Raw genomic sequence first — 72089 nt, forward strand, 5'->3', positions numbered from 1 at the left:
TAGAATGGGCAGGAAGGGTAAAGTGATCTGAAACGGCGGAGGTTTGATCAATGTGTCGTTGTGTGATGGCTTTTTCGATTGCACGTCTGTGCTCACCAAATCTGTCGCTGAGATGACGTTCAGTCTCGCCTATGTATTGAACGTTGCATTTGTTGCACTGTATCATATAAAGGATGAGTCGTAAGGCCATGCTGAAGGGAATGGATTTTTTAGTGTGAGATTGTTAGATTGTTTACTGATTGTTGTCTGTGGGGTCAGTTTCCAATCCACCGTTGAGGAGCATTACTTCCACATCGAGGAAAGGGATTTCGTTGTAGGAAAAGGAAGTGGTAAACTTGATAGAAGGATGTAGATTGTTGAGGTATGTGATGAAATCATTAAGCTTATCTTCGCCATGTGTCCAGAGGAGAAATATATAACTGTAAAATTGTCTATTAGACGTAAACCGCAAACAGCAACGGTAATTTGGTTTGTGGTTTTGAGTTTTGTTCGCGCGTCCTTTACTTAATTGTGACTGGTCAGTGCACGATAGACCTGTCAGAATCAAATCAACGTGTTCGCGGTATTTTTTGGCTCGCACAGCAACTAGTTCTTTGAAAAATAGGTAATGAGTCTAGGCGAATATGCCAATGGCTGGTCAGAAATTTAAGTCAAAAATAACCACGGCAAAACGCTGATGCGCTACAAACATGACGATTACCGGCCTACTCTGGTTGAAATGCCCTTAAACAAGGGCATCTAATTAGCTTAATATATTTTTGCCCTTTTCCATTTCTCCTCTTAAATTTCTTAGCAAGCTTCTAAGATGAGACATTATTGTCATTATGGAAACTAAATTAGAACAATAATTCATCTTGGGTTGAAACTGAAAAGGAGCTCGATTCTGCAGCTAGAGAGCAGCATATTACGTCACGCGAAAAAGTTAATGACACTGTTTACAAGCTACTTTCATATGTCTACCTTGCTTTTTTTCAGAAATATTGAGACGAGGGGAATGAAAAATCGCTATTTTGCGGGGATTGGAGAGGAATTGAACGATGAAACTGAAGGACGAAAAACTCGAAAAACTGAACAACTTGAAGAAATTTCATCACTGGAGCAAGGGATAATTTCAAAAGATTTGTCCGCGCAGAAATATAAGAACGCGAGGTGGTAATTGACTGGTTACGGGAACGTTGCGTGACAAGGAATACACTGCGAAGGAGTTTAAGAATTGACGTCATCACCCAGATGCGTAACACGCAAACTTAACTAAACACGGTGGTTCAGTACCAGCGATTAAGTTCCTTATTAAAAACTGTTCAAATTTTAGACTGTTCGTGGCAATTAGGGAACTTAAGCAACGACGACGCCGAGGACGACGACGTCTGGTCAAAAATGAATTGATATTTTACGAGCGAAATTCGCGATTGTCTAGGTCTATTCGGTATGCCAGTGGCTCTAAAAACGTGCTCAGCCTAAATATGCAGTTACAACGTTCAGTTCCAAATGGAAATGCGAAATATCAGCCGTCGTCGTTCGCGTTCCTCAGACTACGCAGAACTTGGTCATTTACAGAGGATGGCAAAGAAATGTTCAAAGACTTATAACGCACGAGCCATTGAACCTTTTGTTTGGTGACGTTCTCGTTGCCGTCGTCGTCATGGTTTGCTTAAATTCCCTATTAAGCAGTTGAGAACTCCAGTCAGATTACTGCCGATTGTGGTGATTTTATTAAAGTTTGGTTAGAACTACTGCGGGACGTCAGAAAATTCGTCATTTCTTGTTTCACACCGATAAGCGCTAAGAAGCGCTGTTTCACTTTCTTGCCATTCAGTTTAATGCTACTATCTCAATCCTGAGCAACTTGAAGAACTTTAATTAAATTGTCTTGTGGGGAGTCGTTGTTCTAAAACAACTTTTTATTTTAATGTTACTTTGATCCATCAATGCTCCGTTGCAGTCAGACTGCAAAAATTACTCCGTTATGTTCCGTTAGACCAATCGTGTTGTAATCAAGCCGACACGGATATGCATGCACAAGCCTAGCGCTGCCCTAGCTTAAGGAAAAACACAAATTTTCTCCAAAACTTTCTTTTTCCCCATAATTCCGTCCAATTGACCATTGTTAGCCTCTAACGAACAAAATCTGGCTCGATCGACGAAAGAATTCATACATTTTTGGTTAACCGAGTCTGCACACCCACACAAACGGTTGCTACTGGTCGCTCCTGAGTGTCAGTGATAAAGAATCCTTTACGCTGTGTCGACTCAGCGCTATGGACTAATTAAGTGCGGAGTCACAGTCACACATTAGCTGACACATTTTTCAAAACAACTATAGATTATCCTTCCCAGGTTTGATTCTCGCACTCCTCAGTGCCAGTATGCACATGCATCTGCGTGTTCAGTGCTTCAATTTTTTTTTTTTAATAGAGTGGTATGGACTAAAATGTAAATAAATTTATAATCCATCAAATATTTTCGCTCGCGCGCGACTGGTCTAAACGCGCCACGTGACTGAATATTCCTCAACTAAAACTGGAAAATATCCGAGTTATATTCCCCAGTTTTCGAAACACCGCACGTTTGGCGAAAAATATTGGAAGGATAATAAACACAATAGCCTCCATTTGGCGCGGAACTATGCTCGGATATTTGTCCGCGGACATTATCTGTTCCGAGAAGCAAACAGTTTTCCGAGAGCGAAGCTCGAGGAAAACTGAGAGCTTTGAGGAACAGACAATATCCAAGTTTTTCTCGGAAAACTGTTCGGTTCTCGGAACAGATAATGTCCGCGGACAAATATCCGAGCATAGTTCCGCGCCAATGTATTATGTGCGCCAAGATGGCTGCCGATGTCGTTCGCGTTCTCTTGATTTATTTTATATTTCTAGCCTATTCTGATGATTTTTCGCCCTATGGATGGACTCACTCTGGTTTTAACCACTTCTGCTTCGAAGATATCCATGGATGTTTCTCCGATGGTTTTCTTCCTGGCAATTTTAGACGTGAATTTAGCCTGGTTGGATCTCACGTGGTTATAAGACGGCAAGAGCTCAGTAGTCTTGAAGTATTCCAACCATGCTCAAAACAGGCTAAGCATGGGTCTACCTGTTTAGTTCTTCCCTCGAAACCTTTTGTCATGGATTTGACAGTGCATGTTGATATATCTTCAAATCCAGGACCTGAATCTAACCAAGAAATTACCTCAAGGTCGGTTGGATTATATCATCATTCGTTTCGGTCGCCACAACTTATTACATATTCAAGAAGTGAGTTGTTATCAGTGCGGCGTTTTTCGCCGGCTCGTTTGCCTTTTCATCTGGTTTCGGTCTTAAAGGATTTCAGTTTGCTTCGGACAAGAGGATGTAGAGCAGGTGTATGGGCGAAGTCACGAACAAGGCAGAGGAGCATAAGGACGGTTGTTTCAAATCGAAATGATCGTTTTTCGAAATTTGCATCTTTGCTTAATCGCGACAATCTCGTGAAGGTGCAGATCTCACAAGTTGCTAACACCCAGGATACTTCTCACGCGATCAACTTTTGTTTGCTCAATTCCAGGTCAATAAGGAATAAATCTAGCGTACTGAAAGACTTTGTTGTTGACAAGGGTATTGATCTTCTTGCTTTGACGGAGACGTGGCTCAGACCTGGAAATATTGATTGTGTTGAGATTGGTGATTTATGTCTCACTTGTTATGATTTTATCCACATTCCACGGGAATCGAGAGGTGGTGGTGTCGGCTTGCTTTTCAAAGAAAGTATGGATATTAAATGCAAAAATAGTGAGTGGAACACTTCCTTCCAGTCGTTCGAATTTTTGGATGTTCGTTTCAAGAGCTCAAAGATGATCAGGATGATAATTATTTACCGCCCACCGTCATCTGTGCCTTTGTCAACATTTTATCGTGAATTTTCTCTCCTGCTTGAGGAATTGGCCACAGCATCAGGCGAGCTTTTAATTGTCGGTGAGTTTAATCTACATGTGGATTCTTCGCGTGATGTCAACGCATTGCATTTTTGTGACCTAATAGCGTCTTTCGATCTGAAACAATGGATGACTACGCCGACTCACACAAGTGGTCATATCTTGGATTTAATCATTACTAGAAATCAGTGTAAACTTATAGACAATGTTATGGTTCATGACCCTTTGATTTCTGATCATTACGCTATTTTTATGCATTTATTATTGCACAAACCACAATTTCTAACAAAAACTATTCGCCACCGGAAGCTGCGTTCGATTGATTATGCTGAATTCAAAGACACTATCATGAATTCGTCCTTGTTTGATGAATCACGGCGTGATTTGGATTCGTTAGTTGATTCCTATCATCGGGTCTTGAAGTCCACCCTTGATGTTTATGCCCCCGAAAGGACCCGTGAGGTAGTTCTTCGTTCTTGTGCCCCTTGGTATTCAACTGACATTAGTGTTCAAAAGAACATAAGGAGGAAGCTCGAACGTAACTGGCGACGTACAAGATTACCTGTAGATAGAGAACGGTATGTGTTTCAGAACAGTGTTGTTAATGACATGATTGCCTCCGCGAAGCACACATTTTATTCATCAGTGATCCAGGAAAACTCAGGGAACGCTGGACTTCTTTTTAAGACAATAGAGAAGCTTCTGCACTCCAATCCAGTCCAGCGTTATCCATCTGGGCCTAATAACTGTTCTCTGTCCGAATCATTCGTTGAATATTTTAGTGACAAAATTGTTAAAATCCGCAATGATCTTGACAAAGTTGATGGAACTCTGAATGACGGTCAAGTTACTTCATGCAATGCTGAGTCTGAAAGCTGTCTAGCTGGTCAGCTGCTAAGTGAATTTAAACTGGTCACTGAGGAGGTCGTATCTGGTTTTGTGAATCACCTGTGTTCAAAGTCCTGTACACTTGATCCAATTCCATCTTCAGTGTTCAAAGGGTGCCGTCATTATCTGCTTCCAATGATCACTCGTATAGTTAACTTGTCTCTTACGAGTGGCCAAGTACCTGATAGATTCAAGGTTGCCATGTTGAAGCCGTTGTTGAAAAAGAGTGGAGCTGATCATGAACTATTTTCTAACTTTCGTCCTGTATCGAATTTATATTTTCTATCCAAAGTTACGGAGAAAGCAGTTGCAGCACAATTAATGGCCACCTTAATGATAATGAAGGCTTATTAGAAGAATTTCAGTCGGCATATAAATCTCATCACAGTACAGAGACTGCGCTTGTGAGAGTTCAAAATGATATTTTGAAGGCTATTGACAATAACAGATCGGTTATATTACTATTGCTCGATTTATCGGCTGCGTTTGATACTGTCGATCATTCGATTTTGTTATCTAGACTACGGAATCGCTTTGGTATTAGGAACACTGCTCTTAATTGGTTTCATTCATACCTTCACTCGCGCGAACAGTTTGTTTCTGTTAATGGAATTGAATCGTCAAAGAAGAATTTACCCTACGGGGTACCACAGGGTTCTGTACTGGGACCCTTGTTGTATTCCCTTTATACAAGTCCGCTGGGTGACATAGCCAGAAAGCATAGCATACCGTTTCATCTCTATGCAGATGACACACAGTTGTACTTGTCGTTTACGTCCAACTGTCCTAATCATCTATCAAGCTCAAAGATGGCAGTAGAATTATGTGTTAAGGACATTGGGGACTGGATGCTGCGCAACAAACTTAAGTTAAATCGGGATAAGACTGAACTTTTGGTTATTAGTTCTAAATATCGTCCACGACCAGCCCTCGACTATATACAAGTTGGTGATGAAGTAATCAAGTCTAGTAAACAGGCCAGGAATTTAGGAGTTGCATTCGATCAATGTTTGGATTTCAAAGAACACGTTAAAATAACCTGCAAGAGCGCATTTTCCCGCATTCGTAGTATAGCTAAAATTAGGCGATACCTATCCCAGAGTACTACTGAGACTATTGTTCACGCTTACATAACATCGCGCTTGGACTATTGTAACGCCCTACTGTACGGTCTCCCAAAGTATCTGATTAATAGACTTCAGCTTGTACAGAACTCAGCAGCTCGCCTTGTTACCTTGACTAGAAGGCAGGAACACATCACACCAATACTAAGGAGCTTACATTGGTTGCCAGTTCATTTTAGGATTATTTTCAAAATATTGTTGTTAACTTACAAAGCTCTGAATGGACTGGCCCCTGATTACATTAGAGACCTACTGCGATTTAACATTTCTGGTCGGACACTAAGATCTTCAAACAACAGGTTGCTTGATGAGCCTAGAGCAAATCTTAAAACGTATGGTGAAAGGGCTTTTTCCGTGGCGGCACCAAGGCTCTGGAATAAACTACCCCTCCAGATCAGACTTTCATCATCAGAGGCAGTTTTTAAGGCTAATCTTAAGACTTATCTTTTTAAGCGTGCATTTGATTTGTAGTTTTTACTTTTTATTTGTAGCCTAATTGTATTATATAGCGTATTTAATTCTTAAGATTTTAACTTTTAGGATTTAGGATTTTAGGTTTTTAAAGAATTAGGATTTTAATTTTAAAGTATTGTAAAGCGCCATGGACAATTAGTGGAAAATGGCGCTATATAAATGTATATATATTTATTTATTTATTTATTATTGTGTTTATTATCCTTCCAATATTCTCATCCCCAGGGGCCGCGCTCCTTTTGGTCAGCACCAAGAATCACGACCTCTGGACAAGTCCAGTGAGATGCCGATTCTGATTGGCTTTGCAAACACAATAGAATGAGACCGGAACCAATCAGATTTTTCAGACTTGACTCTGAGCATGCGCAGAGTGACGGGAAGTCCGTGAATCGCAGACTTCCGGTGTTGGAACCGGACAGAGAGTCGTGATTCTTGGTGCTGACCAAAAGGAGCGCGGCCTCTGGGACGAGGATGAGTTCCGCGCAAAATGGAGGCTATTGTTTGTGCAACCTTTATTTACCCTCGGCAGTGTTTATAGCACAAAGGCTAGAGGGGCCGCGCGAACAACTCAAACAAATGATTGAAATTTAACATAACATTGTTAAGAATCTCAACTGGCCGGAGGCAATCCAGTTACAAGCGTGGCCGAGGATTTGAACTCGGCTACCGTGAAACAAATCCAGGCAATGGTCCGAGCGGAACTCGAACCTGAGACAGCTGGATTGCGAGTCCGACGCGCTGAACACTCGGCCACGCTTCCTGGGCTGTTGGAAGTAAGGTTACGTTTTAGAGGCGGCGTGTCGGACGCTTTAGTCATATACAGATGTACATGTAATTTATTGGCAATACATGGTGGTTGTTGTTCCGCTACCACAAAGACCCAAAGCTTAAATTCGTGAAGGAAACGTTTTGGGACGACGTTTACCCTTTTATGCCTAAATTTCATTACAAGCCTAATAAATTAACTCAATACCCAAAGCTAAGTGTGCTTTTTGCTGTATTTTTTTTATAAACTTTGAATGCATGTCCGTGCTGCGTGTGCAAGTAAATCAGCTTGTCCGCCTGCTACGTAAATGATATTTCATCAAAAATTGTCCGGCCTTACCTGTTCACTTCCAATATCCCAAGCCTTGCGTTGAGTTAAAAGGCGCAGATACTTGTGTCGCATTAACTGAAGTTTTTCTTCGCCGGTTGTTTTCCGACTTACCGTATTCGGACATTGTGATGCTGGAAAAATTCGGTGTTGCCGAGTCGAATTTCGCCGGAAATATTTGGGCAGTAACTTTGATAAAGATCATAGGAGTAAATCCTTCCCCCGAGATGATGTAGAGAACACCTTTCTCCATCAGCGATCCGAGAGAAATATTCACAGGTGCTGGATGAAAATGTAAAGTTGTTAAGGTTCGAAACATTTTTATACCCGCTCGGGTTAAAAATTCTCCCTCACTACAATTAACCAATCGAAAAACTCGTGACGGAGATATTTGCAAACGTTTGTGATAACAACCAACAAAGCAAAGTAAAAATTCACTTTAACTTTCACTTTTTTCCCCTCTGTTTTATTGGACACATTCTCAGTTATACAGGAATCCATGTGAAAATCGCCAAATCAGTGTCTAAGCTTTAATTTCTCTAGCTTTACTCGACTCCATGACACACGACGTCCGGAAACTAAATAATTAACCTTCAAACTACTCAAATATTTAAGCGTCAACTTTTTCCAATTCCTCGCATTGTTTGTCAGTGGAGGCGTGCTCTCATAAATAAGCTTAATAGCTGAATGTATTAGCGTAAACAAACTGAATGATTTTGCTGAGTGCTAGTTTGAGAGAGCATGGCTTGGTCTGACGGGCACGGGCTTTATAAAGCTATGCTTTGATAAAGAGTTGGCATCTCGCTTGCAAGGGCAGCTTTTTTTCAAAAGCAAGTCGTTTTCGCGCGAAAATTTCAACTATTTTAACAGACTCCGAGAAAACCGCGGAAATCGAGCCCACATAACCCAAACCCGGATAACTGAGAATTCATTAATCGGATTACTTAATTTCCTTTGTTTGTACATTGCGTTTTAATGGTAATGTTGCATGTGAGTGTCGAATGACGACAGGGGAAGTCGGTGATGCTAAAGTCTATATCAGTTTAGTGTCTTCAAAAGCAAGGGTTTTACCCTTAGTTGTTCGCCAACTGACGTGAACAAGGTCATATACAGGAAGCAATTAATACCAACATGAATCCCCCGTGAGTCACACACTCACGCACGCACGCAAGCCTGATTGAACAAGTGCGAGCTCTGAATAGCCGAAAAAATCTGCAGATAATTCTTCAAGCCCCTCGCCCGCACTCTTACAGTTTATGCAACAACTCCGTTATCGATCCGTTACATGTTTTACAAATAGTCAGTTTGTTTTCACCCTAGTTATAATCTTCCGCCTTCACAAAGGTGACGGTGTGGCCGGAAATGCTTATAGCGTTGACTCATTTAAGTCTGTAATTATACAGGAATGAGGCTCGCTTGTCACGCCAGATACAACAACAAATAAACAACTTACTAAAGAAATGAAACAATTTCCCAACAAAATTGATCTACATATAATAAAACCTTTGCAAAATACTCAGAGGCTTTCTGCAGACCATGCCGCTCAGTCAGCGAGAACGTTCCAAGTGGCACTTAAGAGAACAACTGTTTTTCTTAAGTGACTAATAAAACCGTCAGACACTCCTTATTGCTTCGCCCATGACGAGGAATGTGCTATTTGCAATCTAAAGTGAGGCGAAATCTCCTTCAAATTTCCATTTCACGTCAGTCACTCATCCACATAGTGACAAGAGAACTCGCCAGACGTTGGCTTTTGCTGCCTCTTCGGACAAGGTTAGTGGCAACATTTTCAGTTCGCGATTTTCCAGCCATGTTATTATGCGTCAGCAAAATGTTTTGTTTCTCTCTTAATTTCATGGAACTGGAATTCTCTGAATCTGTAATTCTGCTTTTCGATCCTACCATGAATAATCTGTCGGTTCTTTGCTACTCCAGCATAAAAAATCAAATATCTCCGGACCAAACTCTGATATTAGTTTACCAAAGTATGCTAATCTGAATGAGTATTTTAGTCGCTAAAGTACTCACGAATGAATTGCAGGACAAATCAATAGGGATTTAAGTTAAAATACGTTATGGATTAGCGTTAAAAGACTCGGCAGCAGCATCAACTGATAAGCTTCGTAGCTTATCGTTTAGCTTCAGCTTTAGCATGAAGGAAGAGTTACCTAGAGCGAATTCGGCTCTCAATTGTATGATTCGATATAGTTCATAAACTCATCAGTCTAAGTGAGACCACGTTTTTATACATGGTAAGATGGTACCAGCGGCCTTCGTTTAAATACAAGACATGACAGGATCGCTGCTGCCCGATGTACCTTTACGGTTGCTAGACCATAAATTCGAACTGGCGGCGGCAACAGGGTACAAATGGCGTTGAAGTTCGTTCGTGGTAGACTAGTCGTCCTATAAACGAAAGGCTCGACAATACAGATCAATCTCTTCCGTTAGTTTTTCCAACAGTGCAAGATACTTGACTGCTGGAACTGGGCAGATTATGGTAGTCAAAGAAAGTGTTCTGAACAAGACTGAAAAAAAAAAAAAAAAGAGAGAGAGAACGCCAAAAACATTTTCACTGTGAGGTTGATGGCTGGCTGGCCTGTAAGGCTTATTAAAGTAAGTCTGACGCTTCGTGAAGCAATATTCAGTTGACGGGAGTGTCTGATAGAACGAACGAATGTGTCCTTGAAACTGTCGTGTGGATTCTCTTCGAGATTTCTAATTAAATCGGTTGTGGAAGGAGATATCAAAAGGGGTAAATATAGTTTACTACTTGCAAGTGATCTGAATAAGTCGGGTCAGATGGACAAGGTAAAGCTAAGAGACCAATATTTCATATCTTCGATGGTACAAAGATTTACATACCGTGTGTAATTTTCTTATGAGTTCACAATAACAGTTTAGGTCAAAAAGCGTAGGTTTTATCGATTGAGCTCTAGTTCAGTGCTTTCTTATTAATCTATGATGTTGTAGATGTACCGAGTACTCGTCCGAGTGCTTTGTCATGCTTTGTCATATTGTGATGGCATTCACGTGAATGCAAGCAACCCTAACGTCATGGATGACGTATCGTGAAACATTCAGTAGACTAAAATGCTCAATTAGTGTGACTTGTAATACAAATCCGGCAGTCTTCCCCAAACTTCAATGTTAGGCAATGATAATCTCATTTCACTGTTTGCGGTTGTTCTACCCTCCGTTAGTGAACTATTCTTTCGTTGTTATCTCCTATTTGAAGGTAATAGGTCCCTAACTGACGACAATAGGTCCCTAAAAACGACAGCTTTACTTCAGTTCCTTTAGTATCGCTGTAGATCATTGAACTGACGTTGTTGACTTACCGTCAATGGATCGGTTAATCGCCGATTAAGTTTCTAAAGAGGTTTTAGAAGCTCATTTTCATCGTAATCAGTGACATTGGCTTGATTTGACAATGATCAACTATGCAACGTTATCAGTACGTGATGTTCAAGTCATAGCTGGTTGAGCAAACAGTTGTTCATTTAATATGCCTATATATATAAGTCCGCAGATGAATAAATTATCCACTTTAAAAATAGCTTCGATTTAGGGAAAAAAGCACCTCCCTGTCATGTTGAATTAAATTGTAAAGCCGCCTTGTATGCATTTTGTTTGATTCTTGTTAATTGAAATATAGATACTCGGCTATTTTAATTCTCACTAAACCATTTCTTATGAGTGTCAATGATCTTACGTTTCTTCGACCTGCCGCGCAAATAATTGGCTAACCGGCCGAACCATACCGTAAAGTAGAACTGATAGAGTTGCACTCTAGCCACTGAACGCTATTTTACAGTGTTGCTCATAACTAGATGACATCATCTTAGATTGAACTATTAAAAACTATTTCCTATAGGTCTCAGCTTACTGAAAACCAGCGGAATGGCCTCTTCTAAAGATTCCGCGTCTGGTCAGGCGTGGCGTGATGAGCTACAGAGTTTTCTACCCCATGCATTGGACTGTGTAGATCCAAACTGTCTACGTCCTCTCTGTGTCAACTTGAAACTTACTTTGAGGCACGTGCAGCTCTGTGAAAAGGTAGACAAGTGTACCATCTGTCAAGGAATGAAGTCCCTCGCTGCAACTCATTCCAATTCCTGCAGGGACTACTATTGCCGTGTGCCATTCTGCATGGAAGCCAAGGTGACAACACAGCAGCAGATGCTCATGGATGAATTGGTGAAAACATTTGATCCAGGGTTTAACCGCTCAAACGAAGATGACAGTCTTCAAATGAAAGTGGGGGGTCAAGAATGTGGAAAAGATAATGTCTCCGGGACTAAAGTCAATGACCACCCTGTCGTTCCACTTACAAGAAACGCAACACCGAAAGCAGTTGATCAGGAGATGCTGCTGAATGCAGAGGGATGTCCTGAGCAGATAAAATCTTCAGTTGAAGACACAATCGGGCCTGAGACACAGTATCCTGCCGGGCCTGTTACAAAACTCGCAACACCGAAACCATTTGATGAGGAGGTGCTTCTGAGTAGAGACGAATGTCTTGAGGAGATACCATCTTCAGACACATTCTGGCCGACGACACAGTATTCTCAATCTGGCTGCAAAATAGCTACGGAAGTTCCTGTGTCAGTGGAATCTCTTCAGCCACAATGGATGGAAACTTCGCCACTCATTTCAAGCCCGAAGCCTCCAACGTACTCCCAGCCTACTGCTCAGGTACAGTTACATGAAAGTTTATCGGTCAACAGTGAAACGTCCAGCCCACGACCTTGGTGTGAACAGGTACCATCTGCAACAGCAGCAGCAGCAACAGATCCTGCGAACAACCATTCCCAGGCAGGAACAAAACGAAAGTTACAGAGTTTTATCTCTAACAACGAGTCCACTACACCATCCAAGATTCGTCGACGTGCTGTCTCTAGAGAATCAAGCTCTCAAAAACAGGATCGTCCCGAGGTTGAAATTGTAGAGAGCAACTTAATACGACAATTGTCCCGAAAAGTGAGTGGTGCTGCTAGTTCAAGAGACAACAAAAACCATCAAAAAAGAAAACCAAGAGATAACGATTTCTCGCCAACGATGCCGTCAAGACATATTACTATTAAGCAGTCTAAACAGGCAAGCACAACGCCATTGTCATCACTTCCAGTCCATTACACAAAGAAGAGCTCCCTGTCAAAGACCTCAACTCCAAAGCCTGTGGCTCGAGGTGTCCAAGTTACCAAAGACCCTGTAAAGGTTTGTCGTGGCTTGTCTGAGTCTTCCAAAATGAACTTTCGCCCAGTTTTTCAGGATGAAGACCAGATAACTGGTGATTCAGCTGACTGTTATATCGATGAGATGTTCTCCACACCACCTCCATCCCCAACATTTGAAATGTGGCTTGGCGAGACCAATGGCAGTACCGCAATGAAGACGGTCCTTTTAGAAACCCTGTTTCAACTTCTTGGCGTTATAACTCAGCCAAAAACAGAACAGCAGGAAGCTGTTTTCGTTGACCTGTTAGAAAGGACACTTCGTGTCATGAAAACAGAGATAGCAAAGTAATTGCAGGATTTAAAAAGCACTGTGTGACTGTAAAGGACAAGAAAAGCCGAGGAAACCGTTCCTTTAGTTTTATTAATCTTTAAAAGCTACGGTTTTCTAAGCTACGGATTGATGTTTCGACTCATTTCTTTTTGTTCAAGTGTTATAAGCCGTTGTTTTCAGAGAAAGAATCATGGGTTGATTTTCCATTCGTACAAATATGATAATTTCACAATTTGGCGAGTGTTTAAGTTATGCTTTGGCGAAGATTGTAGCTGGGCTTCAATTCGGTAACCAGTGATAAAAGAAATTTTATTTTTCCTGGTGAGGTGCCCGAGCCCACACCAAATAAGTGTTATACGTTAGCCCTTCTTGGGTAGGCTACATAGCAGCTTACAGGTCTATGATCAATTGTCACTTTTCAGAGCAGTGTGTTTATTGAGTTTGATAATAATTCTTTTTATAAAAGAATCACAGTACACCACATTTAATGGTGCGAAAAATAGCTATATGCTTATCAATTATTTTTTAATTCTGTGAAAAAGAAAGTTGTATTTAGTGTGTGATTCTTAATAAAACGAGTGTTTTAAAGTTAACTCGAAATTGTGTTGTGTTGCTTTTCATCTTTTCAAGACTAACCGCATTGGCCTTAAAACCAGAGTTTACATGCGGCCACGAAGAAGCCGATTTTTAATCCATGTTAGAAAAGCTAAGACAACTTTTAACGCAACTTTTGTTGCGGCAACGGTCGGCAACGGTATTTACACGATACGATTTTTAACGCAACATTGAAAATTTGTCGCAAGTTTTTTAATCACTTTCAAAAACCTGCAACATGTTGCCGGAACAAAATGTTGCGTTTTAAGTTGCCCTGTGCGCCATGTTGCACGATATCGATTTTTAGCTCCTCCCTACTTTTTTGCCCTATTTCTCCCTCTTCCCAACTTTTTTTGGCGCCATTTTCCCCTCCTCCCTATTCTGTTCCTCTCCCCTCTCTTTTGCAACCGTTTTGTCGCGCGGTCGTAACGCGACACTGCTCCCCGTAGAGCAAACGTTCTTTTACCGGGTAGTTACGTCTTTATGCAGCATATACAACTTAATTAGTCACAAACTTTTTTATTGCTTTTTTATTTGTATTTTCAAATACGTACTAATACAAATATCATGCCATCGTCTCGTGGATCCACAGCTAGTTTGACAATGTTATGAAGAAATTCATGATGAACAACAAGAGAGACGCATGAAAAACTGACGTCAATTTGTTTTTTACAATAACAAATTGTCAATTTGTCCGCTCTCCGGCTCGACGCGTCAGCATTACATAGACTAGGGTATCTAAAAGTTAGTAATGCTGCAGCACATTCTGTTGATAGTGACATACTGAACACAGTGATTCATCTATCTGCGCGTTCCAAGACTTACATTAATCTTTATTTCTTAAGTAGTGTCAAATCGTGGTGTGTAACTTAAAATCTGTCCTTGTATGCATCAACTTCATACATGATGACGTATTGATGGCTAGGTGTGACAAGGGATCGAGATTAAAACCCACATAGTGAATTGAACTATGTTTGGACATAAAACGGTACACATCAACCTCCCCTTTACCAGATCGCGAAAATCGAAAGATGTGGAAATTGTTGGAGCAGAAATCTAACTTATAAATATTGTACTGGTACGTATTTTAATAAAAATATCTCTAGAATGTTGACAGACTATGTCGACGACGCGTCCATCGCGATGCGTGAAAATGCTAAAGCTTTATCATAGATAGATAATCTTTATTTAAACACAGTAAAATTTCGTCAGCTAAAACTACTAATAACTAATTATTATTATTATTATTATTATTATTATTACTATTTTAATTTCGAAGACTCTCATATCAGAAATACCATACATTACAGCCTTATTGCAAACAAATAATATGCGGAAATGTGCTTTAATTTTCTATTTTTATTATGTTCGAATATTTTCATAGCACAAATACCATTTGTTACAGCCTTATTGCAAATTAGGCGGCAAATATGCGAGAAATGTGGTACAAGTGGCAGCAATTAAGTGATCATTTGAACCAAGTACAGAGACAATGAGTCATAATTAAGATTCACGGACTAGTTAAACAGAAAACATTTTGGGCTTAAAAGCGTTTTTCAACCAAGACTCTTGTCTTGGCTAATAGTTTCCTTAACTGAATAATTGTACAATGAGCTCGAGGTCGGTACCCGCTAATAGGGCAAGGCCAACTGCCACATTCAACCATGATGCAAATCAAGAATCAGACTAGAAGAATTGTTTTAGCAGAGCCCTGTGCCTATTCTACTAAATTAATATACAAGATGTATAAGTATTTATTTGTTGACCGTTTTGGGTCATGTTATTTTCTGTTACGGTCAGCCACAGGATTTACAGGCGACTGAATTCTCATTGGATCATGCTAATAACGAATATGCGAACGTGTTCACCTAAGGAAACCATCACCACCCAAGCTCGTGTCCTCCTTAGAATAATATGATTGAACAAAAGGTTTTTCGGCTCACAAAACTGACGTCTTTGGCAAAGAACAAATAAATACAAAGGCCCTTTGCGGTATAACTTCTCCTCCAGAAATGATTACCGGAAGACGGAGGCTGGGTCGACATCTATTTTTGTGAACTCTTATTCGATATTGTTTACAGCAGTGACATTCCATTTTCTATTTTCTGACTTGGTTTTCACGAACCCTTTGCAACTGTAGTAATGTTATGTCTGTTAGAACTGGTCTGGTCTCATTTTCTGTGATCTGGGCAGTTTTTCCTACCGAGAACATAGTTCTCACATTCCAACATCCCACCTTTACTTTAGTTTTGGGGTTTGTCAACGAGCTGTTCGGAGAATGGGCCCCCTTTCGGCTTTCACCCGCAGTCGTCATACTTCCGTCGACCCAGCTAATAAAGGCATCGTCTGGGGTCCGGCATGTCGTTGTACTACTCCCATTGTAGCCTGTATACATCGAGATTCCAGTTTCCGTAATCACAATGTTTTATGGGGTGAGGTGATTGGCCTCACGCCCAACCCCCAACCTGGAGGGCCAGGGTTTTTCTGTCGGGGTTTTCATTCCCTTAGTCACAGATTCCGGTTATTTGAAGGCGCCGAACACTCGCCTTTTGCCACTGTCGCTCAGCTGCTAGCTACTGCTAGCATTACCAGGGGCTACGAAAACGAGGACGTGCGACATATGACTTCGCTGGCAGAGCCTATATTAGACGGAAAGGCATTTCTCAGCATTTACGGGGAGAGCATTGGTGACCCTTGCTAACCCCACTGAGACCTTATACCAGCGCTTCGCCCCTTTCAAATACGTACCAGTACAAATATCATGCCATCGTCTCGTGGATCCACAGCTAGTTTGACAATGTTATGAAGAAATTCATGATGAACAACAAGAGAGACGCATGAAAAACTGACGTCAATTTGTTTTTTACAATAACAAATTGTCAATTTGTCCGCTCTCCGGCTCGACGCGTCAGCATTACATAGACTAGGGTATCTAAAAGTTAGTAATGCTGCAGCACATTCTGTTGATAGTGACATACTGAACACAGTGATTCATCTATCTGCGCGTTCCAAGACTTACATTAATCTTTATTTCTTAAGTAGTGTCAAATCGTGGTGTGTAACTTAAAATCTGTCCTTGTATGCATCAACTTCATACATGATGACGTATTGATGGCTAGTGTGACAAGGGATCGAGATTAAAACCCACATAGTGAATTGAACTATGTTTGGACATAAAACGGTACACATCAACCTCCCCTTTACCAGATCGCGAAAATCGAAAGATGTGGAAATTGTTGGAGCAGAAATCTAACTTATAAATATTGTACTGGTACGTATTTTAATAAAAATATCTCTAGAATGTTGACAGACTATGTCGACAACGCGTCCATCGCGATGCGTGAAAATGCTAAAGCTTTATCATAGATAGATAATCTTTATTTAAACACGGTAAAATTTCGTCAGCTAAAACTACTAATAACTAATAGATAAAAGGTAATTAAATAAAAAAAACTGCTTTCCACGAATGTCGTGCCTTATATCACATACTGCATAAGGAACAAAAGCAAGAGTTGTGAAAGTCAAGCACGATCTCCTTCACATCGCTTTACGGGTAAATCAGGGCAAACTTTTTCACTGGAATCTACGCGAAAAAGGACGACGGCTCGACGGTGTGACGTCCTTGTGACGTTCGTGGCGCAGTGCACTCTGGTAAAATTGGCGCAGTACGCGCTGGTTAAATGCAATGCATTCTGGTAAAAAGTGATGAATTCGACAATTCGTGCCCCCTTCTATATATTCTTCTTAAATCCTGATTATGTTGTTACTCGCTCGCATCCCTCGCTCCGCAGCAGTTACAAATACATGCGTCTGTCCGCTTATTGACAATGAAACTTAGCCCACGAGCGCGCCCGAATTTCTGCAGTTATTGTAAAAAGCCTTATTGTAGCATTCTATCGCAGTTTAGCTAACAAATATGCGGCAAATGTACTTTTCTATTTATTGTTATTATAATAATAACAATAGAAAAGCAATATTATTATTATTAGTAGTAGTAGTATTATTACTATTTTAATTTCGAAGACTCTCATATCAGAAATACCATACATTACAGCCTTATTGCAAACAAATAATATGCGGAAATGTGCTTTAATTTTCTATTTTTATTATGTTCGAATATTTTCATAGCACAAATACCATTTGTTACAGCCTTATTGCAAATTAGGCGGCAAATATGCGAGAAATGTGGTACAAGTGGCAGCAATTAAGTGATCATTTGAACCAAGTACAGAGACAATGAGTCATAATTAAGATTCACGGACTAGTTAAACAGAAAACATTTTGGGCTTAAAAGCGTTTTTCAACCAAGACTCTTGTCTTGGCTAATAGTTTCCTTAACTGAATAATTGTACAATGAGCTCGAGGTCGGTACCCGCTAATAGGGCAAGGCCAACTGCCACATTCAACCATGATGCAAATCAAGAATCAGACTAGAAGAATTGTTTTAGCAGAGCCCTGTGCCTATTCTACTAAATTAATATACAAGATGTATAAGTATTTATTTGTTGACCGTTTTGGGTCATGTTATTTTCTGTTACGGTCAGCCACAGGATTTACAGGCGACTGAATTCTCATTGGATCATGCTAATAACGAATATGCGAACGTGTTCACCTAAGGAAACCATCACCACCCAAGCTCGTGTCCTCCTTAGAATAATATGATTGAACAAAAGGTTTTTCGGCTCACAAAACTGACGTCTTTGGCAAAGAACAAATAAATACAAAGGCCCTTTGCGGTATAACTTCTCCTCCAGAAATGATTACCGGAAGACGGAGGCTGGGTCGACATCTATTTTTGTGAACTCTTATTCGATATTGTTTACAGCAGTGACATTCCATTTTCTATTTTCTGACTTGGTTTTCACGAACCCTTTGCAACTGTAGTAATGTTATGTCTGTTGGAACTGGTCTGGTCTCATTTTCTCAGACAAGCAAATATTTTTCAACCCTTGCATATCTGCTCCATAACTGAGCTTTTTAACCGTGCTTTGATAAGTTAGATGTTCTGTCTTGCCACGCGAAAAAATTGCTTGTTTTCTGCATGACCTGGTCTAGCAGACAGTCCGCACCAAGGGTGATGGACTTGAGCAGTAAAGTTATATTAAATGGCAAATGGCTGGAGATGAGAATATGAGAACATTAACTAACCGACCGGATTTACCATGACACTTGTTTCAATACGAACATCGAAACGAACGCGTCGGAATTCGAAACCCCACGAAACTTCGCCATTTAATCGCTGGCAATATACGGTTGTTCTGATATCTGAAATAAAGCGTTCAATATTGACTTGTTGTTGGTTTACGAGTAATAGTTTCTTTCTTTATTGATTGGAAGATTATTCTAGCATTGAAACGCTGGAAAGCGGGGGAATATTGAACAACCGAAAAGATGTTATTCATGTTTTACTCCCCCGCAGTCTCAGCAACGTTTCAACGGCGATAAATTGAAATGAGTTGGTCATTTCATGACTAGGAAAAAAGCCTCAGATGTCTCTTCAAGATTCCCATTTAGCCGTTGCATCGGTTATAAGCGGATGTTTTTCCTTGTTTGAGCAAAATAATAAAATACGTAATTTCATTATCTGTTAGGATTAACTAGTGAGTGAAGTGGTCCATGTCCTCCGCTGTGTCGGCGGATGTTACCCTCCGGCACGAACCTTCAAATGTACATTAGAGCTGCAAGTCGTTGAAAACCTTGTTGATTGTTTTGGACGTTTCTCGCTGGTTTGTCTATATTTGATAATGCAAAAGTACGAAACTAGATTTTTCAAAAAAAAAATAGGAGGAATAAACGACTAGAAAAAAAAAACACAGCGAGAGAGATGCAGAGGACAACGTAACGTCGAAGTTTCTGGAGCCATTTATTGTGCCCTTCTCATCTAGAAGTTGCTAGAAATGTAAAGACGCGTGCAATTCCAACTAGAAAGTTTCACCTTGTGTTTTTTCACAAGGTGGCTATAAGAGATGTTCCAAGATTTCTGTGAAGTAGAACATTTTCACTTCTCTTATCGTTGTGGGTTTCCCAAACTCCCTTTCAATAATTAAATTACCCGAGTGTAAAAAAGAAAATGAAAAATGTGGGAGGCTGTAAAATTCCGAAGTTGATCCTCCACACATTCCCGACCGTTACAACCCCGGAAGGATATACTTAGTGCTACTCCATAAAGAACTGGCAGTGCAGTGGAAAGCACAGAAGTCTCATATCTGAGGAGCTCAAGGAAACTCCAGTTTGTACAAAAATCTACCGCGGAAAACAAAGAAGGTTTATCAGGCGGATTTCAACAGAATCGAAGTGCTTCCTACAGCAGGTAAACTGAATCGATCCGCTTCAAAGTCTTTTATTGTTGTTATGTAAGCTTACTATTTTCCAAAGGTATCAGTTCTTTCTTTTTAGATCTTTTGTTGGGTATGAAAAAAATTAACACAGTGGCAACTGGCCTAAAAAGAAAATGTAACGGGATGGCATAGGATTATCTCACGGCATATTGTCTCTGAAACTGCAAAACCCAATCGTGGCAAAAAAAAATTGATAACTTATTGAACTTTATTAGTTTGATTATTGAAAATATCTTCAAAGCAGTATTTTGAATGGCCCGTTGCCTATTGATCATGAAGCATTTAACTAGAAGAAATATTAGAATGAAATATTAATCACTGTTCCCTTTTTGTAAGCAACCAAGCAAGCAAGGCAAACTTGGTCAACTTTACTGTCTAGTGTTGAAAGAGTTAAACGTGACTCTCTTTAAGTGATATTTTAGAGTACGTGCATAAGATCTCATTACTGATAGACTGAATTTCTTTCCAGTCACGTCTGACTAAACGTTCCGTTATAGCTTAATGTGCCACTAACCCCCAAATTGTTTTTCGCTAATATAAATTTCTTTTATCTCCTGATCACCACTGCGAAAAAATTATCTTTGTAGCTATTTTCGTTAATTTTGTATGAATTTTCAAAGTTTGTAAATTTGCCAAAATGTCAAGCCTAGGTGGTCGCTTATGGGAGGTGGTCGCTTACGAGAGCTTCGATCATAATGGGTCAAAATTTTTCCTCATTAGAAAATAAACTGTCGAGACTTAACCTATGCGCCAACGCTGATGCAATGTTTTATTCATATATATAAAAGTCAATTTCGAGAGAAAAATCCTAATCTTCCCATTGAGAAATGTCCGTTTCTTGTACTAGCCAGGAATACGATAATGTTACAACACCTTATTTTCCAATTTTCCCTCTATTATCTGCCAAGTGGTCGCTTACGGGAGGTTAAAAACAAAGGAAAGTTTCAAACTTTTAGCTCTAAAAGTGGTCGCGGTCGCTTATGAGAGGTGGTCGCTTACAAGAGGTTCGAAATATAGTGATTTGACTTGAAAACTTTTGGTATCTTGGAAAACTGGTCGCTGAGGAGAGGTGGTCGCAACCGGATGTTCGACTGTATTTTGTTTCTGAGAAGAATGTCAGTACGTTATGCGAACATGCGATAGTGTGTCTCATAATCGCATCGTTGCAGAATTCAAGAAAGATATGTCAAGTTGTTGAAGGCTGTAGCAATACAAGATGGGTAGAATAGAGTATTCCTCTTCATTCAATACCTCTATCTCGATGAAACTCTACCAGAAACGAGAAAAAGACCAAAGAAGTGGGCTGATCTGTGCGAAGCTAAAGCCGGGGGCCATCGAGGATTACTTCGATCTAGGGTTCGCCGCTACTGTAAAAACCTGTAGATTTCCATGGCCTGCATATTCTTCACTATCTCTAATGGAAAGCTTGAAATTGTCAAGGTACTGCATAGGACACGAATTTGGGATAAACTGGAAGCCGTCTGACTATTTCGAGCGCAAACGATCCTCCGAGTCCCAGACGAAACCATCGGTGAGCAAATCACACGCTAAATTAAACGCATCGCGTTTTTTGTACTCGAAATAGAGACTTTCCTGAGCGAATAGTAAACGAAACCTACCTTCTACAACGAGGCGAATAAGATTGTTGAGGCTTCGGACTGGTGAACTAGCTATGTATTCGTGGATTTTAATAAAAACAAACGCCCACCGGAGGTCGTAATCCGGCCGTGTTACTCAATGGCCATTCCGAATACGGATTTGTTTTGTTCTTTGAGCTTCGTCTGTGAGGAACGAAATATATCTAAATTACAAACTTAGAATGGATCAAGCATTTATAAATATACCAGGAAAGTGAAACAAACGATTAAGATTCGACTCTGTAGCTACCGACGGAGATGAAGTCGTGTGAAAGAAGAATGCGCTTGTCAGTCAACCGAAACGCAAACTGATAAGTCGAGGACGGGTGTCTGGAAAACGCGAATAGCGAATAGTCCCGAATAGCGAATAGAGAATAGTACGAATAGTGCGAATAGTGGCGAACAGTCTCGAATAGTGGCGAATAGTGGCAAATAGTGGCAAATAGTGGCAAATAGTGGCAAATAGTGGCAAATAGTGGCAAATAGTGGCAAATAGTGGCAAATAGTGGCAAATAGTGGCAAATAGTGGCAAATAGTAACAAATAGGGTACCCAATATTTCGTAGTCAACCTCGTAGCCACTTAAGATGGGATTTTTCCACTAAAAACCACAGACGCTTATCAGGCAAAAGGTGTTTCTAAACGTAATTTCTTCTGTTTTCACCGCTGCAAAAGCGTAAATACGTCTTTATTATTTTATCCTTGTGTTTTCTGTTTTCTTAATGTCGGCGATGGACAGCCTACTAGCCTGAGTCCGGAGAAGAAAAGGTAATAATTTCACTGAAATTCTATTGCTTATTTGGATAATTAATTAACGCTGGGTTTTAGATCTAAAGCGGTGACTATTGACTACTATTCATCACTATTCGCCACTATTCGCACTATTCGAGACTATTCGCACTACTCGTACTATTCGGGACTATTCGCTATTCGCTATTCGCGACTATTCGCTATTCGCTATTCGGGTTTTCCAGACACCCGTCGAGGACTCCCAGGTTACTAGCGTGCGTAAAATGGACATTTCGTTCAAAATAATAGTGAAGTAGAAATGTATTCATTTAACTGATACTATACTGAACCTCTTTTCAAGATCTTGTCGAAGGATTTTCCTTGATTAGCTAGTTCGAAATATGCAAATTTGTGTAACCTGTGCTCGTTCACAGTAATTGACTATGCATATACTACAATTAATATGTTTCTTCGCGGAAACATATTATTGTTTCCATTTGTTTTCTGTTACTATGTTCTTTTATCATGTTATTTTATTTTACCGTATGCTTATCTTTAATTTACACTGTCAATTACTTTTACGTATTTTCGTTATTACGTAAATATCGGCTACATAAAAGCACGTCCCAATGTAAAATTTTCATTGAATAGTACACCTTCAAAAAAAACATCCTACGTTGTGTCAGTTTTTGCTTTTGTATTTTCATTCGAACTGAGCACAGAAAATTTTCTATGACAGCTTCTATGAAGATCCTTGAGCTGGTGCATGATTTGTAAAACCAACAAATAAACTGCCTCACAATGTTTGTTTTACGATCTTCCGTTTTAGGTTTCTTTTTTCAGGCAACAGATAGTTCAACCAATCATAACAAGGTCACGTTTCCCCTTTCATTCCGCGTAGACAAGAAAATAAAACGGAGGTCCTTTTCACGGCTGTACTAGTAACACCCCCTGTCGCTCCCTGCTCCGTTGCCTTTTTTTCGTGGGAAAATTAAACAGACTGATACCAAGGCTGATACCAAGGCGCGGCCGCTGATTTCCGTTTCGTAGTTAAACGGTTGATGCCATTTTTAACGGTCGATGTCATCATTGGTAACCAAGCCTTTCAGAATGGACGATGCCACTGATCTGCCTTAGTTTAAGATGGCTTACTACAGTTTCGATGGATTATAACAGCTCAACTTCTAACTCTTTTGAAAAATGTTCCAAGATGTTTTTTCTTTCTATATTTACTGTTGACTTAAGTCTTTTACCATCCTATGTGAAACTTGAAACGTCAACAAATGCCAAAATGAACGACCGAGTACTTAAGGAGAGAATGGGCACTAGCAGGTTAAATGACGTTTTTCTCAAAATCTACCCGTATGACCCCACCTCAAAATTTCAGGAATAAGAAATTGGCTCTGATTTAACATTCATGCAAAGTAAAATAAAAATCTGTCAGACAGATTTTTCGTAAACTAAGAAAATATGAAATCAAAAATAGCTCAAAATCTGTCTTACAGATTTTTTAAAAATTTTGGCTCTAAACATGACTCACCCCTACAAATCAACTGTGAAAATTTCATTATGGGTTGTACGGTAAGTTTTCGAGCAATCCTCGATCAAAGACTGGATTTTACAACCTTGGAAGAGAATTGAATTGCGCATGCCCTTTATTTAAGCGCGCGCTCATGTGACGCCATGTATCGCGTGCGAGAAAGCAAGAGTAAATTGGAACTCTTTTACCCGTTGTTCATCGAGTTTTTTTTTTCATATTTCTTTGGCCCTAGGCTTAAAACCATGTTTGAACGGAGTTTGAAACTATTGCTACGTATACCGAAGTCGTTTAACGCCTTTCAAGTGCTGAAGTGGTTTTCGTTTCTTCTTAGGGTTGCTTGCGTCATTTGTGTACGCGCGATTAATAGTGCCGCCTGAAAAGCAATCATAGCGCGCGCTACTAGTGTCCGAAAAACTGTGGTAAGCCACCTTAAGGACGGTGCCTACTTTTGTTAGTGCACATATTTTCTGCGCATCACGCAAGGCATGGTTTAAGTGCCACGCGCGCGCTGGGGTTGACATTGACGCAATCAACTACGCTACTAAGTACACGACTAAATGAAAGCAAAATTTTCCTACTGTGACCAAATCAGGTTTAATGAACCCGTACTCAAACCAGGAACACCAAAATAGCAGTATATCACCAACCACTAACTGTTAACGTCTTCCAGCTAAAAAACTAGCTGTTATCTGGCGAAAATTATACTGAAATCCAACTGTAAACAAGTACCTGCAGATGGCGTAGTGCGCGCTCAAAACAAGTGCGAAATACGCAAATGTTTTACTTACAAGGGAGGTGACAGGAAAAAATGTAACGGGCACTGTAAAAGTTTTCAAAAAAAGATCAATAACTTTAAAAAACGCGTGGTTACCCTCACATTTTATGTTATGAAATGGAAGTGGCAAGTCTATTCAACACGTGATTAGTTTCTGGTTGTGACCAAAACGTATTTAGACTGTATTTTGGCTGAACCAGAGGAAGGCTGTCAGAGACGCTAAAAGCGCTGTTGCAACGATTTTGTTATTAAAAACATACCAAAAAATGGTTTTTATGTTACCATTTACCATGTAGTTCTAAGACCTTTATATATGTTTTTGCTTTTCTGTTTGTAAAGGAGATTTCGAAGGAAATTTGTGAAGAAATATCCTTTCCTTTTTTTATAGAAAATGCTGATGTCAGCATTTTTGTTGAGATTCAAGGCTGATTATCTGGAAAAAACGCGTGGCTACCCTAATTTTTCTTTGTGGATTCTAATGGCCCTTGCAAAGATCTACTTTTTCGGCGTGGCCCTAACCCGGGGCAAAAACCTTTGTATTTAGCAGGTACCGTCTTTAAGGTCATTCTCCAGCATTGCATTACGCATCCTTACCACGCATAATTTATGGCGTCATTAGAGCGCGCACATTGAAAACATGGCGGATTTACCTTGATATCGAGTTCTGTCAGTCGAGAAATGGCTATAGCTCACTAAAGAGCTCGGGCACCCCAATTTTTCTCCAGTCATTTTAATCATTTAATCATTAGCTTTGCGTGAGAAAAGACTGATCTGATTTCTATTGTTGAAAATTGAATAAATAAGGAAAATAGCAGCTGCACTGTAGTCTCTTTTATTTTGCAGTTTGATAGCCGTGACAAGCAATTTGGTTCCAATATTTTAACAAGGATTCAGCTGTCTATCAAAATCAAACTTAAAAAGTTTATTGTGTCAGACACAAAAATTGATTGTAGTTTGAGGCGTGTTTTCATGAGTCTGGGCTCACAAAGAGTTTACAATAACTTGGAATGCGTTCTTGTAATAAGAACGCATTCCAAAATGCGGTCAAATGGGACATTTTCAATGCCTCACTGCTCCTTAACGAACACGGGCACTCCTCTTTTTTATTTTATAATTAAAGTTCTCATATGATAAATATTCATTGGACAAAGTTTGAACAAAAATCTACTTGCATTTTTTATTTCAGGGGAATTACCTTAAGCCTGGACCAGGATGAAACTGGTTACAATTTTTTGATGGGGTAGAACGCAATCTCCAAATGCTTCATTGTTCATATTTACACTAGTTTGCCTGCGGTTAGCTTTTATTTAATGGTTGGGGTAACTCTATTATTAATATTTAAGAAGGTCGCGTTTTATATTTAAATTTTGTGAAGATTTGGCGGATCAACCTGGAAGTGTAGTGGTGTAAGATGGATGTTAAGAAACACAGGTTCCGGGTTCGATACTGGTTGGTTTAGGGCTTGCCACAAGTTGCATGGCAACTTTTGGGCAACTTTTCGTATTTCGAGGAACTTTTTTTGTTTCGAGCAACTTTTCGCATTCTGAGCAATTTCTAGTTTTCTAGATATCGGAGCAGCTTTTAGGGCTTTAATTGGCCATGCTTCCATATTTTACAATGTTTCAGTGGACAATTTGTGAATTTCCTGTGAAAAAGGAGCAGTTCCTCCCCCCTGCGGCAGATCATGGGCGAAAGATGTATGTAGCCGGGCTGTTAGGTCAGCGGTTTTTTAAAGAAAATCCAAAATGGCGGACGAAGATTCACGCTCCACTGATTCGAGTGTTTCAGGCTACGAAGGTCATTCAGATCCTTTAAGGGTAGCCGCATATGCAGGGGCAAGACTGAGTACTCCAGCGAAAATGAAAATGGTTAGAAGTCTTGACCGTGAACAGCAACGACAATTTTATTGGCTCATAATAGAATTTTTACGAGATTAATATTGTCATATTAATATTGATGCGTAGTATTTACTCGTACGTATTGTGAACAAATTTATTCAGCGACGCTGGTTACAACGCAAAATTGCACAAAAATGCTCAGAAATTTTACTTTTGTTGTACAGATTGCATATATTTGCATCAGACCAAATAAAAGAAGAGAGCGACAAAAAAAGTTTTTCCTCTTTGTAGCAACTTTTGAGCAACTTTCGTTACAAAACGCAACTTTTGACTTTTTTTGGAGCAACTTTTGAGCAACTTTGAGAAATTTCGGGCAACTTTTTGGGAAATCTCGAGCAACTTGTGGCAAGCCCTAGGGTGGTTACATACAATTTTTTTTCTTTAATTTAATAGGGAAAAACTCGTTGATAGCAGGAGCCATAATCGGAGACGGAGACCGTAAGTCTTGGGATCCGCACGCACCTATGATGTGCCAACATTTTGCTATTTTTGGAACAAATTGCGCCATTCTGACGACATATATCCGCGCAGATCCACGCACACGTCGTGGGTTCTCGTGTGGATGTTGTCAGGTTGCGTGATCAAATGGTGAGAGTTGCGAGATTCTATTGCGGATTTGTCACAGCGATGGCGTTGAATAAGGCAGGGACTAAGAACCAGGGCGCTTATATGTAGTTTTATGCTCTGCGCTAATGGAAAAGGTGATATTTTCAAGATCGAAAATATTCGCGCTGTGAATGAATAATAAGATCTGCTCGCGCTAATTGTAAACTTACGCGTATTCTTTCGCGTTTGTTCTGACTTAAGAATATAGCAAGGAAACTCTCTACTCTGGTATCGAGTTAATTTGTGAGTTTCTCAAACAATGCTTAATCATAACCAAAACTTGTTTTTGATGGTTTCTTATTGTTTCTGCTTGTTTGGCGAGTTTGCAAAAGTTTTTGAAAGGAAAGTCTGACGCCTACAATTAGCTCATTTGCATAGTGCAGGGCGTATACTTTCAAGTCCGAGTAGGTGTTTTCAATTGTCAACAAATCTTGAAAAAGATTTCTGTCGTTATCTTTTGTGCTGAGATGCTGCAACAATTTTATTTTCACCAACGCCAAAGACCGCTAACATCATGTGTGTTTCTTCAACATGGCGAAGTTTTACACTGTAAAAATAAAATAGACAAGGCGTTTTGATAACTCGACCAACAAAATCGAAACCGTTATCCGACGTTGAATAAAGAGAACGTCATCGTAACGTTGCTGATTATTTCTGCTGTATTCACATATTTTCAGCTAACCTTTTAATAAGTTCTCAAACATTTATCAACCTTAAACATATTTAAAAACTATAGAGATATTGTATGAGTTCGATGAACGCTTTCACACGAGGGTGCGGAAGTCCAATTTGTCATGTTTACTGACTGTACAACATACACATCGACGGGGCCCCTTATCCATCGACAACAGACAATTTATTGGATTTTTACACAAACAAAACTGAGCAGTAACTACAGATGTAAACTTATTGGGCCTTGATTAAACATCAAGCGTTACTTACAATTCAGGTGAAACTCAAACTTGCAATTTTGTTTTATTTTTTGGTCGCGAAAGACTGGCGAAATCCCGGCGAGCGTCTGGTAAGAGGAGGAAAACTTTGAAGTTATAAAACACCGCTATATCCAAATATATCCAACTAGTTTTTCGCTGTGTTATGGAAAAGCTGTTAATCTTCATTATATGTGAAATTTAGAGTGGAGTAATTTATTTGATGTTCTTGTAAAAGAAGCAGCTAACCAACTTGGTTAGTGAACTACTTGGTTAGTGATATAAAGCGGGACATATCTAAATTCGACGCGGTCTTACCTCACTCAAATTGGAACAGCTTACGACGAAAATGTTTAAGCAAAATTCCAATAGACGTAAACGTATTGAGTTGTGGACCAAAAATATCAAAAAATTCGGGGGTTTTGGACGCATTTCCCCCGCGCTACATCCGCAAAAATCCACGCAGCATGTAAGCGCGTGTGCCGCACGCGATAGCGCAATTTGTTCTAAAAATAGGAAAATTGTCCCATATCATGGGGACAGCCCCAATACTAGAAATGGCAGGCGCTTAGGGTCTCCGTTCCCGATTATGGCCCCTGTTGATAGTTAAAAAAAAATTACTAAGTGTCGCGAAAATGGCATCGACCGTTTACGAAACGAACAGCTGCGGCGCCGCCCAAACTACTCGAGAGAAAGTTAAAAACGCAGCTTTATTTCTGCAGTTAGGTCTACCGTCCACACTAATCTGTCACGCAAATGAAGCTTTTCGAAAACGCTCTTTAAATCGGAGGATTTTGAAAACGCCGGCTTTTCGTTTTCGTGTGGATGGAAAATATTTTGAGAACGGAGCTTTTCGAAAAACGATGGCGTCACGATAATAAATATTTCATGCGTTTTCTGACTGAAAAGACCGTCTTTAAATTTCTCCGGCGTAGTGTGGACGAAGAACATTTGATGCGTTTTCAGTGAGAAAACGCCGCTTTTAAATTTCGCTAGCGTAGTGTGTGCAGGGCCTAAGTAGAACAATGAATTCGACAACGACTGTGATAGAGTCCAAACTGAAAGCGAAGATGCAACCGTGGTCAGCAGCTAATACGCTAACCTGGTTGGTTCTCGTATGGTTGAGTCTCAAAAAGCCTGTCCACGGTTGCTTGTTGGCTTTCACTCTGGACTTAATCATGTCGTTGTCCCGCGTTAAGTTTCCTACGCGTAGTCGGTCTTGCTAAATTCAGTACCAGATGATGACAGCAGTCTACTGAAACGTTTTTTAAGTTTCACTTGTCTAACAAAATGATACGTTAGCAGCATATTGCAAGGCCAGAGTTTCTTGGTTCTATCCGTTTTGCGTGGTGGCAAAATATTCTGGGCAATTGTTCAAATCCAATTTGACCGGTGATCGAAGTGTGGACGGGGCCTTTAGTCTATCTGCTGCCGTCTGTCAACACTACCGGCCCATTTGATCAATCTTACCAAGAGCTATGAGAGGCCCCCGTGTTTCACCGGGCTAACTCAGGACTCCAACTTCCCTTCCCTCACTGGCCTGTCCCCTATAAATATTATGCCCCCTTCCCTCCTTCCTACCCCGCCCCCAAGATGAAATGAAGCTCACCCAACTGTTCGTTTCGGTCCCTTTTAAAACACAGGCTTGAATTAATTTCTTTCGGGTACCGGTAAACATTCATATAGCAATTGGGAAAGGCCATTACTCCGATCAGTCATTACTTAAATCTAATCAGTATATGCATTTTAACTCGTCAGATCTTGTCTGAGGTCCGTGAATGGCAGAACAAAAGCAAGGAGCTGGATGGGTATTCAGCAATCTCCAGCAGTTCCTTCAGCATGCTTTGAACTGTTCAAATCCCAGCTGTATTCTCCCACTTTGTGTTAACACCAAGCTAAAGTTACAACATTCACAAGGATGCAAAAAACTCAGTTGCATCATTTGTCAAGAGGTGAGACATCTGGCTTCCAAGCATTCCGAATCTTGCGTGGATTACAACTGTCGCATCCCTTTTTGCATGGGAGCAAAGCCGGATACTCATGAAAGAGTTCAACTTAATCTGAGTAAGTGTTTAGACGGTATAGTCAATAACGACCAATCTGCAGTAGGTTCCGCATCGATAGGAAGAGCCATTGCGGCGACAGCAAGACCACAGGGCTGTCTTGAGTCTTTAAGCAACAATCAAGACAGAGAATCGACTCCTAACCTAACATTAGCAACACCAACATCGATGTCACTCTCAAGACCCGTAATCAGCATGGTCAGCCTTCCGCCAATGACTTCCAACACAACCATCAGCAATCCAGCTCCGTTTCATAACACCTTGTCAGGAACAAATTCACCTCACCGTCGTCCCAATGAAAACAATGTTTTTCAATCCAACATTAACGTCGCAAGTGATGCAGCTTCTTCACCGTGGTACGGTTTTGTGGAACCTTTACCAACATATCATGAAAGCACCTTGACGACAAACACCCAGGAAAGGACCACCTGGCCGTTAATAACCACAGCGGGGGAAAATGCAGCAGCAAATACACGCGTTACGACTGACCTTTCATCTTCCTGTCCTCCCACACGACAACAAAACGATGCAGTAAGTGTCCAGATGAGCCAAAACACCAATGGACAGACTCAGCAGTCGGCAGATCAACTGCTAGATACCACTTGTTTTCCTACTCGAGTAGAAACCTATCACAGTTCGCCGTCAGCGATGGCCATCAGTTCCAATGGCGGTACAGCAAAAGTTAACAGAGCACATAGCACTCGCACTCTGGTGAAAGCACGCCTTATTGACAAGTTATGTAGTATTCTACGATTAATTAAGCGGACAAGATCCACCGAGGAACTCTTGAGGTGTATAAAGTCATTGAGCATTGCTCTAGGTGAACTGAGTGAAAAATCTTAGGCGCTAAACAATAAGTTTTACAAAATGACGTGACCTTGACCGACTGAGCCATCGTTCACACTGCGCCGGAGGAATTTAAAACCGCAACAAACACCGTTCACCTTGGATTTGTGTTTGACAAGAACTCAGGCAGGGATATCACATGATTAGCATGACGCCAAAGTTGTCCGTTCTCACAAGAATGCAAAGCTAGCTTTGAAAAGCGTTTCGAAAAGCTTAATTTTTATGATCTATGGACATTTCATTTATAAAATTAATTTTTACAAATTGCAAGTCGTTTAATTACAATGCATATTTACCTATATATGGTAAAAACTCAATTCTTCGCATCGACTTTCACGCATAGCTAAAATGTCGTTCACCTGAGGATTACAGGATAGACTATCCGATAACTGGAGCTTCCCACGCGGACGGTCCCTGGGCTGGTCACGTGGGAAGGATTGCGTGACGAGCCCAAAGGACGTCCGCGTAGGAGGCTACAATTAAACGGGACCGTTCCTCGCTCTCGGAAACCGATCAGTGTGCGCGCGGGATCCGCTGCATTCCGCCCATCTCTCGTCGAGAGAAAAAAAAAAGGAATTCATCTGTCACTTACAATTTTTCAAGTAAACTCTTTCCTTGTATTTGTTACGTACGTACGATGCGCTCTTCTTTTTATAAGGATATATACAAAAACAGCACTAGCCGTGTGTTGGATACTAATGACATTTCTGTAAGAAGTTATGTGCGTCATATCAAGCTTTATTGCATGCAGCCTGGCTCCAAAATTACTTCAACGCCACCAAAGTCAATAAAACGCAAATGCCATATGCTGTAATCTAAGAATACTCAGGAATATTTTCAGCCTAAATCGGCAAAAACAATATCCTTATATAAAAAGGAGTGTATGTAGAGGCAATGGCTCTTTCATTTCTATTTGTACAAGAGGCCGATTTACCAAGGAATTAGGCCACGAGTTATTTGTTCATTCAGTCTAAAACTACTTGAGCAACCCAAGCGTGTCCTTAAGAAAAGAGCCAAAAGAAGCCGGGCCTTACCAAACAGATAACTCCTAATTATAACAAAAAGAGTTACTACAAGCAAGCACGAACAATAATCGGCCTGCCGGTGCACCTTGGCCCATAGATTCATCAAGTGAATATATAAATGAAAATTTCAGCAAGTTAAGCCGACGTAATGTAGAATTTAACTCGATTTAATGTGGCATTTCGGCTGGCCAGTACCAACCTTCAGGCAGGAATAGATCGAGGTAAGTACCTGAAAAAGGCATTCAGAGATCGGTTTGATAGTACGGTACAAATTTTATTAGTACTCCCCAAGGGGGCTTTTCAGTACTAATACTACTTAATAAGTTACATTAAAATTAAAATGAAATAAATCAACGTACCAAGCAATTATAGAAATGATATGAAATAAGGCCGAACGCCGAACTTTTCATGAGCCGAACCTAATGCGTTGAATTAAGTACATGAAAAGTTCAGTGTCTGAATCAGTTAAGAACCGCTGTTTGAATTTGGAACGGCTCAGCCGTTCTTCCCGCCTAGCTCAGCTGGGAATTTCGGCTTTGGAACGGCTTTGATTCAGAAGTCGAACTTTTCATGAGCCGAACCTAATGCATACACCTTGTCTGAAAACCGCTGATGTTTCGATGTGTTTTGGTTCGGTTGAATTAAGTTCGACGTCTGAATCATCAAGCGTACTTTTGATAATTTGAGTCGGTCCAAATTCGAATTAATTTCGGCTCATGAAAAGTTCGGCGTCTGAACCGGGCCTAAGGTAGAATTATGTGACAATATGGTATTCGTTTAATAATATTCAGAGATTCGCTTAGCTTAAGATTTCTTTCTAAACTATTCCATAATGACTCTGTTCGATAGTAGAAAGTCGTTTGTCCCGTAGAGGTGTTAAAAGGAGGAATTTTAAAAAAAGTTTCGAATCAGTCGAGTCTCACGGCCACTTATCTCCGCTCGCTTTAAAAAGTTAAGAGCGACGGAAGTACAGCGTCATGATAATACAGTGCATATTTACCATGATAATTACCACACATATTTACCTATATATGAAAAAACTCCATTTTTGGCATCGACTTCATTTGTTTTTTTTTTTTTTGGAAAAAAAATAAAATTTGAAGGCACGTTTTGCAGCTTACCTGGGGTGAAATGCTTGATTGGTTCATTAAGCGCCGCATGTGTGTAGGTTCATTGCTTTTGCCAAAATGGTGCGAACATCGCTGATATAATCAAGGATTAATTAATTTAGCAAATTCATTGTTGTGATTGTAAGAAACGCTAACGGTAAAGTGCTGGTAAACGATAGATAATCACCAGCCTAGAGAATCGTGACGTAAAACCGCGGGCTCTGCATAACTCATTGCAGTCGTGATATGCTCATGATGTAGAGGTTATATTCAGATCACTTGAAGATGCTGTTCAGGTGAAAACATAAATGGAAACGCCTTCTTAACTTGATAAAAATTTCTGCTACCTGATTCTCACCGAAGGCACTCCCGAAAGCAGATTCGGTTTACACCCACCCTGCCCTCTTTTGGCATGTCTTTTTTTTTTTTTTTTTTTTTGCTTCTTCCTATACAAAAACTATGACTTTATAAGCTCAGTCCCAGCCTGCGAGGGAAGCTAATAAATATGTGTAGTTAAGTTTACCAAATAAGAGAACCATTTTGCCTTACATTGTGGTTCTGGTTTCAATTCCAATAGGAGTTGCTCATTATTGTATTAAAGTAAAATAAACCGCTCCGAATCATGAGCTGAAACACGTGCCACTAGTCTTATATAATACAAAAAATACGCCGAAAAGGAAAAAAAAATAGATGCAAACATAATTTTCCCGAACATGAAATTGGTGTTTTCTTAGTGAAACTGGATTTAACTCAAATAGTATGGGCTTACGATTGTATTGTTACGACAAATAGCGTGCCAGTAGCCATGCATGCACAACATTTGGCACGTCAATGTCGTTCTTGCGAGACGTAAAATATCACATATTAATCATAAATTTATGTCTTGTTAGCTGATTACTCGTGCATGTCAGAACGCCGAACATGTAATTGAATACGTCTGTAGGGAGATATTTTTCCTTCCGTTTAGCTCATTTGCGCTACTACTAGATATTTTCAATCGCTTCTAAATTTAGTTTAAGGTCATTTAAAACACATTTTATACCAGTAAACATCTTTTTTTGTCACGTAGATGGCCTGGCCCCCGGGGTCCATGTACTACGTAATGAGAGCAGAAAAATAAATTCCGTGGTGCATGCTTCCGACTGGCGAGAACAAAGCCATTTAGTTATTAGATTCATTCGTTTCGTTGCTGAGGTAAGTTAGCAAGATTGCAGCGAAGGCACGTTACAAGGCCTTGTTTTTGCCTTTCTCCCGTAAAAAAAAAAAAACAACTCGAAAACTTGAAATATGCGCTTTCAATTTATTCGCGCGAACTCAAATTGTGACTGTCCGAGTGTTTGATTTGCTTGGTGGATACTGGGTGTAGTTATCAGACCGAATAATTTTAAGCACTGGGCAAAGCGTGGGTGAATGAAAGCCAATATTCATAGACGTTCATAGCCACTTAATTTTGCTACTCATATCCGGCCACAACTTCGACGGAAACTATTATTCAGCATTGTACAAAGGCTTTGGCCGGTGATCGGTAACTTCTCCTTGTGAACTATTCAGATTTCAGTATATTTGTAATCTACAGAAATTACTGACTCTATCGTAGGCTTTTAGATATACTTCTTTAACAAAGTAATTTATTAGTCCATGGATTATGAAGCGGCAAAAAAAACTAACCGTTTACCGAAGCCTCCAACACAAAAAAACATCAGTTCATACGGTAACAAAATACGGGCGAAAAAAACGGTGTCATAAGTGACGTAATTTTGAAAAACAACAGGCGATGACGAGATAACAGAACTTCAACCCACGCCAATTGTTTTTCGCCTACGTTAAAATAACATCAAATAATCTCGGAGTAATCTCACTATATGACCTTTCCAAGTTGTCACTAAGCTCTAGATTAGCTAGCTCTGGGTTGCTGTAGTTTCGGTATAAACCTGGATAAGATTTCGGCCATTCGCTCAAGGTAAAACTTCAGGGGGTCTTAAAACAATTCGAACGTTAGTTAGTGCTTCTGGACCAAAGGACGAAGGAATGGACAGCTCAGTCTAAAGAGGAAGTGAATTGAGTCCAGGCCCAGGATTTACCCCGGAAGACTTCTCAGTTTTCAGCGTTCAATTTTTCCGCATTGCACAGGTCCCAGAATTGAGTAAATGTCAGTCACTGTGAAGAGCATTTGTATATAATGCAATAGATATCACACTAGTTTACACGGGCTTCGGTTTTACATGCCTAGTAAGTCTGCTCTGAACGCTGAGAAGAACTCATCACTGCTCTGATCTTGTATCATAAGGTAAGGTTTCACTCCTTGTTTATATATATATATATTATCATCATAAGCTTGTGTTTAGAGAAAATTGAACATGTAGTTGCTCTCTTGTTTCCGAATATTATTGATCATCATTCGCATTACCGTTTCGGTTGTGTTACACACTAGTGGAGTAAGCAAAGACTAGGCTGTCTGCAAGTCTAGCCTTTTTCTCATCTCGTCAAAATTGTTTACTCTTCTGATCTTCAGAAAAGCACGTGAAGTTTCGATATGAATAGGTTTGTTTTTTGTATAACTGTACCCGTCAGTTACACTCACTTTTATGATTCGGTGAATGCTTCTTTTAAAACTTTTAACCAGGATTTGCTCTGGCCTCAAGCGTAACACTTCAATTCAGAATCGTTGTACCTTCCACAATTAGGGGAATGTTTTGATGATAGAGTTGGCAAGGTTTAGTTTTCTTGAGTTCGAACTTAGCAGAAATATTTTGTGTAGGAGGAGCTTGGGCAGGCAACAAAAAAAGAAAATCATGGTACTCAATTGAGGAGTAATTAGTATGATCCAAACAGAAAGGTCGTCAGCAGTGGCCCACGGCTCATGGTATTAACTAATTTTGTTTAATAATGATTTCAGCCGAATTGTAAAAAAAAATTAACATTTCTATACTCACTGTTTTGGTCTTGAGCGGAAATTTCACTTTAAAAATACTGCAACAAGATAAATTAATTTTAAACCTAAGGGTGGTTTACTGGTAAATTACAGCGACATTACAGCTAATATTTGCCAATTTGGTGATCTAAATAGCAAACATGTCTGTTATATACCGGCATTGTTACGCAGTAATTGACTCAATGAACATCCTGTATCTGACCAACTGAAGGTACTCTTGAAATATGTGTTATGTGATAAACAGCCCTCATCTTATCACCACTCATCAGCTTAAAACTAGAAACCCAGTAACGACTCAGTACAGTAACAAAGGGTCAAGGGACTGGCAAAATATGCTTGCCTATAACGAGGTTTCGTTGTATCGGGGTTCTTTTCCATATATTTTACTATTACTGGGGCGAAGAATATCGTTTGTTATACTCTCATGTCCAGGATTGAACGCAAGTACTTCATATTTGGCAGGGTAATTTGACATTTTCATAATATTTCATATTTGACAGAATTATGTGTGTTTTAGTGACTTTTTACCAATGAGGACACTTTGTGATGCTTATCATAAGGAATTTGAATCTCATTAGCGTTTAATCCTGGACTTATCTGTCGTTACATCGAGGACTTCGTTATCTTATCTTAACTTAAATAGAGGTTCGATAAATCGAGGTTCTACTGTAGTAGCTAATGCAGTCAACTGTAACAAATGCCTCCCGCGCAAAACATGTAGACCGCATCCCACGCGAAGTAAGCGGAAGTCTTCCAACTCCCACGCAAAACACATAGATCCATTTGTATAAAAATAAATGTTTAGATTGTATGTAATACGAGGTTTGACAAGCCCCTGTCACGATTCTGATGAAGTTCAACAGCACTATGTAACTTGTAAGCTAAGATGTGAGATTGTGAAAAGGGTGTTGTCGGAGGGCCAGGTGGCGTCCAAAGTCACGTTTCTTCCTGTCAAGCTGATCAAGGACTCTATCATTTGTTATTTAAAAAAAAAAGGTGACTTGCTGAGAAATCAAAAGAATTCATCCTGCGTAAGATGCGCCAGAAAGGTTCAAACTCGTTCTTTGATACCAGAATCGGTGATTGATGTTAGGGAGAGCGATAAATGCGCAGTTCGTAAAATGAAATCAATATTGACCTTTTTAAAATCTATGGTCTTCTTTACTTTAAATTTCGAATGTTTTTCTTTAAGCTTGCTAGAGGAAATTGAGTTCACGCCTTCAGTTTTGAATTTAACCCTCTTAAGTGATATACGCCCCCACAAGACCAAAAATATAATAGTAATCGATACAATAATAAATGCCCAGGATTGCGAAGAAGGTCACAAACCTCCCGAATCGAAATTCTATGCATTCTTGTAACGATCGATACTTCCAACTGAGAGCGCAGATACATTTTCCAGCCAAACTTGTCAGATAATCTTGTTATCTCCTGATCTTTGCTGTTCTTTCTGCCAACCTCTGTCTGTCGGGAGTTGTCTAGTTCATGCGGGGATTATCTTTGATGGACTGTTGCTATAATTCCATAGGGAGCGGGAAAACCCCACATTCTAGGCTCCTTATAATTTCGATCTATAAACGTGCAGCTTTACAATTACATGGAATTGGGTCAAAAATTCTTGGACTGAATCCCTCATAAGATTTATCGTGGAAATGTGGGGATTACTGCCGTCTGCTATCTCGAGTACTGTAAGTAATTTTGCATGCAGCTGTCTCCGTCTTTCTGTGGCCACCACACACACGTGGACCAAAGGAAAGAAGAGAGGTTTTCAAGCTGAATAAGCAAGCTATGTGTAAAAAAGCTTAATACAGTCGAACTTTCCGTAAGCGCTTACGGGAGGTGGTCGCGTACGAGCGCTTAGACCATATTGGGTCCATATTTTGCCTCATTAGCATATGGTAACTGCAGAGACTTAACCCATGATTAAATGTCATATTCATGCGAGAAGTCAATTTTGACTCAGAGATAATCCGGTACTTCCCATTGAGAAATTTCCGTTTCTTGCACTACTCAAAATAATTTTATAACATTAAAGCGCAGTACTGTGGCCTCGACTTCGACCCGACTACTCAACCAGCTCCTTTTTCCGTTGCCATTCATACGGATATTATATTCTTATGTGTCCTAAGCCCTTTCCGTTGTTTTTGTGCAGCAGTTGACAAGTTATATGCCGACTGTACAGATGGCGCCGAATTTTAATAAAATGACGTTAGGAAACCCTAGCCTCGCATTGATGTCAGAAATTCATTTATATTATTGAAGGCATAGGCGCGAGGTTCAGGTTTTCCAGTGTATATAGTTATTCAAAATATTTAGAATCAGTTTATTTCAAATTTTAAATGAAGCTAGCGGTAAAAATCTTAACGAAGGTATGTTTGCTTGACTAGATTCCTTCCTGGATTCAACGATGGCAGAAAAACAGCTTAAAGACGCAAGTAATACTAGACTTCCAATAAATGAAAAGGGACGGTTTCCAAATTTCCAACAGTTCCTGCAGCATACATTAAGTTGTGTAAATGCAGAATGTTTACTCCCACATTGCGTGAACATGAAGCTGGCGTTGAAACACTCCCAGGGATGCAAAAGGGAAAACTGCTCTGTGTGTCAACAAATGAAGTCTCTGGCTTCAAAACACTCTGAGTCCTGCATGGACCTCTACTGTTGCCTACCGTTCTGCATGGAGGAAAAAGTCAGAAATTTCGTACATTCTCAATTTGGTCTGATTGACGATTGTTTAGAAGCTGCACCCCAAGGTCCGAGGAGAGAAGCATTCAGCGAAGATAAAAAGAGCATTGGCAACCGCAGTGGCTCGTCCAACTCCCCTGAAATGGAGGAGGCTACCACACCTCACATCACAGAGCAGTGTTCATCTTTAAACCTAAGGAGCAGCAAAGGAGAAGGATCGACGCCAAATCAGAACACATCCACGCAAGAATTCTCCTTGTCGTCGCTTTACAGGACGAACAGTTATCCATCAGTGAATTTGAAGAGGATGAGTCGTTCAGCTTCTCTGAACATGCCCTCCACGTTTGCAAAGTCTGCCCGCCTTAATTCGGAACACCGTAGATGTGAATCACTCTTAAACGAAAACGTTGCTATGGATACTTCACAATGGAAACCCATTCCTGCTTCTCGCCAGAACCCGATGAGACCAAGAGCTCAGACAATGCCCAATCCATTATTCGCTGTAAAAGGAAGCTTGCCGAAAAATACAGCAACAAAAACGCAAAGTTTGGAAGAGCTTTCAGCTTCTTCTAAATTACAAAGCGAAGACGCAGTAGACCACCGAGCCAGTCAAAGAACTGACATAAAAGTTCAGAAGACGTCAGATCTGTTAGATATAGCGTGTTCTTCTTCTGGAGGAAAAGCTTCCCACATTACACGAAGCGAGGAAGACATCCGTTTCAACACTAACATGACAGAGGGCTCCCGAACTATGTTGAAAGCGCGCCTTGTTCACACATTATATAATCTCCTACATCTGATAATGCAGAAAATGGAAAGAAAAGAGGAAATTTTGATATGCATTAACTCATTAAGAAACGCTTTGCACCAGATAAATACTCTATCGCATGACGGAGGCTGTACAACCTGAAAAGCAGGACTGGATGAGGACACTTTTTAAACCTAATTTGCAAACAATATTTGTTTCCTAAACGGCCATACGTTAAATAATTTTTTTTTTTTTACCTTTGCTAACTTATATCCTGTATTGAAATGCCAGACCACCAAAAGCCTAAAGAATCAATGAAATGATAACGAGAAAATGACCTGTATGCTACCTGTACGGAGCATGCGCTAAAAGCCGTTCCTTTCTGATAATATTGGGCTGATTTAGCAAGAGAACGGGAACGTCACTTGACGACGGCGCGCGCAGTACAAATACCCAAATATGGTCAGATGACGACTGCAGGGCGCGCGGAATAACCTAGATTCTGTTCTAATTTGACCATATTTGGGTATTTGTACTGCGCGCGCCGTCGTTAAGTGACGTTCCCGTTCTCTTGCTAAATCAGCCTATTTGTTAGAATCACGGGCCGTGCCAAATGGGAGCTGTTGACGTGATGATGCGCGAGCAAAGAGAACTTACATTTTGGTAATCGAAATAAACGCGTAATTTCCTGTCCTCAGGTGCTCTTCCGTGATTATTTATTGATTTATTTTTTCAATAGTTAACACTTCAGTATTTCACAGTTAACATTTTGATCGGCTGAGCTAACAAATAGATTATGAGCTCGATAATTCTATCGCGTAACACTTTGCTAATGTGCAGCCGGTGCCAACTATCGGAAATCAAGAAAGAATAATCTGATTGTTTTAGTTGAAAGAACTGAACCTCGACTAGTAAATTATCTAAATCCTCTTCACAGGCACTTCGAAAACGCAAAGAATTAGAGGCCGCTATTTTGGTCGAAACTGATCAAACCAAACCTGAGTGCATGAAAAAGACTTACACCTTTAACCATTTTGCGCACTTCAAACCTTTCACGACACACGCAGCAAGACGTACTGTGCGACGTTTTTTTCTCACTACTCTTCCAAAAATTGCCAGCGGACCTAATTGAAAACGGTCAAGTCTTCCCATTTCTCGTGTGCCGATGATCATTCCGAAGACAATAGAGAAAGTGAAAAAATGTATATACAGAAATTTGGAAATCAAGAAGCTAGGGATCGAAGCTTTAAAAAAGTATCAAGCAGTTCTCTGACCGGGGAATATCTTATAATTTACTTGGTTTTTCATAAACAGAAACAGAAATAATAAATTTTCGATCGAAAACAAGCAAAGTAACGAAATTAAGAATTTTAGTTCTAAATTGTTTATTTTACCACAATTGCTACTAATCTCGCAATCTGATTGGCTAATTTGCCGTTGTCGATAAGAGTCCAGACAACGCTGCTCGCGTCAATGTGCCACGCTCTTGTTCACGCTCTTAAAAAAAATACTTTTCTTTGACGTTGATATTGTGGTAAAAAACAAATCGGATGTGGTTTAACGTTGTCTGTACTCTTATCGACAACGATATGCGTCATCACAGTGGTCAAACTTTGTTGTGGACTCACTCGGTTGTGCCTAGTGAGTCCACAACATTTTGACCAAAGTGATGACGCATATCGTTGTCGATAAGAGTACAGACAACGCTAAACCACCCTCTATTTGCTAATTGTGTACACGCTATGTAAGATAAACATTGCTTGAATTTAAAAATCGCGTTCATGATGGTAGCCTAGCCGTCCATGTTCTAGTTTCATTGCTTTAGTTTAAGGGCCCACTAACCGATCTTTTCGAGCCGTTGCTAAGGAAAATTTACTCTCATATAACCTCATCATTTTTAGTTAGTTCAGAGTTATTTCATGTGTTTTAACTTTTTCATGATCAGTAGTACCAGTGATGACGTCATCAGGCGACGCCCTTGGCCATGTGACTAATACTGAAAAAATGCAAAGGCTCCCAGGCAAATTACTTTATCGGGATTTTTTTCATTGAGTTAATATTTTTATTTAAATCCTCATTACGCTATGCATAGATTTTGTTTCATTTCTAAAAGGTCAGATTTTGAGAGAATTTCAAAATATTGAAAAATTCGTAATTTTCTGGAAAAAGCGTGATTTCGAAAAAGGAATGCATAGCTATGTTCCCAACGTTGGTTTGAATCGAAATTCGTCGAAAAAGGCTGGATTCAATATAAAACCGCGTTTCCTTCACCATTTAAAGAAACCGGAAGTGCGCCCGATATATATTGGAAGTTACCCTATCAGCGCACTTCGGTAAGATGAAACAAAGCAACATGGAGTTAGTTTTTCTCTTTCTATTGCTCTTCTTTTTCTGTCTTTCTCTTATTTTGCCTTTGCTTGTACATTTTTTACTTTGCATTTTGTGAAACACAAAGAAAAACATCTTAAATGTAAGCGAATTTGCAAGTTCTTGAGTTGTTTTTATTTTTCGCACTCAGGCTGACGTAATTAACCGGAAGTGAAATTTCACCTCCTTAGCAACGCGCGCGAGCGCGCGCATGAATCGGTTAATGGGCCCTTAATTTTTTAAGTCTATTTCAAGTTTGTGAAGAATACAAAAGCAAAAACCGACACAACGTAGGATGATTTTTTGAAGGTGTACTATATTTCGGCTGGCCAAACCAGCCTTCTTCAGGTACAACGGAAAATTTTACATTTTATAGTCAAGTTTGTGCAATTTTTAAAATAACAAACCGCCTTAAAGTCTTAAAAAGTAAAGCCTGGTTCTCATATGCCGCCGACCTACCTGCGACGTAGTCGCCGGTTGCATGCAAGTGACAACGTTGTCCAGCGATAAGCCTAGTGGGTCCCGGCGCATCTGCCATGGATCGCCGACGTACTCAAATTGGCGCGAAATGCAAATCGAATTGGCGCAATTTTCAACCATTCTATCTGTAAAGTAAGGAATTGTGGGAAAAATCGCATTGCAACGCCATACATCGCGTCTGGAGATGGTCCAGATGATGTTCACATAAAATATCTTCATCGCCGACAATCGCCGGCTTGCCTGCGAAGTTGAACTCAGCTCAACTTCGCATACAAGCCTGCGGTCAATGCCTGGGACAGATTATGATTCGGTGATAAATGTTCACATATGCCGTAACAGTGTTCTAGGTATGTCGGCGGCATATGAGAACCAGGCGTATTTGGCAGTGCCATGTATGATATCTCAGCCAATCCTATTGCAGCATTTGCATTAGTCTACGAGTAGAATTCTACTAAAACTCGATCTGAAAAGCACTGTTTCCCCACTGTTCACTGTTTCCTGTTTTCTCCATCTCTCTGTTCCCTAGCTATTCACACGACATGATGACAGTAAGTAAAGTAAGTAAGTAGTTTATTTTACCAGGGTAACCCATTCAGCACGAAGCTAGTATCCATCCAATCTTAAAAAGCTACAAAAAAACAACAACAACAACAACAAAACAGAATATTTTGAGAAAGAATAATGAAATCAAAAATGCAAGAAGAAAAAAGAGGAAATAAAAAAATAAAAGAAATAAATATTTCGGACAGTCAGTCACAAGACGCTCCGATAGAGCTTGCTTCTGTCATGATTGTATCTGTCACTTTGCGAACGCGAAGAAACGGCGCAAAAGCAGGTTGAGTTGACTGAGCTCCAGCTGGGTTCCTGGATTAAATGAGGTCTAGATCAACGTCGATTAAAGTTTTTCGACTCAATCCTAGCACTGATCAAGCAAGAGCAGAAAAAAAATGAATAAAATATCTCGGCGAGAGACCTTAGATCATGGTCTCTTGATTTCGGGAGGTACTTTTCTTTCTAATGTGAAAAAAGGTATGGTCTGCGTAAGAACTAAGAGGCCCATTAAGCCGGAGCTGATCTCGGTTACGGTCCATTGCAGGGTTACTCCCAGCATTAAATTCGCCGGTAACCAATTTATACACCTGGGTGAAGAGAGGCACTCTGAAAGTAAGATGTATTGCCCAGTGCTCGAACCCAGACAGCTCGATCCAGAGACGAGCGCGCTAACCATGAGGCCACCGTGAACCCATCGCATAAAACTGTAATAATTAACTTGAAAACGCGTCAAACAGTGAAGAAAAAGGTTCAAGGTAATGTTTAAGAGGCAATAATTTGATTGGCTAATTTGAGCGAGTCTATACCAAAGATTTACACTGACACAGCAAGATTTGACCATTGATTAACTTTTTATTCAAACCTCTGTGTAAAATATACTTTGTACAAAATGTATCATTACTTGCCCGAACTTTATAAAAATATAAAATTCCCTTCATCAATATAGTATAATTTAATTACATCGTTTTCTGCCTGAATAAATAGGTTCGTAATAAATAGTGTTTTTAAAAAACTTTTCAAATAGACTTAAATCTTTACAAATATGAATAACTTCAAACAAGTGGCCAACTAAAACTGTAGCTCTCTTTTTAACTAACATCGTGTATTTAAAAAAAAAAGGAAGAATTCCTACTTTACTTTGCGTCACATTGTGACTACATAATCCTGGTTGACAACTCTCACTCGGCAATAACGTGCACATCTAACAGTTCACTGAGCAATACTTTTCATATCTAGCACTATTCAACGTGCAATATTTACAACTTAACAAGCTGCCGTGCAATTTGAATATCATTTTCGAATAATTACTCAGTTTGTTTCCTTAATGAAATTTGTCGTGATATTACAAGTTTGTTCATAGATTATTTCGTGGAAACTAGGATTTCCACTTTCAGCTCTCCTGACTCGAAATATAAATTCTCATTACTTATTTATATAATTTTCGGAATTTATGATGTAATGCACCTTTGATCATTGCATGTTAAAAGGCGCAATATAAGTAATTAATTATCATTACTACTTCCCGTCAAACGTTTCTTAAGATCTAGTTCTGAGAATTGCGAGACACTTCAACTGGCATTAGCCTTTTTTGTTGATGGTTTTTTCCACTCTTAATACTTGCATGCGTGGCAGTGTTTTGATATTGTTCGGAGAAGTTGGATTTTGATCGGATTAACTGTTTCCTGTGTAAACATAGGCAATGGTTATTTCTCGTAGTTTCCATCTCCAGATTGTCAGTCCACTCTTTGGATCACATCCATCTCTAGCTAAGACTCTCATTGAGTACCTTATAGCTTTACAGTAGTGTAAACAGCCCGGACAAATGGCCCGTGTCAGGGTTGAGGGAATCTCATTTGGCCTTTTTCTGGTGAATCCCCATTTCCACTGACATGGCGATGCTCCCTGTAGCTCGGACGCTTCACGTGGTTGTCTGACGTCACGTCGCTTCCTTGTAAATGGTTTCATTCGCAGCACTTCTTCGCGTGTCGATTCAACACCCACTAAAGCGTTTTCCATAATAATATAGTTTTTCTCTTTTATACGCTTCAGAGCTTTCTTTGGATGGATTTTTCTACTGCATGAATATGGTATTGGAGAGGACAAAACTGATACGAGGACAGAGGCCAGTAAGTGTAGAATCTGCTCAAGAAAGAAAAATTGAGTTTGGTTAAAATATACAATATATATAATATTTTAGTGGTCAATCGGCTTGTGGTGCCGAAAATCCGCGGGGATCTGATTGTCTTATATACGGTTTTTCTCTATTTAAGGGGGGGGGGGGGGGTTTAACATGAAGTAAAATTTTAGGAAATTTAAAGAGGGATTAAAAGGAAGAAGGACGTTTTGGAACACCACCAGACGATTGAACGCCCCCGTAAAGGTACCCCAGGTTGGTGGACAACTGTTTGGTGCTGAGGTCTACCAATTTTTAACTTCAAATTCTAATTTTAAAACAACATCAAATCTTCAAAATTTCCTATTTCCATAAATTGCACTAATCCTTTGAGAAAAACTATTTATCCCCAAAATATACCCAAAAATCACCAAACAATTTACAAAACAACCCAAAACGTAGATATGTAGGATGAGCAGGATTTTTGATAACTTGATCGAGATATTTGCGTTAAAACCATAATACCAAGCCAAAATACGGCCTTCATGCTAGGTAAAGTCTGCATGCGAGCCAAGTGGCCCATCAGGCCGGAGCTTATCCCGGTTTCCGTAGCATGAAGCGACTAGGAGTATTTCTACTCCCCCCTGGATGGGATGCTAGTCCATCGCAGGGTTACCCCCAGCATTAAGTTCGCCGGTACCCATTTATACACCTGGGTGGAGAGAGGCACTGTGAGAGTAAAGTGTCTTGCCCAAGAACACAACACAATGTCCCTGGCCAGGGCTCGAACCCGGACCGCTCGACCCGGAGACGAGCGGCATGTTAACCCCCACCTTAACAATAAGACCACGATCCAGAATGTTATTATTATCTCCAAACAAATGTATACCACTCACACTTATACCAACTCGTACCTTTTAGGTACGCTTCGGCGGCATATCAGGTGAGTTTGGGCGGCACATTGTTCGTATTTTGGTGATACGTAGTCGAGCCAAAATGCCCATGGCGAGGCCAAACGTGACTGATTTGCGTTGAAGCGTACCTAAAATGTATGTACAAGGTACGAATGGGTATTTACCGTACGGAAATACGGCCAAGTGACCACGATACCGTAACCATGTCAGGTCAGTGTCTTGATATCGCAAGATATCAGGAGAGTAGACCCGGCTTCCGATTGGCTAACTGCGAAAGTTTGGGTACGGTAATAGGGAATATCAGTCGGATATTCCCTAGTTTTATCTGGATCATATTCACTCACGTGATGCATCTAGACCAATCGCGTTCGAGCGAAAATATTTGATGGATTATAATTAACAAATATTCACCGAAGTGGAGGTGAATAGTACTTGCTAATCACCTCGGAGTTAACCTATCGGAGCGCGCAAAAAGCATTATTCACTTGAGTGGTATATACTAATAGCGTGCGTGTTGCTCTTGAAAAGAAACATTGCCCTTGATTTTTTTTTTTTTTTTTTTTTTTTTTAGAAATACCTCCAATGCGGCAATTCTGGGGCAACTGAGTAAGTACTGCCTCTCTGGGTCTGACTGAAAGTCAACTTTGATGTACCAATACTCGGGTTCTTTTAAAATAGCATGGACTTCAATTGAGTGTCGTAAAACCAAACTTTAAAGTAATCTCATCGGCCAAACACAAACAACACAGACAATCCATGCCAGTGAATCAATCAAACTACAAACAAATAAACATGTAGACGGTCCGAAGCGTGGGAGAAACGTGGATTAATCACTACGCTGTTACACCGGAAGCGGTAGATATTGGCAATTTTAAAAATAAATCTGCTGCCGAAAAAATAATCACGAAAGTAGTTGGAAATAATGCGGTAGATTTTGCGATTTTCCCTTCTTTTCTGTTTTGGCCAATATGTATAAATTTCCATATACAGTATGACAAATTGAAGCATCATATTAACGGTTGGGTGATCAGTTTCTTTTCAGTTTTCTCTTAGAATAGGAATAAAGCTAAAATTTCTACTGAAACTTTTTCCGTTTTGCGTAATTTTGGGAACATATTACTTCGCTACGGTTTCTCACTTTTTTCTTCTATTTTCAAGTAGTAGGCGATCATCTAACACTGCCAAGAGAAGTGATTTATGGTTTATTTTAAAACGAGTTTGTTTGTGACAAAAGTATGACGAAGTTAGCGTGACTTATGTATCAAGATGAAGCACTACAGAGAAGTTAACGAAGCGCAGCAAAATATACTTTAAACTACACTTAACTTAATCACTCAAGAAAACCTCTTTTTTTTTCGCCGTGCACAAAATTGGAAAATTAATCAAGTAAATCTGAGAAGAAGTCAAAGAGATAATTATACTTCTCGTACACGTTTCAGTTTTTGATGAGCAAAATATGTAATCACGTTCTGTCTCGTCTAACAAAAAAAAAAGTGTTTGCCTAAGCTGTTGAAAAAGGAGCAGAATTATTTCACCAAAACTGTTTGCGATATCATTTAAGGCGAATATGATTTCCCTCATTTAAAGTGCCACTAACCCCAAAATTTCTTTTCCTTTAATAAAATCTACTAGTTTCCCTGATTACTTCTGCGAAAAAATTATCGCGATTGATAAAATCCCCCGCGTTTCTACAGGCGTTTAAACACGTAATTTCTATGTTCACGACCGCGCAAAGTGGGATCTGGGTCGGGCTACTAGTGACGTCACTTCGGGAACCGGGCTAAAACACTCAAGAGACTTTTGACTGAGCTTTTAGGGCAGTCAAGACATTTTCGGGTTATTTGTGATTCATATTTTATCAAAACTGGACAAGAACTTTAAGTGAAAGAACTGTATCATCTAGCATTACAATTCGGTGTCTAGCTACGATTTGGACGACTGCGAAGTACATATTTTTTTCCATTTCGAAGTGCGTGTCGCCAGTCGAGATCCCCGCGTTGTATAATTATATTTAGGCCGGGATCGACAATTTGCCGGTCCATTTGGGTTATAAAGGTACCAACAATGACTGAAGAGTTAGCCTACAGCTCTTAAAGAGTTATAAAGATGTCAGTGAACACGAAGAGTTGGTAATTTGACTTTACGGAACGTGCAAATTTCGGAGTGTCAAAACACTTACATTCAAATATTAATTTTCCCCGAAATGCAAGTTAAAATGCGATGTTGTCGTACTCCACTCTTGCCTACTTCTCCAGATCAATGATTGAAAATAGTTTTAGCATAAGAGATAAGCAGAGATGTCAGCAAACAATATTCGAAGGTGAGGTAACTTTTCGCTTCGTTATTGTCGACCGACCGTAGTATATGCATATTCAATTACTGTGTACGAACACAAGCTACGCAAATTTGCATATTCCGTACTAGTGAAATCATGGAAAATCCTTCGACAAGATCTTGAAAAGAGGTTCAGTATACTTTCAGTTGAATGAATACATTTCTACTTCACTGTTATTTTGAATGAAATGTCCATTTTACGCACGCTAATAACCTGGGAGTCCTCAACTTATTAGTTTGCGTTTCGGTTGACTGACAAGCGCATTCTTCTTTCAGCACAACAAACTCCGTCGGTAGCTATAGAGTCGAATCTTAATCGATTGTTTCGCTTTCCTCATATATTTATAAATGCCTGATCCATTCTAAGTTTGTAATTTAGATGTATTTCGTTCCTCAAAGACGAAGCTCAAAGAGCAAAACAATTTTGTATTCGGAATGGCCATTGAGTGAACACGGCCAGATTGCAGGCGACCTCCGGCGTGCCTGTGTTTTTACTAAAATCCACATAGCTAGTTCACCAGTTCGAAGCCTCAACAATCTTTTTCGCGTCGTTGTAGAACGTAGGTTTCGTTTATTATTCGTTTAGACAAGTCTCTATTTCAAAACGCGATGCGTTTCATTTACCGTGTAATTTCGTCACCTATAGTTTCGTCTGGGACTCGGAGGATCGTTTGCGCTCGAAATAGTCAGATGGCTCCCAGCTTAGCCCAAATTCCTGCCTTATGCAGTACCTTGACAATTTCAAGCTTTCCACTAGAGATAGAGAAGAATACACAGGCCATGAAAATCTCAAGGTTTTTACAGTAGCGACGAACCCGAGATCGAAGAAATCCTCAATGGCTCCCCGGCTTTAGCTTCGCACAGATCAGCCCACTTCTTTGGTCTTTTTCTCGTTTCTGGTAGAGTTTCATCGAGATAGAGGTATTGAATGAAGAGGAATACTCTATTCTACGCATCCTGTATTGCTACAGCCTCTAAGAACATATCTTCCTTGCATTGTGCAACGATTTTGACACACACTATCGCATGTTCGCATACATTCTTCTCAGAAACAAAATATTGTTATTCCCGAAGTGACGTCAAAAGCCAACTCGTCCCATTCTCCGCTATTCCTCGGTCGTGAACATGGAAAAGGGCAAATTTACAAACTTTAAAAATTCATAGAAAATTAACGAAAATAGCTACAACGATAATTTTTTCGTAGTGGTGATCAAGAGAAAAAGGAAATTTGTATTAGCGAAAAAAAAATTTGGGGGGTTAGTAGCACTTTAACACTAAGTGTTGTCGACAGCCGATACCCGATAAACCCGATTAACACGCGTATTAGTATCTTATGGTTTTGTGTTTCAACCGACCGCTCATTTTCCCGAAAAACCTTAACTGCTTACCGTAATAAGCGCTGTCGGATTCATATCGGCAGCGTGGTGGGTCCAAGAATCCTTATACACTTGATCTAGTGATCTTCTTTGTGTTGTCAGTTCAACTGATTTAAAAACTCTCGATCGATGTTTTGCCATGCTCTTTATAGCAGCGATTTCTTTTCAAGACTGAGGTGTGTCCAACATAAAGGGAATTCCCTTCCATAACTATCTTGAATGCTAAAATAAGATCACATCCGCGAGTGAGTGGGAGAGCTTATCATGTGATGATAACTGTAAACTGGCCAAGTTTCCTCTTCCGCGTGTTGAATTCTACGATGTTCAATTTCGAACTCCTCATCTCACACAAACCGTTGTAGAGATTTTGGTTTAATTACGAAATTCTGGTATGATTTGGAATTAGAGCAGTCCGTCTTATTTTGCTCAATTACTCATTTCGTTTAAGCTTTCGTGTGAGCTTGAAACGGACATGCAACGCCATTGTAATTGTTTACTAAAATGTACATAAATTATTGTCTCGTCGCAAAGCACGGGCTGTCACGCTAGTCACTTTACGCTGTATGAATTACTTTGAGCGCAGTTTCGAAAGTTAAATTCTGCCATATGCTTTCTTAATCTACACATTTAATAGTCACTTCTTAACTTAACTAAATAATATTTACCGGCCTTGACATTAGAAGGCTTTCAAGAGGCCTTATGACACGACTGTTGCATTCAGACAAATTTGCATTTATGGGATACGTCGGGTTCTGTCACGCTAATCCCACTTTTGGTAATGCAAGGGGTTTCTTGCCAAAAGAGCTGACTAGGCAATCTTTTAATAGCTTGCTGCCTTACACTATGTCTGAAACATATGGGAGTTTTCCCGCTGTTGTCATTGAAGCAAACAAAACGCTTCAATGTAACTTTTTTAACTAAGAGAAAAATTCCCATGTCCGGGGAACGTTGAGTGACATCAGCTGTTTGATTGTCAAGTGATGAACTGCCGATATAAAACGGAAAAGAAAGCCATGGTAATTTAACCAGTAAGGTAGAGGGGACAGTTTTAAAGCTCCAGAACACTGAAAATCCGATGAAAGCGTATGTCTCTATAAATACCATACTTTGCCATATATAATATCTTACATTTCATATCTTAAAATAACTTCGTGAAAATATAACATTCCCATATTAGCCTTAAGGGTACGAACTGAGCCAACCTGAATTTTTACTAGAAATTTTCAGTTGCTCGGGACTTTTTGTTTGTGCTTGACGGCGATCGATTGCGTATTTACGGTGACCATAACAAGGTGCATGTGACAGGAAGTAATTTTCGATAGCTCTGGTGGCATGCGGAAGTACACGGAATTGTATATTGCGTTACAGTCCGGCACACCTTCTAGTCAAGGTATTAAACCTTGTTCGCGTGTCAGCAATAGTCGTGTTCTAAGAACGACTCCCATGAAATGATCCACACGAGAGTTTTGCAGGATTCAGAGCTGAAAGGATCTTCCTTCTTCATGCTAGATCTTCCAGGAATTCTTTCGAATCGGAATAGCGGTAGCACGAACCGTTTCGGAGCAATTGCATCGACATCTATTTTTGCTCTTTTAAAAATGAATCATGAATGAACCGCTTAATTCCTCTAAGAGCGCAGAATTTGCTGCCTGTTAGATTATTCTGCAGTAAGGTGAACTTGATCAGAAGTACAGTTCAGAAAGGATTACATAATCTATAACACCAACTTTAATGCACCAACTAACTGTAGTTGACCCAATGCCACAACGGCCAATATTAAAATAATCTCGTAGGGAAAAATGGCGGCGCGGTCCTGCTCCGTGTAACAAGGTCGACTGTACATAGAACAGCAGCACTGGATTGCACATAGAACAGCAGCACTGGATTGATTGACATCAATTGCCTTATAATCTTTTCTGAGCTTGATCGCACCCACTGTACAGCGGTATAACTGATCACCATTTAGGTCACGCGATTACAAATCAGACACGTTCAAACTGTTTTTAAAAACTAAAATTGTTTTCTTTTTTTTTTTTTTTCTGTCCAAAAGGGTTCAAATATAATACGTTCCTAGTTTGATCAGGTGAACCTCTAAGCCAACAACCACACAAAACATTTATATATATATATATATATAAACTTGATTCCTAGCATTGTTTTGATGCTTGGATATTGGGGGTGTGAGTTAACCCCCCATAAGGTATTTTTATATCCCAGACCAGTCTAAAATAGCCAATTTTGCTCACGTGAATCTAAAAATAAATTGAGTGGCATTACCTTAGGAAATAAGGCCTATATGAGGGATTAAATCTCTTATCTTTTACTCTCCCTTGTTTGATGTAAATGGCAATTAACAATATACCTAGGATCATCTGGATAGTGGACCCTAGGGAAGAGGTAAAAGGTTCCCCCCCCCCCCCCACCCACACACACACCACCACCACCTCCACTCTCACCTCCTCACTCCGCAATCAGCATATCCACCGCTTTGAGGACATCTAGGTTAACGATGTCTTCGTCAAAGGAATTATTGAAAGCTTGGAGTTCCTTGAAAGCACGCGTGATATGTTTACAGGAAGGATAACTCTTCTTTTACACCACGCCTTTGCACGCTTAAGTGCTCATATTTCATAACAGTTTCTGAGGAAGTTTTATTTCCGACCGACCACAAACGTGTATTTATGGGGATAAGGCGATTGTAAGAAAATTTGATTACGATCACGCCAAAACCTCTAATTTCGGATCAAGTGACTTTTACTTTCCAGCAACAAGGAAGATATATGTAATAAAATAACATTTATTTCAAACAGGAATTTAATCAGCTAATCATCACCATATTTATTGACATGGTGGTTTCTACTCTAAAGTTTAAATCTGAGACAATCTAGTTTCAAGTTTTGTTGTAGACTTAACGTTTGTAATCCTTATATCACTACAGCCGGAACATTTCATAAATATTTCAGCACATCGAGACTTATAAATATATAAATAATTTTTAAATCGGAAACATGAAGACGGCTTCACACGGAATGAAGTAATATAAAATAAAATACCGAATTACTGTGCACTTATTTTTAACTAACACTGTTTCCAGTTGGAGACAACTTATCAATAACTCTTGGAGTTAACCACACCTTTGTGCTTTGCACAAAATTTTCTTACATTTGGCAGTACAGATTGTCACGGTACTGGGCGTTACACGTGGATTATATTAGGCGTGGGGTGATTTGCTGGTTGTTCAATAAATTAATTGCTTTCAGTTCAAATTGATACCAAATATTCTTATTTATAAATAAAACCTAACCTTTTGACAGTGCTTTCCCTTGCAAAAATTTAAAGAATCTAACTAAACAAAATTGTACTAAATTTTCGGTGACCTAATTGTTTCTATTTTTCTTCTTTTCTTCTTGTGCTTCTTGTTCTTCTTGTCCTTCTTCTTCTTCTTCTTCTTGTCCTTCTTCTTCTTCTTCTTCTTCTTCTTCTTGTTCTTCTTGTTCTTCTTCTTCTTCTCAATTCTTCTACTTTTTCCTCTTATTCTTGAGTACAAGGCGTTCTTAAATTTTTGTCACGCAACGTTCGAAGTTTTTAAAACATTTACGTGACGGCTCAGGTACTGTTAGAGAACTTTCGGATGTTTCGTGTTTTCAGTTTTTCCTCTTTAACGATGATTAGGGTCGTACACAAACGCAACAGGAAGCGTTACTTTCTCCCATTTCCACACGTCTATTCTTTCTCTGCGAGTTTCTAACGCAGGACAATCTCTTACAAGAACCCGGTGGTCATAGTCCACTGGTCTGCAGTACCACTGACAGCCTTTACACACTGCTTTCGGTAAGTACCTTGGTTCTCTGTTCACGTTCTCATCAAGTTCAGTAGTCCACCTGCAGTAACGCGATCCTGTTTGGTTTATACTCCTCCTCAGGCGAGGAGGAATATTCAAACTCCCTCGGAGTTCTTGATATGAGTTTCGCTTGACTAACAACCAGCCAGCTTTTGAAACTTTCTCTACTACGTTTCGCGGTGTCACTGACTTCACACCGCAGGGCGCTGAGCGGATCATTTGAACGACGTAGAGTAAGACAGTGACTGCCAGGGAAATCTGAAATAGATAAATAAACAAAGAAATATTACTAACACTGCAAAAGACGTAGAATTTGAATATAGCTGAGTCAAGAAAAATTTGCGTTCTGTTTGTTCTTGAAACGACAGTAGCTCAAATAAATTTTCACCGAAAGTTGCTCATTTTGATTAGTCAACTTAATCTATTTTACTTTTGTTTTCTCGTTTCAGGAGTCTTACTAAAATCAATCCTACTCTTAAGTGATTTTACACTCTACTGAACACACGGAGAAATGTAAATTTTTGTCACTAACAAGTACTCGGTCAGCAAAACTGACAACCACAATAGACTTCGCCAAGCGTGAAGACACTTACAACAATAAGCGATATACAATTAACACCGCTTAAAAATTTTTCTCACAGAGATTTTAAAAATACAGTTTAATATGACAGGTTCTAACACAGCTCAATTTTTTTTTCATATGATAATCTGAACTTAGTGCAAAAATTACGAATTAAAGAAAATGTCATTAAAATAAAAAGGAAGTTAAAATAAGTTATAAATAAAAGAATTTCTCCCATACTTAAAAAGCGACAGCAACCGATTCGCGGCCGATTACATTTCGTAAGGTAACTGGCTGACTTACCTTCATAATTGAACACAGCATAGTTTGCAGTTATTCCCACGCTTTTCAACTGACTTCAGTGTCTCTGTCTTTTTTACGCCTTGACTCCCACTCAGTCAGACGGCAGTAATTTGATCTGAAATTTGCCAGGGGCGTACCGGCTTATATATCACACTGGGCCCCATTTTCCGCTCAAGAGTGTTGCGTCACCGAGCAACAAGGAAAATTTTCCCGCGCTTAAAATAACAAACCGAGCCTACTGTGTTTTACATAAGAAATAAGCACACTAAGGGGAATCCCTTTCCTCGCTGGCTACTTCCGTTACTGAAACGTAAATCAATTCATCCGAAAGTCTACGATGACGATAGTTTTATTTTTAGCGATTTCGCAAAATCACAAATCCGGGTGACGACGAAATCGCATCGTGAGCTATTCGTAACTTTTCCGAAACTTCACGATGCTCGAAGCGCGCGCGTGTCGCAGTGCCACTGTAGCTGATTAAAGCTGAATGAAAAGTGTTTGCATCTTCGTTTTGACAATGAAATAAACTGAGTTCCGAACAAGGATCATATAAAGACGTTTATTGTTTTTCGAATTAGTCAATTGACTAAATTAAAGTGGTGTATTTATCACGATGGTGACATGCCGTGTCCTCCCACGAAATATCACTGAACGAGTTGACTCAGTTGACCGTTTGTAAAATACTCAACTCACAACTAAATTGCGAAATAATCTAAAACAAAGAGCGCCCCTTGAAATTATTCATCAGCGATAGCTTCTAGAGGAATGGCCGCAATGTTAAAACAACTCAGTTTAAAATTCATCCCTGAAATAACAGTGATAAGGTTAATATATATTGATCGGTTAAACAGCTCTAGGATTTACATTATCTTGACCTTTCTTCGCTCTCTGATTTTGAGCTTTATACATAGAATAATTTTCACCATTAACAATTTTAGTAAAATCACTGATTCACTCAAGGTAGCCGCACCTAACTGAATTGCAACAGCGTCTAAATTTAGTAATGATAAAAATCAGCAGTACAAGCAAAGAGAAAATCGGCTGCTATCGGTCTCTTAAGTTGCAGCTGAAATTATTAACAATTTATTGAGTAATTTTGCGGTGAAAACCTTGCAGGATTTCCGCTGAAATGACTTTTGAGCTGTACGATTGTTACTTTAACTCACGACAGGAAGTCGTGAACTCGATAATTTTAAGTTCAGTTGAAGCAATATCGTTTCAAAGTCAGTGGAATTTGGAAACAAACTGATGTCAGGTGATTAAAAGAAGTAGGCCGGGTACAGGGAAATAATTATTTTTGTCTCTACAAATAGTTTTATTGCTTGATAACTATATGAGCATGCTAAGTCCCCAGTACCGTGGAAGTTATATTTACAGCGGGTACTGTGAAATGTCTTTTCTTTCTTCGCATGTAGCTCAATATTGTTCTGTTTGATTTACGGTTTCGTTGGCATGTATAGGTGGGTTTCTGGCAAAATTGTTTTGCCCAAAGTATGACGCACAGTTTTAAGTACATATGCCGTTAGTCAATATAAAGAAAGCTTACCCGTTACAACGAGCTTTTCATGTTTAACTTGGCTATTCGTTGCAAACTGGTTTAGCCTGATAAAATAGTTTAACGCCGATTGTCGAGTGATATGTGGCGTTTCTTTGTCATAGCAAGGTCTACTATAGAACTCAAAACCTCAAAATTGTTGCTTAAACTATAAGCTTTTAGTGAAAGATTTCTTGGTTTTTTTTTTTGTACTAATAATTAGAATGTCTGTACGTGTCGATTTTGGCGGTTTTAATATTTCGTGTTAGATAATAACTGTGTATACAAGAGAGCAGTGATCAACAAACTAATATAAGGTTGACGAACCATTCCACGTGGAATATAGCTTTTAATAAAACAATGTCGCGTGGACGGAAGCAAAAAGGAATCCCCTTGAATAAATGAAGAGGATTTTGGAGTTGCCGACTGAAGCAAACTGAAACATTTTCGTTGAGTCCACCGAATAAGGCGGCGAATAACGCCGGTTTCTTTAGCATTGATACTAGTAGAATAATAGACATTATTACTCGCTGGATAGAATGCGGCTAATCTATATAGCTTAGCATTTTGCCCCCGAGGTTGCCTTATTTTACTTCTGAGCCGAAAGATGTACCGCGGAAATGTAGTGTCTCCCCCAGGACGCAAGGCACAATGACCCAGCCAAGGCTTTGGATGTGTACAAGCTCGATAATAAGATGTTGACGTCGTTTTCAATGTTCAACCAGTTTGAGGAGCAATTGAGTTTATAATATCATAGAAATGCCGCCTTTCTTCTGGTATTCCTACCAGCGGCAGCGTTTGTAATAAGTAAAAGGAAGCGTCTTGAAAAAACAAAACATTTACACGTAGCCACATGTAAATCGATAAAAATTACACAGTTTTTTTGTATTTTACTGGCTATGTTCAGTACATTACAGTTTATTTTGAGACTGATAAAACAGGTCGACGATAGCTAAACTGCGAAACAGAATTCACTCAGCTGAAACGTTCATCCGCGCACGAGACCACTCCTTTCCGGACAGGCCTGTTTCTTTATTCGATAGACCGGTAGACTTATGGTGAACACAGCTCGTGACTTTGATATCAATTCTGTTCGGAAATAACTAATGAGTGTTTATTCGTTTATAGCTTATTTTGCTTCCCTTAACATAACATATCAGAATATTATATTGCCGTTCACCTTAAAACGAAGGAGTGACTCTTATAGTTCGAGGGCCAGCGTTTCAATCAACACGTGTCCAAGCTGCAGTTTGTCAGGCCGCTTGCATGAATTAGTGATGCAATCAAAAGAGGAAATGTATCGTTTCAAAAATGGAACGTTTGTAACATTCCAAAAATAAAACAATCCAGCGGGAGCTTAAATTCATTTATTTCAGCTATAAAACCAGCTTTGTGGACCACCCGGTTGCGAGTGCACCGCTAATCTTGCTTTGCTTTCTTGTTAAACAGGGAGAGAATAATCGTGCTGTATAAACATAGAGGCGTAGGTGTACTGTTAAAATCGATCTAATTTATTTGCTGGGCTAATGACTTTTGTTTTAAAAAGGGAGTATTTTTTTACGCTCACGACTTGGAGTCGTGAAGCTTACTGGCGGTCTAAAAGAAAAGTAGCTATTTTATATTACTCGTTTACCAGTTTCATACCTTACGCATATACGACAGCGACGGCGAGGACGACGCCTGGTAATAAATATGTTTATATTTTACTTTGGAATTTCGCATTTATTTGGAACTATCCAGTGTGTCTGTCGGTATTAAAACTTACGCATATACGACGGCGACTTACGCATATACCTTACGCATATACCTTACGCATATACCTTACGCATATACGACGGCGAGGACGACGTCTGGTAATAAATATGTTTATATTTTACTTTGGAATTTCGCATTTATTTGGAACTATTCAGTGTGTCTGTCGGTATTAAAACTTGCCCCGGCTGAATATGCTACGAATGCGTTGAATTCCAAATAGAAATGCGAAAAGTTAGCCGTTGTGGTTCACGTTCTCCAGACAACGCAGAATTTGGTCATTTCACATGTTGTTGTTGTGCAGAGAACGGCAAAGAAATGTACCAAGAATCATAACGCACGTGCACAGCCACTGTTTTTTTGCTTGTTGTCGTTGCCGTTGATGTCGTGTTTTGTGTAAGGTCCCCAATAGCATATCGTAGCAAACGGATAAAAAGGTCCAGTCCACACTAATCCGTCACAAAAACGCAACTTTATTTCTCCGGTTAAGCCTCCCGTCCACACTAATCCGTCACGAAGACGAAGCTTTTCGAAAACGCTCTTCAAACCGGAGAAATTTGAAAACGCCGGCTTTGCGTTTCAGTGAGGACGGAAAACATTTTGAACGCTTTCCCTGAAAGATGACGTTACAACGATCATGACATTTTCCTGCCTAAGCTTTACTCAAACACAAATCCAAGATGACCGGTGATAGTTTTGTTTTCAGATTTCTCGGGCGTAGTGATGACGGAAAACATTCGTAGCGTTTTCAGAGTTTAAACCCTCCGTTTTCAAATTCCTCCCGTGAAATTTTTTAACTGATTGATCAGCTTTTATTTTATTTTCAAAATAATTAACCGTCGTTAGATTTCACATCGCGAAACCGGTTTTTGCTCGATTACTACACTGGAACACTTTTAAATCTAGATTAAATAGCTTGCTCTTCATCTGTACAAAATATTGTCCACAGTAGTTTGGCGGAAAGATTACTTATGTAACAAGCAGGTTAAACTGAGTTTCCACGGGCAGCGAGATATGTTAAAAGTGGGAAGCAATAGAACACTTTCTGTGTCAGAGTTCCGCCATGCCTCGCGGAGGATCCGATCTATCACGTTTCCCCCAGCATCGTCATAAAATTTGAAAAATCTTCTTTCAGCCCTAATCCGTCTTGAAAACGGAGCTTTTCGAAAAAGGTCTTCAAACCGGAAGAATTTTAAAACGCTGGCTATGCGTTTGAGTGTGGACGGAAAACATTTTGAAAACGGGACTTTTCGAAAACCATGGCGTCACGATAATCATGAGTTTTCTTTACCCGAGTTTTACTCAAACACAAATACAAAATGACTGGTGCTTGTTGCGTTTTCAAATCTCTCCGACGCAGCGTGGACGGTGCCAAAGCCTGGCGATAAAGCGAAACCACAATACAAGACATGGCACAACCGCGATATGACAGGGCAGGGCAAGGCATGCCAAAACAAACAAAAGTTAAGCCAAGGCAAGGCAAGGCAAGGCAAATCAAGTGAAGGCAAGCCGATACAAGCAAAGACAAGTTAAGATAAACACATCCGGTATTTGCATTGTATTGAATTATAATGAATACTATCCAACAGAGTCTGCGGGTGGACTGTAAGGTTATTTTTTTTTAATCTAAGGAAATTTGTACATTCAACTTATAATTAAGACATTTTTTAATATATTCACTAACTTGCGCAGTGCTCCAAATAATAAGACATAATTCTCACTTGGTTCCGAGGCTTGGGGGAATAAAACAAAAGAAATTCATCCCTCGACCTTGATGCGATCTTCCCTCAAGCCTCGGAGCTAAGTTAGCATTTTGATATATCGAAAATGGCCTATTATTTAGATCTTTTTCTAAGTTATGTTCGAGTAAGATCTGATGTAGTTACAAGATTGAAATTTATCGAGAACCACAAGCCCTATTTGAAAACTGTTTTTGGCTTATCGCGAGCATTACACAGACACATCATTAGAACTCATACATAAACATGTATAAACGTCGTCACGTTACATGTGACATAAAACACAAAATATGTATCTTATAGTAGCACACATTAATCACTGAATAAGTGCATGTAGGATTACTAGCATTATTTTATGTTCCAGACAAAATTTTCTTCATAGCGATTGGCTGAGAGCAGGCCAATTTATCGTTATTCTTAATTTGCACTGCTACACAAATTTTAAAATGTGCGCGCGTTCGCAATTTTCTCGGACACATATAAATCTCATGATAAATGAGTAATCGTATGAAAGCTCGAGCAATTAAGGATTTACACTACTCGTGACATTTGAAAATTCTTTCAAAATGTACTCTAAAGGCTTGTTCAATATTAAGAGAATTTTCAAATAACACTCGTAGCGTAAATCCTTAATCAGCTGATTACGCTCACATTCATGATCTAAGTCGACAGAAACATCCATTTCCGGCAAGTGGAATCTCTCTACTTCAAACCAGGAGCCGGACTCAGGAAGCTCTCCTTAGTTAAGATGCATCCTAAGCATTGTTTCTCAACAGTAGACTTCTATCTTCAAACTATACTTATGCGACAAATCAGCCTAAAAGGCCTTTCAGTATCTGAGCCTAGGTTGTGAAAGCTTTAACAAAAGACCACTGAGCTCCCGAGAGACTCGTAAGGCCTTGTCCACACTACGCCGCGGAGAAAACCATGGCACGATAATCATGTGATTTGCTTGGCCGAGAGACTGGTGATTTTGTAGTGTGGACGGAAAACATTTGAAGCGGTAATTACTTTCAGAGTGAAAACGCCGGCGTTTTCAAATTTCTCCGGTTTAGTGTGGACGGGGCCTCACGGTGAGCTAGGCTACTTTATACAAGGCTCAAAATTATGTCGCACGCGCCGTGAATACTGACATGTATGTGCTTGTCTGATGTTTGTTTTATACATGTGTACACGGTCCCATTGGCTGCCAGCTTCAAGTACCAAACATTTCGGAAATAGTTTCTAATCATAATTTTTACTGAATATGTAAATATAGTTTTTCTATTAGCCCGGCAGCTTTAAGCAGACTATTATCCATCAGCTTGATTACGTCGTTTTTGTTCTTTTTCGTTTTACAAACTATTTGCAAATGAATTCAAAGAAACGAATCGCCGGAAGTTGCGTTGAAGTTTTGAGTACGACTGCTGTTCAGCGTAGCTTTCTTTGGTCTCACTTCCGGCGAAGCTGTTACTTGGATTAGTCACAAGTGACAACGCTGCTAAAAGCGTCCCGTCACCGTCTTGGCGTCTCAAACATTATTTTCTAAGTTTTAAATTTGTTCGGTTCAGTAAAAGAGTGTGTCAACAAAAAGAACAGAACTGGAGCCAGCACCAGCGTGAACATCGGTCCATGAATTGAAGGTTTGCTTAATTGCGTGACGGCCAAGATGCCATACGCATGCGCCAGCCAGTGAGCCAGGATGATGGTCACGTGACGTTTGCTTCTGATCAACTGGCGGACATGCTGAAAAGAAGACAAATGACGTGTTGTCAGACAAATGTATAATGCAGTGTCAGAAAACAACTTAAAACAACAACAACAACTTTATTTGTACTCATGCTTAAAATTAAAGTGTACAAAAATACGTTTTAAAACAAAAACGAGTGGATGAATGCCCGAAATGACTATTTTATACCATGTCACAGAAATGCTATGACGTATAGTGGCCAACATAATCAATACGACATACGCGCGGCGTATGATGGGAAGGTTGGACGTAATACCGTCTTAATACAACGGCTTTCCTGTATTCTGATTGGCTGCATTTTCTATGGCGTGGTATAAATAATATTATACAACTACTCACCGTAACTTTGTTCTTAGCCAGGACCACGGCAGTACTCAAAATGGAAAGAACTAATGTTGCATACGGGTAAGAATAATCTGGAGACAAAATAAATGAAACTATTGTGTGATACTTCAACTCTACCTAGCCACGTAGACCTTGTGTGTAAAGCTACATCAAAGAATCTTGGGAAATTTAAACGATTTTTTTTTCACGTTGGTTGTTTGTAGGTACATGTATGTTTTGGTTTACAGTGTAATGTATTCTATTTCGCTTCGCTCAGCCGAATAGAGAACATTTCTATTATAAGTAAAGGAGACAAGTAATACAACAAATAGTGGAGAGAGCCGCCAGCAATAATGAGTTTATTTACAAGAATCTTAGACACACTGAATACAGGTGACAAGCCAGAGAATATAAGAAAATATACAATACAATAATACAAATTTTATAAGCACTCCCCATGGGGGCTTCTCAGTACTAATACAGTACTACTAAATAAGTTACATTAAAATTAAAATGAAATAAATCAACGTATCAAGGAATTTTAAAAATGATATGAAATAAGGTAGAATTATGTGACAATATTGTATTATGATAATAAAAATTCACGCTATTTCACACTATGTCACACGCTATGCCACACCCTATTATAAACAACGATATTTACAAAAGGAAAAAAAAGCCTCAAGTACATGTAAACTGGTCGCCGTCAAGTGGTGTGTTATTCACAAGAAGTAGTACATAAAGGTCTACAAATACAAAGCAACCTTATTAAACACCTAAAATAAATACATTTTAATACACTACCAGGGGTCCTACTTGGTACTACTAAGTCGACATTTCCTTTACCGTTTTTCTCGTCAACAATGGTACATGACTACTCTATGCTACATTCATAAGTCGTATTATCATTATTACTACTAACACACTGAAGTCAATATTAACACACTCACTCACTCAATCTCAGAATGCCCTGTGGAACATAGGGCCTCAATTTTACCTCACCCACATTTAAATAAGGTTATGAAGATTAACTACTTACAAATGAGTCCACCAAACAAGGCATGAAGCACTGCAAGTGACGGCAGGAAATACAGTGCAGCATAGATGGAGGCAAGCCCCTGGCCATCACAGAACTGGTGTGAAATGATGGGCCGGAACAAAAACAAGAGTCCAACTGAGAGTGCATAATACATAAGCACTATGGTGTACCTGATGTGAGGGAACCACGTGGAAAGTGATTAACATCGACAACAGAAGTTCACAAACCAATGGAAATAAGTCATTGGCTGTCTAAAGTAGATAAAGAAAAAATGCAGGGTACAAAGAAAACAAATTTTTGTGGCTGCCCTTCAGACAAGTTCTAACTGTGATGTACTAGCCCGAAAATACTTCTTACTAGCCCATCAGAAAGTTCACCAGTTATGTACAATACTTCTGAAATTTAATTGTCCTCAAAATATTTCCCAAGAAATTTACTTGCCCATTGGGGGCAAGTGATGGGCAGAATTCCCTGAAGAGACTGGAAATCTACTAGCCCAAGGCTATTGGACAGGACTTTGATTGCACACTGAAGATCCCATAAGTAATAAAAAAGATCCAGACTTCAAACTAACTTGTGACAGTATTGGCACCTAACCGTACACTAATGTGAAAAAATAACATACTTACAGAGGATAAACAGCCTCTTGTGTGCAGTGAAGGGTGTTGACGTAATCAGGCTTTGGATTGAAGAATATGGTGTACCAATCTGCAATGTGCTTTGACTCACAGGATGTCAAGCTTAAGCTACCTGGTAAATATCAATCAGAAGATAAAACCAGAGTTTTTATGCACTTTCATTGATCTTTGGAAAGATAATAAATGAAGGTTATCTGTCATTGGGTAGCCTATGAAAGCAGATGTACTTCCAGCTGTCCCTTGTCTTTGCCGAAAGACAGGCGACAGCCGGAATTATGTCTACATTTGCATGCTAGCCATCGAGTGGATCCCTGCCATTGTTTCATTAGCATGACTTACGGCAGGTTAAGGTTTTTTATACACTTATTGATAATAAAACAGGACACAAACTAGAATGCTGTCACATTCTGGTCATGCATTGAAACTTCCAAAATTTAAATGTGATGTAGCCGTGAGAATAGCAGTGCCAGTCACCACTGAAAGTCGAAATCAAGTCATGTCTAGACACTGCTGCCCAAATCATGCATCTTTTTGACGATACATTGACTAGAGTAAGTTTGCTAAAAATTGTACACTCTGGGGATGAACAATGGCAAAAGGATTTTTACAGGTCTTACCATAACTGTCTGCTTATAATAATTATTGTATATCATTTCTATTGCTTAGTGAATTAACAGCCCTTAAGAGGCCCAGCAATATAGGCAACATTTTCTTTGCAACTTGATGCCCAACAATGTTGCAGTGAAAGTTTAAAAGATTTGTGGTGAGAATTACCGTGATTTTGTAAGAGTCGTTTTTTTCTGACAATACATGTTCCTTGAGTAGTAAAAACTCCTGTCTGGTTAATTGTCAAGTCACGTCAAGTCATCTTTATTTAGGCAGGGTAGCCCCATCAACCATAGGCTGGTATCAAAAGGGGCCGACTACATGAATGTGTTGATTTTATGTTATCTATGACCTTAATTCTATGACCCTGAAGTTAAACTCCTTCGTACATTGTGCCTCTCAAAATGCTGCCTGTGTTATATTGCTTGGCTGTTAACTAACCTTGAGGTTTGCTTGCAAGAAGAGAAAATACGGCTGCTAAGGCACTTTCAACAAAAGCACTCAGGCAATGAACAAAGATACTGCAAAAAGAAATTCACATCATTTACAACAAAATAATTTGATTCTACACAGAACAGGCACAACTATGAAAATTTAATGTCTGCCTGAAACTTGTACTTGGTGGAGAGAAGTTTAATTTTCATTATAAACAAGAATGTGTTGATTTTTGTTCTCATTGAACTGACAAGAAGAGAAGTGGGAACATTTTAGTTTTATACATGTAAGAGGTTGTAGGTAATTAAATTAGTTTGTCTACCTTAATTCTAATGAGATGACCTGGCAATAACAATCATTTTTAGTAATTACTCTTTTCAATATATAACCTAAACAGTAACTCAACCACTTATCCAACTTTGTTATGTAGAGTACAAGTAAGGCCACAAAATGAGTACAAAAACTGTATCCACAGGCATGCAGAGCTAGGGGGACTGAGGAGGTTGCCCCTCCCCCCTCCAATCTTAAGCAAAATGTTTGCATCATTACTGATGTATTGTTCCTGGAGCATGCCCCAAGACATCCCCCATGACACTGTCAAACAAAGATGACAGTCCCCCATTTGAAATTACACCCTGATCCAAAAATATTTGTACTCAAGATCAGTTTAACAAGTTACTCGTAACAATGTTGGCAGGGTAATAAATCTCATATTTTAGAGTGATTTGTAAAAATATATTGTGATATAATAATGTGGTATAATAATAATAATATTACTAAAAAGCCTAATAAGAGATATTTAAAGGAGCTCAGTCACGGTATTTTGTCCTTTTTTTGGCCACGTACAAAATCTCCTTTAAATGGAAGGAAATCTGAAAATAATAGTTTACTAAGATAGAAAAACAGCAAAGAGATAATAATAAACTGTAAAGGAACAAGGATGGTCAAGGATGGCAAAGATTGACACGGATTACAAAAGACGAATTTGAAAAATTTAGGCTTAACTTTTCAAAATGTGTAAACCGTGACTGAGCTCCTTTAAGAAGTACTTGGTGGTGACAATCACTATCACTCAGGTATTTTACCTTTCACCAAAGCAATTTCATTTGCCAACCAGGACAAGTACATTCATTCAATAAACTACTGAACAATATCAATATAATTATGATCTTAAGCTCACAGCAGTGAATATACATGTATTTTCATGTTTTTACTAGCTATGAATGGTATAGTTGGTGATTAAAACATACTTTTTTCTGTCCCTCTTGGCAAAGAAGTCAATAAAGAACCAATGAAATATCAGGGACAAAAATGCCATAAACCCAAGATATAACCAATCGTACAAATCGGGAGATGATGAACACTCCAAACAAACTGTGCCATTGGTGCCGTAACCTCTTGGACAAGCCTGGAATAGGTATTATTACATGTTACAATGCTGCTCTATGTGTGTTAGGATGATTAACAGTACAGTAGAACCATGTTTATATGGTCACGAATGGGCCAGAAAAATTTGGCGGTAATAATGGGGTGACTGTAGTAATGGGGTAGGATCAAATTTCATGACTGGTCTAAATTGAGTGACATCTTCACAAATATATTACAATTGCACTTCTTAACAACTGCATAAAGATACAAGTATAATTTTTAAAAAAATCAAACTTCAATCATTTTATACACTGTTAACAACAGAAAGATGAACATAACTGTTTTGAGTAGCTGTATAAACGGGGTAAAATTGTAAAGGATTATACTGATTTGGATTGTAGAATGTGGCCATTGGCTGTATTAATGGTGTGGGTGCATTGTGGAGTTTTCTTTTTAGAAAATGTATGGATGTTTTGCCGGGACATAAAAAATGGCCGTAATAATGAGGTGACTGTACACTGTATTACTGAGGTGACTGTAAGGTGGAGTTCCACTGTAGCGTACTCTACTGGAGTGGTTTTCCATGGACCATTTCCAAGTTCCCTTTGGCCTGTGTGTCAAAATGGGTCTTTGTGCTAAACCAATTATATGAAAATGTGTTCCACCTAACTGGTTCATTTTCGTGTAAATGGAAGCTGCAAAATTATATAAAAACTGCTAGTCAATTCCTGTACAGTAGCTAACTACTAAGATCAACAGATATTCATAAGTGCCATAAAATCTATACGGCTTTCTGCAAAATTTTACATCTAATAAGTTGTGTAATCATGCTAATGGGGAAATACTATTGGTCTGTCCTTGCTAGATCCCAAGACCCCTGGTACATCTCCTCTGTATTAATAGTAATTACAGGGTGGCCATTAAGGTGGGGCTCCACTGTACACGCATTTCTGCTTTTCTATTGACTCCTGATTATGTTTGATTTTAAACCTTGTTACTTAACATTTTATAAAAAGTTTATACTGTATTAAAAGTGATGGAAGTAATAAAGTTCATGTTAAAGTTCAAGTGAAACAGCTCTGTCAAATTGTTGCTTATTACAAATAGTTGAAACTTACCCCACAATCACCAAGTTTCCCATTGTCTTCAACAATTCTTCCACAATATTGACCTGGACAGGATTCTGATGCACCTGAAAATGGCGCCATCAATAAATGCATGGTAAATTAAACAGTAGTGTAGCAGCTCTTGTAAGCTTGTAATTCTATTTGTTGTCATTGCAGCAGCTGTTATTGTTTTGGGGCTAGGGGGCGTCGTTTCTGTTGTTTGTTCTATTGTCCTTTCAAAGGGTTTCAATCCATTCATGTGAGACCTTATGAGAGCTGCAACGTGACTCAAATTAAATGCTTTATTAGCAAAAACTAAGCTTGGCTAAACTTCAGAATACCCTGCCACTGAAATACTCATCAAATCTTGCTACGGCGGTCCGCAGTCACAAACTGCTCCATTCTCCTGAAATGTAACCTAAGCATGCATGCAAACAAAACAAGAAGAATACATTCAATGTATACTTTGTTCTCTAAACTTCTGCAGACAAGTGATACGATTTCCTGAAACACCTCTACAGAAAGCCATGCAAACATTACGGGACTGCGGACCGCGGTAGCAGTAGTTTACAATACTAACCTAATTTTAAGGTCAACCATTACGGGACTGCGGAGCTTGGTAGCACTTCAGTTTAACACCAAGCCAATACATATTGACTCACTAGCCAAATACGGACCAAGGACCACGGGAGCAGTAGATTTAGGGAGGGCGTGTGTGGCGAGGTATTCTGAAGTTACTCCCTAAGCTTATATTAAGCTTATTTTCCAATAAAGGTTGTGCCATCTTAGAAATCAATGCAGGCCCTTACATTTGTCGAATGATTTCCTGGTCTTAAAATTAAGTTACTTTCACATATTTCTGGAGTGTTTAACAAGCATATACTTTTTTTTCTTACCGTAAGTGCTCCTTTGTAACAACGAAAAGAACGTCAACAACACCAGAACAAACAGGAGCTGACTTTTTTCGCTCATACTCGACATTAAACTAATTGAACTACATCGTCTGTAGATAAGTGCTTCCAGCCTCCAATAACGAACGTCGAGACTGCTTTATACCGATGTAAAAATTTTCACTGCATAAATTCTGAAGCGGAAATGGAAAGTGCATTACATGCATGAAATCGGTTCGTCGCCATCTTTGACTGCTTGGTAACCGAGCCTTTTTGTGAACGGGTCGCTATGAACTCTATGTAAGACTACATGACTTTTCTCTGGGCAGTATTACCTGTGATTAGGCTCCTCTTATCCAGATATTCAACGGGGAAAGAACTATAAATATTTCACAAAGAGAAGAGACTTGTTGGAACTCCGATACAACGCCAAAAGGAGCGGGGATCCTCGTCTTGGTATGCAAATTGTGGATTTTGTTCAGGACAAAACTGTGAATGTTTTAGCATTTTAGTGACCCTTTACTCATCAAGGTATCTTTAAAGGCCTGCACAAGCAGAAAGAAGTACCGTCAAGCTCTGTGAAGGTCAAGGTCATGACTAAGAACGAATTCAGCAGACTCTCCTTGGCCAAGGGTTTTCGAGTGTGGAGAATCCCCTGAGTGATGTGACTGTCCCCAGCATTCTCAAATTTTATTAAAGAATGATATATCCCGGCCGACGCCCAGCCAATCTCGTTTCCAGAGCCCGCGTCCCGTTAGCGCCTACCCCCCCCCCCCCTCCCCACACACACACACCTCCCAATACCTCCTCTCCCAGTCTCTGTCCCCTCATTTTCTCTTGCTGCCGACTGTGTGACAGACGTCACGAAACATACCCTATCACCTTCGGTGAGATTGCGTTATTTAAAATCGCACTTGCAGTCAAAATAGACATGACCAAGACCAATTGCAAGAGAAAATGAATTGAATCAGCCTCTGGAAACTGACCAACCGAATTAGCATTTTATAGTTGGATTGCCGACATGCATGCAGTCAAGTATGTCGAGTATGGCAAACGCGTAGATAATCAACACGATCGGTAATTCGAGAAAGCGATCTAGGGATTGTTTTAAGTCAATTACAGCTGGATCACATTACTTAAGATCAACTCCAGTTATTATCTTTATATAGAGACGATCTTCCAAAGGAATTCACACATACTGACGGCAGGTAACACTTTTTAGCTCTTCTTTGTAGCTTTGTTCTTTCAGGTCTCTTTTGACTCCTTGTTGTTTCAAATGGAGATATTGCGAATTATTGCTATTATTGGGCCTACGAGTAATCCTCTTCCTCTTGTAGCTAAATCTACGTCCAACAGTTACGCTTAGTTAGTGAAATTGTACTTGTGAAAACAATGATATAATTGTCTCGGCCTCGTATCTGGTCAGACGTTGGATAATCGCTCATTCGCATCACTGTCTAGTTTGCGATCAGACCTGCGGGACGTTTCTCTGATTTTTCTTTGCCGCATCATATCATCTTTCCTCAAATTCCGGATCCATTTTGTCGCCGTCAGCATTGTTTTTCTAAATGGCCAAAACGCTCTGGGCGTGTTTGTGTTGCACTCATTCAACGAGTTTCACTGTACACAAAAGACTGTTCATTTTGTTGCATTTTGAGTCGAGAGACCACCAAACCAGCATGCAAGAGCGATTCTAAAATTATAAAAGGTCTTGCAATTAAGTGAATTGCTTTTAACCTATTTAATAATTTAATAAAATTGTATGTTGAAAGAACCTGTCACGCCTACTTTAAAAATCACAGTGCGTGACAAGCTTGAAAGTGAAAGTGAAGTAGTTTGTTTCCTTTTTTGCCAGCTCGACATGTATACAAGATACCCAATAGATCGAGTTTAAGAGATAAGCAAGTTACATTAAAGATTCGAAAAAAGTGGCTACTCCCTTGGGTCTAAGTAACCTTTGCTTGACCATCCATCACGCTTGGAACAACTTCCGGTAAGAAGCACGTCACTGAAACACCTTTTCCGGAGTTTCCGTGAAGGGAAGTAGACACAAAAATACAACAAACGTGCACGGACAAGGATACTACGGTTTTACTGGTAAAAAGCAAACATTATACAAAGAAGGTTAAAATGGCCGGTAGTGTTCTTCATTTTTAAAATAACGTCGTCGATTAGAAAATAACGGGAAGTAGTAGCCTCGCTCCGATGTTCCATGAGAACGAGGTCAGGGGAGTAAGATATAAAGACCTGCATTGTAGCGTATTCAAATTTTAGGTCCTTGACAAGCTAAACAACTGAAACAGGAGAGAATAATTACGGTAAGTTGATTGATCATCACTAAGTAGCGTTCCCATGTTAATAAATGCTTGAGTACGAATATCGCAAGATATTTATTCTTTAATAGTAGACCCTTTTGAACAGGTTCTATGTATAATGAATATCTGATAATCGCTCCTGTATAATTTACCATCATCCGTTACGGCTTCGCAACTCGCGCGGGTGAAAAATTACTGAAATATGAAAATCAAAAATGGCCAGGGAGATTAAAATGATTGGAGAGAGGTTTAAAGGCATCTTTAATTTGTCGATGCAAAAACAATTTGTACAGAGTGTTTGAGTCTAGTTTTCGACTGAATTAGGGAAGAGTAACACAAAAGGGGAATACTCCTTCTGAATTTGCAGCCTAAAGTTACATCTGTGACCTGTGACATGATAATGAAAGGCGTTGAAACCGTTCATGACCGAAGATTAAGAGAGATATTGGGCATTTACAAAAAAATGCGTGGAGTCTAGCCTGTGTAGCAAATGTTCCCATGGGACAATGCGGAAACTCGTCACTCGCGCGCTATGTCGAATCGAGCTACTGAATGAAACATTTCATAAAAACGAAACGAAGTACGAATGCTCAAAAACTGGCAAAGGTAAACTTAGATTCCTTTCCTAGATTCCTCCTATTCTAGTTGGGCCGACAGAAAAAGTCAACTAGCTAGAACGTGACAATAAGAGAGGAACTAGCATCGGATCCCGAGGGGGTGTAGAAATACGTACAATTCCACTGACAATATCAAACCTAAGTGAACTAGAAGTAAATTGGATGAAAAACTTACATAGCAACCATAGACTACAAGTAGTCCCTCTTTCTCTTAGTCCGTCATGCGTTTCGCGAAAGAAAACTGCGAGGAAAAAACGGCCGCGCGACCAAGGCTGACGAAAGATATTCGAGCCTCGTTTAGGATCCGGAATCTGAACTTCAAGACAGGCAGAGTCAGGAATCCGCGCCAAAAGCACAGCTGATCCAAGTTCAGCTGTATTTTCAAAATCCACGAATCCGCATATCGCAAAATTCCGTAATCCGCAAACCTATTTACCCCCCGTCTCCCTGATTGCAGTTCCTTTGATGGTTTAGCCTGGAGTCAGTACAAGAAATTAGCTAACAGATACTAGTAATTTTCACAGTCTCTCGTGGAGAGAAATGAGCACTCGGCTCTGTGGGAGATTTATATGGAATGAAATGAAATAAGTCATTTAAATTAATTTAAATACTCGATTTATATTCAGTTTATCAAAAGTAATCGATTTTTTTCAACTTCTTTTCAAGGGTTAATAAGATTATTACATCATGTCAGAGGAGAGGATTGGTCTGGCCTGCTCCGGTGGTGGGATTCGTTCGGCCGCATTCAGTTCCGGCGTGTTAAGAAGGCTTCTTCACCGCGGAGTCAAAATCGACTACGTTAGCTGTGTGTCTGGCGGGAATTATGTCGCTGCATCTTACCTGGACTGGAAATACAGACACAAACAACAAGATGGCCACGAATGGCATAAAAAATTCTTCGAGGACATGCGTAGTAGGGTTGGCTACGTTTGTAACTGGGAAAGACCCCTTCAAGGCATTGTGGAGACCATCATACTCGCTCTACTGCTAATCACGGTCAACCTTGTCATCCCTTGTGTCATGTACAGCGTTGGAGCTTTTACCGCTGCTTACGTCATCGACTACGTGCTCGGCAGGGTCATGCTTAAAGGCTTCAAGTGCATCGACGTGCCCATGAATTCAACCGGAAGTGCTACCAACAGTTCTGCCACAGAAAGGCACTGCACAGCAGAATTTGCCATCAGTGACCCGGAGGTACGAGAACAATTTATCTTGTTCTTTCTGCTGTCCATAACATTTATCGTCTTTTACTCCATCAAGGTTGTCGCTCCGATAAGATTCCGCTCGATTGCTCGATTCTTCCAGGTTTTAAGTGGAGTGGTGTTTATGTTCACCTTTATGCCTTGGTTGATACAGCAGTTCTTTGAGGTTTTACCTTCCTGGCTCAACACCATGGTGATCGTGCTAAGTCTGTTCTTCTGGCTCGGATTTCCGCCTTTGAGAAAGAAAGCCTCGCTAGCTCTCGTGTTATACTTCTACGCCTTCGTGGTGAAGTGGCGAGTGTACCAGACTAAGGTGATTGGCATTGCTTACGATGAACACCTTTTCTACAAACTCCTGTTAATTTCTGGAGGCTTCATCTGGCTGAGTCCTTATTTTGGCATGTTCAGCATGACGGCAATTTTTACTTATTATAAGTAAGTAGTGGTGTTAAGTTACTAACTTGCCTATCTAAACAGTACGCGTTTTTCTTTTACATAAT

At 39.6% G+C, this 72089-nt stretch overlaps 6 protein-coding genes across 9 annotated transcripts in view; 4 read left to right on the forward strand and 2 right to left on the reverse strand.

Annotated features, from left to right (window-relative positions):
• Window positions 1-8378: 8378 nt before the first annotated feature.
• LOC145497379 (uncharacterized) lies at window positions 8379-13018 on the forward strand. Its single transcript, XM_081477196.1, has 2 exons — window positions 8379-9262; window positions 11367-13018. Exon 2 carries the CDS (start codon window positions 11393-11395, stop codon window positions 13016-13018), a length of 1626 nt encoding a protein of 541 aa, XP_081333322.1. The 5' UTR covers window positions 8379-9262; window positions 11367-11392.
• Window positions 13019-28344: 15326 nt separating this feature from the next.
• Window positions 28345-30951, forward strand: LOC145497638 (uncharacterized). Its single transcript, XM_081477459.1, has one exon. The coding sequence runs from the start codon at window positions 29824-29826 to the stop codon at window positions 30949-30951; it is 1128 nt and encodes a 375-aa protein (XP_081333585.1). The 5' UTR covers window positions 28345-29823.
• A 7476-nt stretch (window positions 30952-38427) lies between these two features.
• LOC145498280 (uncharacterized) lies at window positions 38428-39809 on the forward strand. The gene has a single exon (XM_081478183.1). The coding sequence runs from the start codon at window positions 38428-38430 to the stop codon at window positions 39613-39615; it is 1188 nt and encodes a 395-aa protein (XP_081334309.1). The 3' UTR covers window positions 39616-39809.
• A 4600-nt stretch (window positions 39810-44409) lies between these two features.
• On the reverse strand, window positions 44410-50100 carry LOC145497184 (uncharacterized). The gene is made up of 2 exons (XM_081476995.1): window positions 49602-50100; window positions 44410-44991 (listed from the first exon to the last, which is right to left on the reverse strand). Exons 1-2 carry the CDS (start codon window positions 49728-49730, stop codon window positions 44524-44526), a joined length of 597 nt encoding a protein of 198 aa, XP_081333121.1. The 5' UTR covers window positions 49731-50100; the 3' UTR covers window positions 44410-44523.
• Window positions 50101-59182: 9082 nt separating this feature from the next.
• On the reverse strand, window positions 59183-67697 carry LOC145496649 (JNK1/MAPK8-associated membrane protein-like). Its single transcript, XM_081476366.1, has 8 exons — window positions 67462-67697; window positions 66578-66651; window positions 65342-65499; window positions 64098-64177; window positions 63042-63162; window positions 62413-62582; window positions 61389-61465; window positions 59183-61045 (listed from the first exon to the last, which is right to left on the reverse strand). Exons 1-8 carry the CDS (start codon window positions 67544-67546, stop codon window positions 60845-60847), a joined length of 966 nt encoding a protein of 321 aa, XP_081332492.1. The 5' UTR covers window positions 67547-67697; the 3' UTR covers window positions 59183-60844.
• Window positions 67698-68282: 585 nt separating this feature from the next.
• Window positions 68283-72089, forward strand: part of LOC145496648 (uncharacterized) — a 9367-nt gene continuing 5560 nt past the window's right edge. Inside the window, exons 1-3 of one of the 4 annotated variants that reach the window (XM_081476362.1) lie at window positions 68604-68663; window positions 69311-69773; window positions 71054-72024. In XM_081476362.1, coding sequence (XP_081332488.1) covers window positions 71075-72024 — 950 coding nt within the window. In that variant the 5' untranslated portion in view covers window positions 68604-68663; window positions 69311-69773; window positions 71054-71074. Of the gene's footprint in view, window positions 68664-69211; window positions 69774-71053; window positions 72025-72089 lie in introns of those variants that run through there. The other 3 variants (XM_081476364.1, XM_081476365.1, XM_081476363.1) reach the window with 3 other exon arrangements.

Source organism: Orbicella franksi, chromosome 9 (assembly GCF_964199315.1).
Source record: "Orbicella franksi chromosome 9, jaOrbFran1.1, whole genome shotgun sequence".
Taxonomy (NCBI): domain Eukaryota; kingdom Metazoa; phylum Cnidaria; class Anthozoa; order Scleractinia; family Merulinidae; genus Orbicella; species Orbicella franksi.

Coding starts and splice junctions, on each gene's coding strand:
- LOC145497379 (XM_081477196.1), top strand. CDS start 11,393: ATGGCCTCTTCTAAAGATTCCGCGTCTGGTCAGGCGTGGCGTGATGAG.
- LOC145497638 (XM_081477459.1), top strand. CDS start 29,824: ATGGCAGAACAAAAGCAAGGAGCTGGATGGGTATTCAGCAATCTCCAG.
- LOC145498280 (XM_081478183.1), top strand. CDS start 38,428: ATGGCAGAAAAACAGCTTAAAGACGCAAGTAATACTAGACTTCCAATA.
- LOC145497184 (XM_081476995.1), bottom strand. CDS start 49,730: ATGGCAAAACATCGATCGAGAGTTTTTAAATCAGTTGAACTGACAACA. Junction 44,992..49,601: donor ATCCGACAGCGCTTATTACG/GTAAGCAGTTAA, acceptor TTTCTTGAGCAG/ATTCTACACTTACTGGCCTC.
- LOC145496649 (XM_081476366.1), bottom strand. CDS start 67,546: ATGTCGAGTATGAGCGAAAAAAGTCAGCTCCTGTTTGTTCTGGTGTTG. Junction 64,178..65,341: donor GCCAAGAGGGACAGAAAAAA/GTATGTTTTAAT, acceptor TTCTTTTTGCAG/TATCTTTGTTCATTGCCTGA. Junction 61,046..61,388: donor TGGCTAAGAACAAAGTTACG/GTGAGTAGTTGT, acceptor TCTTCTTTTCAG/CATGTCCGCCAGTTGATCAG.